The sequence below is a fragment of the Ceratotherium simum genome, chromosome 16 (genome assembly GCF_057802395.1).
Source record: "Ceratotherium simum simum isolate JZ-2026a chromosome 16, ASM5780239v1, whole genome shotgun sequence".
Lineage (NCBI taxonomy): Eukaryota > Metazoa > Chordata > Mammalia > Perissodactyla > Rhinocerotidae > Ceratotherium > Ceratotherium simum.
In genome coordinates this window covers 59,569,610-59,639,275 of record NC_141915.1, presented here as the reverse complement: position 1 = coordinate 59,639,275, position 69,666 = coordinate 59,569,610, and the positions used below count along the sequence as shown (strand labels likewise).

General features: G+C 52.5%; 3 protein-coding genes across 3 annotated transcripts in view; 1 reads left to right on the top strand and 2 right to left on the bottom strand.

Annotated features, from left to right (window-relative positions):
* CBX8 (chromobox 8) overlaps positions 1-13 on the top strand; it is a 2,575-nt gene extending 2,562 nt beyond the window's left edge. Inside the window, exon 5 of the mRNA XM_004432836.2 lies at positions 1-13. This exon is cut by the window's left edge and continues 1,149 nt beyond it. The gene's annotated coding sequence lies outside the window, so the exon portion shown is untranslated.
* A 5,766-nt stretch (positions 14-5,779) lies between these two features.
* CBX2 (chromobox 2) lies at positions 5,780-15,537 on the bottom strand. The gene is made up of 5 exons (XM_087441721.1): positions 15,404-15,537; positions 15,284-15,327; positions 14,193-14,258; positions 11,709-11,814; positions 5,780-10,285 (listed from the first exon to the last, which is right to left on the bottom strand). Exons 1-5 carry the CDS (start codon positions 15,473-15,475, stop codon positions 8,975-8,977), a joined length of 1,599 nt encoding a protein of 532 aa, XP_087297847.1. The 5' UTR covers positions 15,476-15,537; the 3' UTR covers positions 5,780-8,974.
* A 40,012-nt stretch (positions 15,538-55,549) lies between these two features.
* ENPP7 (ectonucleotide pyrophosphatase/phosphodiesterase 7) lies at positions 55,550-61,722 on the bottom strand. The gene is made up of 4 exons (XM_014789412.2): positions 61,272-61,722; positions 58,969-59,259; positions 57,582-57,727; positions 55,550-56,329 (listed from the first exon to the last, which is right to left on the bottom strand). Exons 1-4 carry the CDS (start codon positions 61,465-61,467, stop codon positions 55,622-55,624), a joined length of 1,341 nt encoding a protein of 446 aa, XP_014644898.2. The 5' UTR covers positions 61,468-61,722; the 3' UTR covers positions 55,550-55,621.
* Between the last annotated feature and the right edge of the window lie 7,944 nt (positions 61,723-69,666).

Here is a 69,666-nt window from a genome sequence, read left to right as displayed (position 1 = left end):
TTCAACTCTTGAAGTTGTTTTATTTAAACAGAGAGAGAGACCCAGTGTGGTTTAATTGGGGCAGACAGGCTGAGCAGCCACCCAGGGCACTGGGGGAGTTGGGGACCTGGGCACTGGGCCTCTGAGGGTGTCTGGAGGGACTCAGATAGCCCCCCTCACCCCTCCCCCCTTTTCCCACAGCCCCATGGCAGACCCCTGGAACCAAGGCAGGAACCAGATTTTTTCTCTCTTCCCATTGGCGGGCCAGGCCAACAAAAGGTTCGCTCCCCAATCAGAAAAAAAGGGGGTGGAGTCAGTCTGTTTTTCCTATTTTTTTTTAAGATTAAGAAGTCTGTTAGGGAAAAAAAGTATTAACTTGAATCACTTTTTTGTGTATGATGTTGAAGGTAAAAAATTGCGGGTGGGTGGGGAGCCGCGGATTCCCCCCCAGGACCACACCAGGAAATGCACTTTACGGGAGAGGCGTGTGAGATGCACGCAGATCGGATCGTGTGTATGTCATGTGGATCAAGTCTCCCAGTTCCCTCGAGTCCTTACTCCACAGAAAGAAAAGAAATCCAGCGAATCTGTTTACATTCCCGAAATGCCAGGATAAATTGGGAGGATTGCATGTCAGTGCCCAGAGTTCGAGACAGTTGTTGTTTTACAAAAAAAGTGTTTGGGGTTGGACTTTTCCTTTTGGCGTCCTCTAGCTTCCCCAGGAGAAGAGATGGAGGCCCCCACCTCCCAGGAAGAGTTGGACTAGCCTCCCTCCCCCGGGGAGGGCGGGCCGCCAGCTCTCGGACGACGCACGGCCAGACAGGCCCACCCTGCGGGACCCACGGAGGGAGGCGCGGCGGCAGGCGCGGCCGGGAGTGCGGTGGAGGGTCTGGGCTGGGGGCTCGGAGCCCGGCAGGACTCGCATCCCGGCGGCTCCGGCGGGGCGAAGGAGGCGGGGGGAGGAGCGGCGGGGCGAGGTTTTCATCCCAGAGTACGCATCAGAACTTTTGCTTTTTCCTTTTTTTCCCCCTTCTTAAAAGCAAAAGCTATAATTTATAGGCCTTTTCGATTCGCGGAGTGTTCTCTGTTTGAACTCCACATTCAAACTCCGCCAGAGGGGGAGGGAGGGGCGGGAGCTGGAGACGGCCGCGGCGGGGGAGGCCGTGCGTGGCGGCGGGTCCCGGGACGCCCCCGCCCCGGACGACTCGTGAACACGCTGCGCTCCAAGGACGCAGAACGCGCGCCCCTCTTTTGCCTCGAAAGCACAAATCTGCCCCCCCCCCGCCCCTTCCCTTTGAGGACTGATTCTGGGGCCTCCCCGCCCGCCCCCGCCCTTACAGGGCCAGCGAAGCTCTAACTTCCCAGTGGTTGTCGGGGGAGGGGCGTGGGGGCCCCTGCGCGCGGGAGGAAGCACAGACTCGGGGCGAGCCAGGCGGGGAGTCGGGGCTGAGGGGGGAACTTCTCGATGGGGGGAGGGGCAGGCGGGAACCCCAGCCTGGTCCTCCTCCGCACTCCTCTATTCCCACCTCCCGCTTCTCAGCCTCTCTCCCCTCCAGACTTTCTTGCCTTTAAAGAGAGGGTAAAGAAGAGGAAAATGGTGTACTACATGATTTTTTTTGTTGTTTTTGAATATCAAATTGCGCCTATAAAGAGAAACCCCTGGAATGGGGATTTTTATCTGCTCATATTTGTAAAACTGGTATTTTAGACTTTGTATAAAGAAGCGCCGTTGACCGAGTGTATCTATTTAAATGTCGACGCTATTTTCAGATGAAACTTCATTGAAGGGACATGTCTGTTACCCAGTGGACAGTGACTCGGGGACACGTGTCTTTACCTGGCTGCCGCCTTCCTTCCCTCCCTCCCTTCTTTCGCTCCCGTCTCGCTTCTTCGGGGCTGAATTTGCCCCTTCCCTCTGACCTTCCTCCGGCCAGCCCGGTTCTGCCCCCACCGCCCCTCTGTCCTGCCGTGTGTCCATGGCCGTGCGTGTGCGTCTCCTCACTCTTGCGACGCTGACCTGGGGGGTGGGTGGGCAGGGGCCGGGGCCACGTGGCTAGGAGTCTGCAACCGTGCGGGATGTGCGCGTGTTGGGTTTATTTAATTCTAAGATTTGTACAAATCTTGATTCGATCTCCGCCTCAGCTCGAGAGTGAAGCTTCGGTACCTATCTTCTGCGGTTGTGAATGTCTGTATCCAATACCACTTTTTACGTGTTTAAATATATACTTTGTAAATAGAGACGTGTCTCGGTTTTATTCCCCTTTCCCCCCCTCGAGCAGAAGGAAGCGGCGCCCGGGGAGGAGAGGACCATTTTCTCCTCTCTCATTACCTACCCCATCCCCCACTCTCACCCCCTGCACCAGGGGGGATTCTGCCCCAAAAGGCCCTTCCCAAATTGGAGGAACTCCAATTGGGGGTGGGGGGTGGGGGAGAGGTGGGCTTGGGAGGGAGCAGGGTATGGCTCTCCTTAACCTCCTGGGGGGAGGTCGTGGCTTTCCTCACCTACCGACTGCACCTCTCTGGGACACGGGCAGAACTCCAGGACCCTGGGAGGATAGGCACAACCTCTGGGTTCGCCTTTCTTCTAGCGGGGCTTCCCCCCGCGCGCTCCACCCCCCAGGCCCGACGTCGTTGGTCCTCGAGGCCCAGGCGCCTTGCAGCAGCGCTCCCCAGGCGTTCCCGGCCTGCTCCCGGGTGCTGTCGTGGGACCCGCCTCCCAGACCCACCCAGCCTCGCCAGAGCTCCCCGAAATGCAGCGCCTCGCGCCTATTGATTGAGGAATTGAATTCGCGGGTATTGCTAGGCAACTGGCTGCTCCGAGCCGGCGCAGAGCGCGCTGATGTGATTAGTGAACCCGGAGCTACCGCGGCGCAGCCCTGCGCCCCCCGCCCCCCGCCAACCCCCACAGCCTCTCTGTCCTCGGTCTTCTTAGGGGGCAGAAATCCCAACGCTGGGCGAGGCACTGTCCGGGGAGAGCAGAGCGCAGAGTGGGGGCCGGGGGTTCGCGGCCCTGCCTGGCCGCAGACTTTGCGGCAGTGGGGGCGGGGTCGTGAAGTCGGCACAAGAGAGCCGCCCTCCGGACCTCCAAAGAGGCCATCGCCTTGAACCCAATTCCACTCCCATAGACCCTGCAGACGTTGCCCCATGGAGAAGCCGGGATCTAGGCGCACTGGCAGAACCCGAAGGGAGGGGCTTGGGCACGCGTTGGCCCGCGCATCTCCTGCACTTGGTCAACCAGTCAATGACCCTGCCCTTGGCGGAGCTCTCCCTGCCTCCTTCCCCCAGTTCTGTGCCCAGTGTGGGAAAACCTGGGAGGGAAGGAGTGGCCCGGCGCCCGGGTTTGGGACAGCGGGTCACGGAGCATTGAGTGCCCTTCGGACGTGAGGGGCCAGCGCCCTCTGTGGTCAGAGTCAGCTGGCAGGGGGTGGAGTGGGTGGCCTGGCGAGGGTCGCAGCGGGCGGCCAGCCTCCAAGCTAGGGCTCAGCTGCTCGGCCAGGAGCAGCGTTGGCTCCTGCGTGTTTGGGCCGCGGAATGGGCTTGCGCTTACGGAGATTGGAGGGCGCCGACTCTGCCCCCTTTCCCCGTTTGGCTGACCACCACCAACCTCGGCTTTGACCGGGAGCTCCTTCCGCGGGTTTCCGTTCCCTGGGCAGAATCTCCAGGAAAGCGACCAGGTGTGGAGGCCTCGGCGCACGATGCCGCCTCCGGGCCGGGCCGTTTCCCCTGCATCCCCAGGGCAGGGCCGCCTCGTGCGGTCGCCGCCAGCGCGGAGTCTGGCCCAGCACACACACTGGTTGAACTGGAATCTTTATGGCTCTTCGGAGAGCGTCGGACCGTATCTATTTTCCTGTCCCTTTGATGCTTACAGCGCACCGATCCTAGTCGAGGCCCTGCGCTGTGCGTGGGAGACCCGCCGGCGAACAGGGCTGCCCCAGCACTTTAGGGGCTCATACTCTGATTTCCTCTTCTCATCAAAAAGTCCTCCAGGCCCAGAGGGGGCCTCGGACCCAGCTGGAGTCCGAGATGGGGGAGCTCAGTGCTTGGCGGGGCTCCACGGAGTCCAGCCTTGGGGACCTGGACCTGGGGAAAGAGGCTATGGGCTGGGGCCGGGGCTCTCCTTCTGAGACTTCGGAAACGGTGGCTGCTGGGGGCCGCTCGGAGCGGTCGGGTCGTGCAATTCGGTTCCCCGGGGCACCTCAGAGCCCCGGGAGGGTAACTTCCCTTGCTCGTCCAAGCGCCAGAGGCCAGAGCTTCGCGGGACGCGCGCGCCCTCTAGAGGCGATGGCCTCAGCCCCTCTCCCGGGCGCCCACCCCCTCCCGCGGCTGCCCGTGCCTTTCTGGGTCCTGAAAGAAGCAGGGAACGCATCTCTCCCACACAAAAGCACGTTAGAGTGGGCACTGTGGGCTCCGCTCTGTGCCCTCCCTGCGGCCAGACCCCCGAGCCGGGAGAGTGGAGAGGAGGAAGGTGTCCAGCCGCCCGGATCCTCTTCCTAGGAGCCTGGCTCCACCTATCGCACCAGGCGCCCTCGGGCTGGACCCGGCGGCGCGGGGCTGAGCCCGGGGAGGCCGCGGGCTGGGCCCTCGGGCCAGGTCGGGCCCCTTGGCAGCCCAGCCCATTCTTCTGGGAAGGCAGTGGATTAGGCGATCAGATCAGCAGCGCAGAAACTAACAAAGGCCGGCGTGGGCCGGGGCCCGCACCCGTCTGGCCGAGTCTCTGTAGAAATGGGCTGCCCGCGGAAGCCTGGCTCGCCATCGGGGGCAGCGCCGGCTCCAGCTCCGCTAGCCTGCTCCTTCCTGGCCCAACCCCTTTCTGCAGCTCTCAAAAGCCCGAGGATAGGTGGGCTAAGGTTGTCTCTGCCCACCTTCTCCAAAGCAAAACAGCTCCAGCCTCTGAAAGCCCAACAAAAGAAAACACACCAGCGGTCTTCCCTGCAAGAATCTGATTTCAAATTCGCAGGCCTTTTCCAGAGCTCAATAGAACTGGGGAACTAGGGGCTGCTTTTCTGTTTGCAGCAGGAACCTCCTCCTGAACTAAAACATTCAGGCCTTCGCCCCAACTAGCCTTTCAACTAGTGGCGGCCAACATCTAGGCCCAACTTCTCTCTTCACTTCAAAGGGAGCTTCATTCTCCCTGGAGGCTGAAATGTGTGAATAAATTCATGCTGAGGGTAATGCAGACCTTAAAGGAGCAAGGAAGGTTATACAATAAGCGAATCATCTCTTCGTTATGAGCTGTGGGTGAGCAGTCACAGCAGCTCCACTGACTCAAAGCTTCTTGCCCTTCATAGCAACTCCCCTGGAATCCAATAGCTGTGAACTTTTAGTGTCACCACATGTGGCAGATTCAAGGAGGTGACTAGCTTTCCAACACAGTATCTTTGGATGGGGGGCAGGGGGAGCAGAGAATTTTGGGTTGTTGTCACCTGAGTATCAGTTCCTGGGAGATGTCTCAAAGTGAGTTTATGATGGATTGCAGCATCCCTGGCCTCTACCTTCTGGATGCTAGTAGCAACACTCACCTCTGTCCCCCAGTTGTGACAACCAAAATTGTCTCCAGATATTGCCAAATATCCCCTGGGGTGCCAAATCGCCCCTTTGTGAACCGCTGGTCTAGGGACTCACTCCACCCCTTTGCGTACAAAAAACCTTTTTCTACACCCCATAAAAGTGGCTAGGGCTTTCCCAAAGCCTTTTTTTCATCCCATGATTCAGTCTGCATCCAGAGAAGACTTTTGCCTCAAGAAAGGAAAAGTGAAGGGACTGTTGTGTTTCTGGGCAGCACTTACGACATAAGCCAAGCTTAAAGTTAAAAAAAAATTTATTGATATACTAAGAGTTAACAAAAAGACAGAAATCTTCTGACACCATTTGCTAATGTCCTTCCCCTGCAAAATAAATTAACATCAGTCTAAAAAAAAAAAGATCTGCAACGTATTGCTAGTGTTAGTTTTCCAAAAATACTAGAAAACCCACAGAATCTTTAGATGCACTTGAGCAAAAATCTGGTGATCTAGGCACTACCTCTCAGTCCTCCCACTCCCTTACCCCAACCACTGTGGCCTTCCTGGGGGAGGCATTTCCTTTAACTGGTTGGTCCTGATTGAATATGGGGGCTGGGCTGCTGTCCTGTTTCAACCAAGATCTGAAGTTTCCCAGGGCAATAACATACCCACTTTCGTTCTTTCAAGAAAGCTAACAGCCATAGTTTAAAGCAATTAGAAGTGGCATACATGAATGATCTGGCTTTTTTTTTTTTTAAATTAAAAAACACAAATCAAGCCAGTGATTGGCACTGGTCCAAAGCTCTGGTCCTCCCCCCAAGTTTTCCCCCAATGAAACCTCTAGGCCCAGAGCCTTGTTAGGTCAGAATTTTGAGTGTAACCAAAACAAGGAACACTCTTTTTGGTACCAAAAATATATAAAAAATATGCCGAGCCCTCTAAAGACAACAGACTGGCCACTTCTTCCTATCCATTACAGAAGCAAACAGAAAGATGCGACAGGATTATAACACCCATTCAATATACACTGTGATGCAGCTCACATAGGAAACCCTGCAGAATAAAGAAACCACGGATCTCAGGCCAGAAGTGTGACTGATGCCAAGCCACACACACACACACACACACACACACACACACACATAGCAGCAAATAAAAAAGTACTACTTTTATTTATTGGTAAACATGACGACCAACTCTGAGCATCTGGTCCAATTCTTCAGTGAAGGCTGTCACGCCTGCACATGTGTGTGCAAGCACACACACACACACGCCCTTTTAAACATGAACCCCTTGGAGACACAAGCACCAAGAAAAACATACAACACGGCAAGAAGGCAAAGTGGCTGGGAGGAAGGTGTCCGCAGATTCAAACTTTGGGATTGAAGTAGCTGGTAAACAGAAAGGCACCAAATTGGGGTTTGGAGACCTGGCTGCTGGGGATGTCAGGTCAGCCCAGACACACATTTGGCCAACAGCCCGTGGAAGCCCAGGGTCACCCCAAGGGCTCAGAGGGGAGAGCTGCTGCTGGCCCGGCACTGCAGCCTTTAAGGCAGCATGGTGCCTGGCAGGAAAGGAACTGCAAAATCCAGAGGTTGTCAGCTCCTCTGAGGGAGAGGCAGCCCAGAGGAGCCCTTTAGTCACACCCAGGGGGCATCTGGGTGTCTGGGGATAGGAGGGGAGGCTGATGCCAGGGTCCAGTGTGCTAGGATCCCTTCCAGGCTGTGCCGCGCAGTGCAGGGGGCAAGTCTCCCCTTTACTGCCCACTTTCCAGTTTCAGCCTGGTTGTCTCGGACCCCAAGCCCTTGGGTCCACCAAGGTGGGCACCATTCCTGCCGCAGCCAACAAGGCTACCATGTGCAAGACCCAGAGGCTGCATCTGGATGCCCCTTGACAAGGTCCTGAACACAGATCTGCCCCCAAAGGCACACTGTTGAAATCAGTTTGGCTACACAAAAGCCATCTCTTCCTATTTGGTGTGGAGGGTGAGGGACTGGGGGGACTGGAGGTCTGGCAGGCCCACCCCCTGGAAACCAGAGCCCACTGGCTAAGTCCAGGATCTCCCTTGCATCAAGTCTAGGGGATACAGAAAGAGTCTCAGGTCTGCGGCTGACTTTAACCAATAATTGAAGGAGAAAGAGTCCCCCACATCCCAACTTTTCTTTTTGGCATCACAAAGACCCAGTGACCCCTCGCTGACCCACCTCTCCACCCTAAGCCCATAGAGGCAATTCTGGTCAGGAACCACACAGACGGCTCCCAGACTCAGCCCACTGCGAGGAGGCGGTCGGGTTGGCAGATCTGGCCTTTCCAGGGACCCACTGTGAGGCAGGTTGCTCAGATTCTGTCCCACTTCCCAAATGGTACCAGGATACAGCTTCTCAGCCAGGAAGGAGCAGAACATGGAACCCCCAAAGGTGGGGGGATTGTCAGGGGAAGGTGGTGCCCGTCCACCTGGGCAGACGCTGTGGGGGCATCTGCAGCCAACACCAGCACGACAGCTGGACGCCAGCAGATGGTGTGAGGGTGCATCTACTTTCAGCAACTGCCCACACACCCACGTTCCAGGGGCTCCTGGGGGCAGTGTGTGGGCCCACGATTAGGACTAAGGTGGTCCTTGCACAGGCTGGCAAAAGGCAGGCAGCAGAACGACACCCTTCTCCTGCTTCCCAAATGCAGACGCTGTTCAGGTGAAAGAGCTCTGGGACCAGCCCTTCCCCGCCCCTGCTGGACGTCTGGGTCAATGTTTGGGGGCTGCAGTTGTTAATCTCAACCAGGGTTGGATGGCACCCAAACCAACCTCTTTAGGGTTCCTGATCCCCCTACTGCCAGCACCTATCTTTTTCCATTAAGGCCATAGCCTCAGCTGTCCAGGGTGGGGGCAGGGATGGGGAGACGAACAGTCACCTCACCTTGGTCAGTTCAGGCACTGCTCTGAAGGGGGTAGTTCGCACCGTCCAGCCCCGTCCCTGCTCCCCCCACCCCATCTTCTAAAAATTTCATCGAGCCCTCCCTGGAGCAGTCCCCCAAGGCCCTGCTTTCTCCCACCCCGCAATCCACTCTCCCCACTGCTGGGCAGGAACAGCCAAACTGGACCAGGAGGAGCTCCCTCCTCTAACACCTGTGCCCCTGGGAAACGGGGAGGAAGGTGACCACCAATCTGTCATCACAGGCCAGAGCGGGCAGTTCCAACAGCACAACCACTGGAGGGGCTTGAGAAACATTCGGTCAGAGCCACAGGGGGCCACCCAGACTTCCTGAGGCAAATGGGAAGCGAAGTGAAGGCCCAGAGGTAGGAACAAGGGCAAGGCTGGGCCCAGCAAGGCATCAAGGTACCACTCCTGCCAGAAGTCACAGGCAGGGCCGGGGTCCAGGAAAAGTCCCTTCCAAGCCTGCCCTTGAATGAGGCCACCTGGCCCCTGGAGAGGGTCTGGGGTGCAGGTCACTTATCAAAAGCCAGAGAATGGCAGGCTAGACCTGGCAGCCTTAGGGCATCAGTAATGTCTCAGGTTGAAGAAGCCCACGCTGGTGGGGGACTCCTTCACTGTGACCGTGATGAGGTTGGCAGTGACGTCGGTGACAAAGACGTGCTCAATGAGGCTTCGAGTGGGCTTCCAGTCCTGGCTAGTCTGGACAGACACGGAGAGGTTTTGTCCAGCGCTGGGTGGCGAGGCAGAGTCGGGGTCTGAGTCAGAGCTGCTGTTCTCCTCGCCAGTGCTCATCTCTGACAGCGCGGCCGCTTTGCGCACTTCTCCAGAGGCTGTGTGGCCCTCCTGCCCACCAAGGACTGCACTGCCCTTGACACAGTCCCTCTTGCCTGCAGGGCTGGGCAGAGTTGCTGCCCTGGAGCCCAGCTTCTCACTCTTACTGGTGTCAGTGGACATGCCGGCCCCACTCCCCATGGTGGAGCCACCCCCGGCGCCCTTCCCAGTGGCTGGGTTAGTAGCAGGGATGCCCTTGGTGGCTGTAGCATGGCGAGCAACCACGCCGACCCCAGGTGTGCCGTTCTTGACACTCTGTAAGTCCAAGACCTGGAGGCTCAGCTCCTGGGTGGGTGCAGGCTGGGGGCCCAGGCACCCAGCAGGGATCTTGCTGCTGCTGTGGATGTGTGGGGAACCCCCTGCGCTTCCCCCTTTCTGCTCCATAGCCCCGCTGCCAGGGGCCTTTGGGACTTTGCTTCCTGGGGGACTTATCCCCAGCTCCCCCTTCTGCGTCCTCACCTTGAGGTCCAGCCCGAGGCTGCACTTGCCGGCGGTCTGGGCCTTGAGTGCCAGTCTGCTGGCGGCCTGGGCCTGGCTCTGGCTCATCCGGTTCATGTAGTGCACGATGGAGCTCTGCCAGCTGATGCCGCCCCGGCTGGGGCTGCCGGCCATGCCCTTCATCAGGCTGGCCAGGTTCTCTGGGGTGGCCATGGTGCTGGAGCCACCGCAGGCCTCCTTGGCATGGGCCTTCAGGGCTGCCAGGCCCGCCACAGGGGCGCTGAGAGGAGGGGGCAGCTTGTTGGCTGGGGCCCCCAGGTCCTTCCGGGCGGTCTTCAGCACCTTGGCCAAGCTCACTGGTCTTCGGGCTGCCTTCTGCTCTGGGGGCAGGGGCTTGCGGCCTCGCTTCTTTCGGATGGGATCCTTCAGTTCAGGCTTGGCCACCAGGATCTGGGCCTTCTTCTGGGGGACTGGGTGGGTCTCACGGCCCCGGGGGCCCCTCTTGGCATCTAGGTCGCTGTCATCCTCCTCATCTGAGGAAGAGGAGGAAGATGTGGAGGAAGAGGAGGAGCTGCTGGATTTGGATTTGGAGGGGGCGTCAGATTCCTGCAAAGACAAAGAGGAAGGTGTCACCACTTCTATGGCGATCCCCAGGGTCTCAAGTGCACACTTCCCAAGAGGCATCAGCAGGCTGGAGGCCAGCCCCTCCTGTGACTTCCAGACTAGGTGCAGCCAGGAAGGAGCAATTCGCACCACCTTGTTCCCAAAGCATTTAAAAGGTCCTTATGAGGCACCATGACACGCAAAGTTAAAGGTAGGATAGGAGAAAGAAAGACAGGTGGTTGGTAAAGTGAAGTCAGAGCAATGAGGGAAAAGCACACATCAGCAGCTGTCAAGGGGACATGGTGCAGACCGAGGCTCTCAGAGCAGCACATTTTGCCTGTCTTATGAGACTCTGAGTTGAATGAAGCAGTGTGCACAAGAGCCTTGTAACCTAAAGCAAGTGACATCTTGCTTCAATCTCTTCATTTCCAAATCAGACCCCTTTTGAACATTCCAGGACACAGGAAAACAAACCACTGCTCTCTCCCCTTTCTAGGCGTCACCCCAAATGCTAAGTGCACTGCACCCTCCTGTTTCTCAGGTCCCTGTGTTGCCCGCTGGGTCATAGGGACACAGAGTTAACACCCAGCTTCCTGCCACAAAGCTGGGCTGCCTTGAACTGGGGATGATCGAATCAAACGTGGAGTCTCAGGGTGTCCTGGTCCGGCTGGCCCCACTGCCACCTCTCAATGCAAATAACCCACGTTCTCACGCAGTCAGCGGGACTCCTGCAGCCCCCATGTCCTGCTCAAAAGGAAGGTTTTGAAGACAAAATGAGGCCAGTGTACACTAGGCCAACAAGACTTAAGGCAGGGTCCCCACAGCCTCCTGGAGGGAGGTTTTCATAATTGACTGAGCTCTTGGCCGCAGCGTGTGTCAGGGTTCCGGGGCAGTGTCCTTGAGAAAGGAATCAAAGACACATCCGGGACCAAGCCCGGGACCCCTTTCCCCACCCTGCCTCTGAATTGTTAGAGGGAGGGAGGGCGGTGCCACGGACCCCAGGTGTGTGCGTACCTGTGGGCTGCCCTGTTAGTTGTGTCTACCTGGCAAACCTATGAGAACCTACTGTGTGTAGCTTCCTGTTCTTTTCTGTTCCCCCTAAGCCACTAGGCGTGAGAAAGAGCAACGGTCAACAGTCACATTTGACCCTGCTATCAGGTAGAAAGGAGTGCAGAAAGGATGTCAAAGGAAGAAGAAACCAGCGAGGAAGGGCTTGGCCACTGCAGGGCCCTAGGGGCAGAAGGGGAAACTCTAGGGCTGAGAGCAGCAGCAAGCAAGGAGGCACAAGGCCAGGGTCTTCGGAGCAAGGGGGGCTTCCTCGGAAGTGCCAGCCCTGCCCCCACTCCCCAAAGCCCTCAACCTCCCTCCACCACCTTCCAGTCTGCCCAGAGCGAGCACTGGAAGGTAAGGAGCCACTGGTACCCACCTTGAGCTTGGAGTGCCGGCTGCAGGAGGACATCACTGTGTGCTTCCTCGGCCTACCCCTGGGCCGCTTGCCTCTCTTCCGGTTCTGCACCTCCTTCTCGTGTTCCCTGAAGACAGTCACCAGTGATGGGGGAGAAGCCCCGTGCACAGACCCTCCCTCCCGCCACAGGGGAACCCCACAGCTTCAAACATCCCTGGACACTCCGGCCCCTGTAGTTTACCATCAGTGTCACTGCAAAAACATATCCTATTATTGACACATCCAAGGCAGTGGTCCTCCTTTGCAATGTGTGTCAGTAATATGTTCCTAACCATCTATTTCACTTGTATTTGGGTAAAGACAAGTCAAAGAAACTCTAGCAAAGCTAGGAAATGAACAGTTCTCCAATTTCTCCAACTCCACTTAAAACGGTGCTAATCCAGGCCACTTTCTGCAGGTAGAGTGTTTCCTGGGAATTCCAGAATGCCACAACTAGAAGGAGCCTTTGTGGTCACATGCTCCAACCCCTCACTTCAAACAAGAGTCCAGGGCAGGGAAGCGAGGACCACTGCCCCCAGCCCCTGCCTCTCCAGGGCCCACACAAAATCTCCCCAGTCCAAAGAGTGCCAGGGGACCAAGGGCTCCAGTCCCGTTCTGCACTCCACCTTCCCGTAGCCAGTGCCCCTGGCTCACATTTCAAACTCAGTTTCCTTTCTCTAAGACCCCTCTGTCCCTAGACTCTGCTCTAGATGGAAGTGTTGGAGGTGCTTGATTCTGAAGTGGCTGAGGCTCACAGCCCGCATCACCTGCAGGACACCATTAACCAGCCCCTGGGACTTGGGGTCATGAAGCCCAGAGCACTGCCCCAGCCCCGCAGAGAAAGCTTGTATTTCAGGCTACCCCCTGGGGAAGAGGATCTATCTGGAGGAGTTTCCTGGTAATTAAAATGGGCCACATCATCTCACTGGGACTTGGAAGGAGATCTCTTAAAGAATCCAATTAGTACAACCAGGCAGAACTCATACTCCAGAGAGCCCCCAACCTGCTCGTCTCCTACAAGGACAGGAGCATCTCACGGGTCCCCCCAGTGCCACAGTCACCTGTACCTGCGGGCTAACCTGAGACCCCCCCACCTTACACTCAAAGCCTCCCCTGCAGCAAGTAACTGCCAGCTCCTAGTTCCCAGTGGGATCTTTTTGGTGGGTGACAGAAAGCAAAGCATCCACCTCTCAGGTTTCCTCCCCCCATGATGTAATCCAGACCACCCCCTGGTTCTTCTCTTAACCCTTCCCTCCCTGGATGTTTGCTAACCCCACTTCTTGTCTGTTGTGCTATAAGCAAAAGCAAGTTAAGGACACAGTCCTGTCCACAGCATCAGGACACTGCCTGGCAGAGAAATTACCAGTTCCCTGCCTCCCAAGGCTTACAGGACCCGAGTCATGAATCACACAGCAGAGAAGAAGGCTGCTGACAAGACTCTCCGAAGGGACTGAAGCAAGCACACGCTCACCTCATTGTCTCTCCCTGCCCCAAACCTGGTTTCACTTTTTCCCCATTGTCATGGCCCCTCTGAGAAGACCCGAAATTTCCTGCTACAGTGAAAAAAAGTGCGCCTAGCTTGAGCTACCAGAGAATAAGCTGACTACACTGACTCCAGCTGGGAAAGCTTTTGAGCAACTAACATACCTGCCTCCATCACCAGGGCAGTCCCCAGCAAAGTACCCACACCTCACCCCCGCCAGCATGTCCTGCAACAGCACTGCTCGGATTCTCACACTGGGATGGGGTGGCCCATCCATGCCCGCCCCTCACCACTCTTTTCCCTGAGTATCTCAAGGAGGCCTCCTTTAACCCAAGTCTCCTAACTAAAAATAGAAATGGCATCTAGAATTACAGAAGCAAATTCAGCCCCTGAGACTGGCAAAGGGGCCCCACGGTGCTCACTCAGTACCATCTGTTTTGCAGCCCAGAGAAAAATAAATGTGTTTCTCTTGGTACAGACAGACCATAATAAGCATAACTTCGTGCTGTGTGTTCCAGCTCCCTCTCTGAGCCTTCTCTTGCTCAATGGCATCCTCCCGCAGGGCTGGGAGACCAGGTCTGCACTTTTATGGCAAACCTGCCATCCTGGTTTTTATTAGTGCTGTTTGCAAATTAGTCAACAGAAAAGGCTAAGAAGAGAAGCCAGAACTTTTCACGAAGGAAACAAGAAGATTCATTTTTGTAGGACGGCTGTCAGAAAGACCAAAAGCAGCACTCAGTGCCTCCTTAGGTCTGGACACAGCACCCGCCGGCCCCAGAAGGTGGGGGAGGGACTCATTCCGGACCTCAAAGCTTGCTCCACCTTCACAGATGGCCACGGCACAGGACGCCCTGGCGACAGCTGCTCCAGGACCTCAGACCACAGCCCAAGCCCAGGACCCCAGAGGACCAGAACCGCCCTGTATGACTGGCCACCTTCCCCCCACATTCTCCCCTTCCCACACACGCTGGGAACTTTCTCACTTCTTCTGGAAGGCCAGGAGCAGCCGTGGGTCCAGGATATTCTCCTCTGGCTCCCAGCTGTTGTGTCTGGAAAAGCAAAGAGCAAGCGTGGTGAAACAAGCAGTGACCGGCCGCTCCAGGGAGCAGCAGATGGGGCTGCCCCACGGCTCTCCAATCCCTGCTAATGGCAGGGGGACTGAGTGGCTGCGGCAGAGTCAGAGACGTCCCACCCACACCCAGGAGGAGTTCCTGGAGACCGGGGCCCTTGAGCCAGCACCTTATCTATCCTTCAATTCAAAGGGATACTGCCACCTTAACTCCCCAGTTAACACACGGCCTCAGGAGGACGACAAAGTCTCCCTGGGGAAGAAAACAAATTCCAATCAAATGGAAAACTGCAGAGAGGGAAGCCCCCAAACCCTGGCCCGGAGCCAGCGAGGGAAGGGAAGGCTCGTCCAGGATGCAGGGAGAGGGAGGCCGAGGGGTACAGAAGCCCAGCCCCAAGATTAAGAACAATGTGGCTGGCGCCCAAGCGAGCGCGGGACGGGGCATCGGGAGGGGAAAGCAAAAGAAAAAAGTGGGGTCGGGGAAAAAGGGGGAAACGGGTCTGCGAGAGCCACTGTAAACAGAGCCCCTTCCGGAGATGCCAAGTCCCCTCCCTTCCACTGAAAGAAAAAAAAAAAACCCTACATCCATCAATAGAAAGCTCAGGTTACAGCGAGGAAAATATGGACAAGAGGAGGGGGATCGCGGCCCGCGAGGAGGGCCGAGGCGGGGCGCATGCAACAAATGGGCGCGGGAGGAGCGTGCGGCGCAGGAGGGAAGCGGGCTGGGCGCCGGGAAAGGCGGCCGGGGGCGCCGGGAGCGGGGCTGGGCCGCGGCCGGAGGGGGTTCCGGGGCAGCTTGTAAACAAAGGGCAGCCCCGCGCAGGCTGGAGGCCCCCTCCCCGCAGAGCCCGAGGAGCCCACGGGGACCCCGCGAACTTCCCGCCCTGCGCACGGACTCCCCCCGCGCCGGCGCGGCCGAGGGTCCCCACACCACCCCCTCCCCCCTTCCCCCGGGGCCGAGCTCGCGCGGGCGGGAAGGCGGGCGCCGCATTGTTGGGGACTCACTTGGAGGACCAGCCGCGCCACTTGACCAGGTACTCCAGCTTGCCCTGCAGGGAGAGAAGAGGCGCGTGAGCCGGGGCGGGCGGGCAGGCGGGCGCGGGGCGCGGGTCGGGCCGCACGCACCTTGCGGAGCCGCTTGCTCAGGATGCACTCGGCGGCGAAGACCTGCTCGCCCACGCTGCTCAGCTCCTCCATGCTGCCGCGCGCGCCCGCCCAACCGCGGCGCCCACCGCTCCCCGCGCCGCCGCCGCCGCCGCCGCCGCGCGCCCCGCCGGCCGCACACAAAGCACCGCCCCGCCCCGCGCAGGGCCCGCCCCGCGCACGCGCACGGCCGCCGCGCCCCCCACGCCGCGCGCCTCGGCCCTCCGCCCGCCCCCGCGGGCCGCCCCAATCCTGCGCGGGCCAATGAGCGCACGGGGGCGGGGCGCGAGGCGGGGCGCGCATTGTTCGCGGCAGGCTCGGCCTCGCGCCCCGGGCTGGGGTCCTGCGCGGGGGGCCGTGGGCTGGGCCGGGGCCGCTGGCCGGACGCGGCGGGGGGCGGGGGGGTGGTCCTGGGCACGGGGAGGTCCCCCGGGAGGAAGGAGGTGCTTCGCGGAGTGGGACCTGGGGAGTCGCCCGCCGAGTCTCGTTTGGTCCCCGGGGCGCGCCCGGCCTGCTCCGAACTAAGTTTTCCGGGCAAAAAGCCATTGTTCTGACCCGAAGTGGGGAAGTCGGGACGGGACCGGGCGGCCGCTTCCTGCCCCCGCCTCCGAGGGGCGCTGCTTCGGGGCGCGCCGAGCCCATCCGTCCTCCGCCTGTTTGAACTTGGTCTCTTTCGATCTCGCGGCACTCGTCTTATTTTGCGCGGGAGAGAAACGGGCCGGAGGGCGGGGAAGGAACGGGAGACAAAGTACTGGGGAGGGGGCAGCAAAAACGGAGCGGCCCAGCTTTTTTCCCCAAAGGCGAGAGAGGAAAATGCATCAACTGAAAACGCGGACTGCTCCGTGTGCTTACTTTTAGCTATGAAGAGTGGAACCCAGCCCCCAAGTTTTAGGGCGCAAGGAGGGAGAAAAGCAACTGTACCTTTTCTTAATTTGTTTCACGATTTTGATGAAATGAATGTGGGGAGTGGGAGCGAGATTTGAGGCGAGGGTTCTAACCTAAGACTAAGTCGTTAATGGGCCCGCCAGGATCTGGCGATCAGTGTCCTTTGGGTCAATTGCTCACGGCGGAGAGGAGACTGGACCGCTTTTAGAAGCAAGGCTGGCCTGGAGTCCTTGGCGGGGGGGGGGGGGGGTCATCGCCGGCAGGCTACCCTTTTATTTTCTGCTGTTAAGATCCGTATTCCATTGAGCAACTCCCATTTAAGTCATTTAGATCTTGAATCAGAGCAGGTCAAACGCTTAATATAGGAGATTGTGTATTAGCCTTAACTTTTTTTCACATCAGTACAATTTAACTCAATGAAAATTCATTTTCTGGTTTTGTTTCTCCCTTAAGCGTAGCTGCAAAGTACTCTGTTGAGCAAATCAAAAACTCGTTTCTTGTTGCAGGAGACTGCCTTAATGTAATGTTGATCATTAAAACCATATTTATAAAAGATTCTGCAGGAGAAATGTATTTTTTTGTTGTTGTTTTAACGGAAAGGCCCAAGGTAGGAAATTCAGAACTGCAGGAGCCTGGCTTTCAACTTCTGGCATGTTCTTTAGTTTTTTGGCTTACTAGGTTACATTCATTTGATATCCTGGAGAAAACCGGAGTAACATTTGCAAACTCAGGTATTGTTTGCAAAGGATTGGAGAAGAAGGAAGATTCCCTTAGCGGGTGGGGGAATGATTGCCCCCTGGGAGGGGTTGCAGCCCACAACCCATGTTTTGGGATAAACCACTCCCAGAGTGCAGAGAGCCGCTTACAATCTCTCTCCAGTACTTTTTGTGTCCTGTCTTGTGGAGCTAGGCAGCAAATTGTGGAGCTGAGGCCAAAGGTGTACTTACTGTAATCCTACAAAGAGCTGGATCAGTGTCGACTCACCTTTCCTTGCAGAACTCATCTTGGTTGTGAGGTTTTTGCCCTGAAAGTTTCTAGTTTCCTCTTGGTGATATGTGGCATCCCGAGACACTTGATTAATTTTTTTTTTTTAAAGAAAAGAAAGGGAATTCTTAAAAAAGGGAATTCTTTCTTCCCCTGAGAAATAAATTTGTCTAGAATTTGATCCTAGTCCATTGGCAAAAAAATCAGTTTCCTGGCAGATTTAACACATGCGTGGTCTATCCAATGTGAACATCCAGTTTAGATAAAATAATGTTTAGATAATTTATTTGGAGAAACAAATATGACAGATTTGACTAGAATGAAATTATCAGATAAACAGAGTGAGGGTATGATCCAAACTTTGTGAAGTGTTCCTTAAAAACAAAACTGGAAGTAGGCAGAAATGAGGAATAATTCCAGCTAATTCAGTTGTGTCAAAACATGGGTTTGGGTTGAAGCAGATTCTGTCTTCTGTTTTGACTGTCACATTTAAGAACTATTAAGGCAAGTTAGAACTAATTATTTTCTTATTCATTCATCAAATGGTTACTCAGCATTTGCCATCATCTAGGCACGACTAAATCTACTATGGAGAGTCTACAGCAGGGCTGTCTAACAGAGCTTTCAGAGCTGGGGGAAATGCCTGACATGCACGCTCTTCAGTACGTTAGCCACCAGCCATTTGTGGCTAGAGAGCACTTGAAATGTGGCCCGTGCTACTCAGGAATTGAATTTTTTATTTTATTTAATTTTAAATAAATTTAAATAGCCACATGTAGCTCTTGGTCACGTACTGGACAGTAGAGGTCCAGAAGAATGCAAGGGATACACTCTCAACATATTTTAAGCAAAAGTAGTACAGTTATTTAAGTTAATCCGGGAACATAAATAGTTTACCTACTCCCAAATTGAGATGAAGCCAGTAGCCCTCGATCTGTCAACTTGGGCAGTTAAAACTAAATGACATTAGTTACATCTTACAAAACAGTTTCAGGACAGCTCTTAGTTTTTCTACAAATACTGCCCCTTTACTGCGATCAGAATTGGCTAAAAGGAGTAACTAATACCAGGCACACCCCAACGGTCTTCGTGGGCTACACTCATGGTCATCATACACTGCACAATCTTTAATATTTAATGTGATGATTTGTCTCCACCCAGGTTTGTAAGACTGAGGTGTGACTTACAGGCTGGCCGTGCTATGTGATGCTGTTTCTGTGTATGTAATGGATAAATTTTATATATATGTGACACACCGTGTTTATGTATCAGAACTTAAGTAAAAATAAGCACAGGTAGGGTGTGTGCACAAGTTCTCCAGCTTTCAGTTTGCCTAAGAATCCCGTGGGCATGCGGTGCGAACAGTGATCTCTGAGCCCCACCCCAGAGATCCCGACCTGGAGACCCCAGGGGCCGTCCACAGCTCACACTGTTTCGAGAACTTATTACAAAGAGCAGCTTGTCCCAGCAGTCACTTTACAGATGAGGAAAAGGAATCCTAAACTGCCTCAGGTCACGTGGCTGTGGGGTCCGTTCCTGCCATTTCCCGCGTGTGCCTGGTGGGGGCGGGCAGGCCTGTGTGGACATAGAGCAGCAGCCCGCTCAGGAGGCTTCCAGGGTAGAAGGAGGCAGCAGAAGGCTTTTAAGCTCCTGGGACCCACTCAAGGCCACGTAGCCTACTGCATGGTCCCTAAAGACCGGCACAGACTGGACACCCCTAGGATCCTGGGGGCAGAGGAGGTTAAGGAACACTGTTACAGGAGGTGGGAAAGGGGCAATCAACCAACCCCTTTATGAGGCTGCTTTGGAGACCAGACCGCAGCCGCTATGGGAGCTCTCCATTGCATAAGCTTTTGTTTTAAAGGGGGTCACTTATTAATTTTGTGATCATGTCAGTCCGTGATTCCAGTTTCTTACCATAGAAACAGTGCAGCGATGGACGTAGTTGTCTCTGCCTGTGAGAAGCGCTAGCGCATCTTTGGAACAGCAGGCCTGGGTGCTGTAGTAAAGGGTACGGGGATCTACTTGTTTTGTTAGCTCTTGCCAAACTGGCGCCGGAGGGTCTTTGATAATTTACACTCCCACCCCAGTTAGATGGGGTTGCCTGTCCTCACGTTCTCAGCAACCTGGGAATTATAAGTCCATCTAGGGCATTTCTGAATGTACCTGACTGAGGCTGGCTGAGCCGGTTTCCGTGGCATTCTAACAGAAGTTAATCACGTGTCTTACACGTCACACATCTGCTTTTTTTCCAAGATCTTTGCCTGGTGCAGATTGTTAAAGTGTAAAACGGTTTTATGAGTGCAATTTTCCGGTGTGAAATGCATCATTTTCACAAATTTAAAAATAACTTGCACTTACAAAGTTCTAAAATCTAGAGTGAAGCTTTTACTTAAAAACCAATAATTAGTGTGGGGTTCAAAGCAGTAAACGAATACACGTTCATGAATTTGCTAATTGTTCTCCCTGGATGCTGGAGGCGAGCTCAAGCATCCTCATGAATCCTTTGGGCACCATCGATAAACCCAGGGGTTCTGGGAGTGATGGATTTGAGAACTGCATTGCAAATCCCGCTCTGAATCACAGGCATGTTCTGTTTCACTCCCTTCATTAGCTGGGTTACTTCTTGAATAAAAGAACCCAAACGAAGAAATGTTATACAGGTCACACGAAAAAAGAGATTTTTGTTTCCATCTTTAATTCTGCTGCTTTTTGGTGAGAGAGCATGAAGTCCAAAGGACACACACACACACACACATATATTTCAAAGCCCCTTTCCCCGCTTCTTGTTGGCAAAAATCTCAGTGATAATCAGAGGAATTGCATTTGGAGTCAGAGAATATTAGAACTGGAAGGGACCATGAAAGTCCCATGTTGCAGGGGAGCACACGGAGGGCCCAGAGGGCAGAAGGAGCGTCCAGGTCCCATGTGTCTGAGCCCCGGCTCCAGCTCGCGCAGGGCAGCATCTTGCCAGCTGCCTCCGAGCTCTGCTCCTCACCACCATTGGCCTTTGTGGCTGTCAACTCAGCAAGGAGAGCGACACATGCCTCGGATTCCAAATTCAAAAGGTTCAGACTAACATGCACTGAAAAACCTCTCTTCCTCCCGTCCGCAGCGGCCTAGCTCTCCACTCTGGAAGCAACAAACGCCAGCACTTCCTGGTTTTTTTTCCAGGGGTGTTCTGTGCCGGGACCAGCAAGGATGCCTGGAGCATTTCCTCCTGGTGCACCCGCAGCCTGGTTTCTTTTGATCACACCAATGGCGCTACACGCTGTTCTGTATGCTGCTTTTTTTCTCTTAGCAATATGACCCAAAGTTTAAGCCCCATCAAATGGATAGAACTACCTTGTTCATTTGGATCTCTCCATGATTTTCCGTAGTTGGGTGTATCACAGTTTATTTACTAGACCCTGATGGACGAATGGTAAGTTGTGCCAGCGTTTAGCTCTTGCTGCAATGAGTAGCACTTATTTAAAAAACCAATTTTCTGACTGGCCCGGTGGCATAGCAGTTAAGTACGTGTTCTGCTTCGGTGGCCTGGGGTTCGGATCCCGGGCGCACACCAACGCACGGCTTGCCAGGCCATGCTGTGGCGGCGTCCCATATAGAGTGGAGGAAGATGGGCATGGATGTCAGCCCAGGGCCAGTCTTCCTCAGCAAAAAGAGGAGGATTGGTGACAGATGTTAGCTCAGGGCTGATCCTCCTCACAAAAACCAAAACAAAACAAACCAATTTTCTCTCTATGCTGAACTTTGAGAGAGACGCAGGCCTGCAGGAGAAGTATCCATGGTGACCGCAGAAACAAAACGCTTGTTGAAATGCTGTTACTTTAACTCACAATGCACAGATGTGTCCATGGCCCTAGCTCCTTCGGGCCGGCATGTCCTTGCTGGGTCCCCTGAGCATACAGGACAACTCCCATTGCTGGCAGTGGTGGCCACCGTCTTTTGAGGTGTTTTTATAGGACATTCCTTTCTGGGGCCAAAACTGTATTTTACATGTCCTGCCACACGAGTGAGGGGCTGCTGCCGACATCACCATCTCCTCTTTCTTTGGGTTTCGTGCAAGTTGCGCCCTGCATCACTGCTGGTTGGACGCTCACGCCCTGGCGTGAACGCTGCTCACGGGAGCGCACGTGACCCGGGTGGTGCGCCAGTGTGCCCACACCTTCAGCAGGGGAGTAGGACAACGGAGTGAGGATGTGTCCAGATAGGAATTTGCAAGGTGAATTTTGCGTTGAGAAGTGGCCATGAAAACACTCACATAGCGAATATTTATTGCTCTTTGCCAGGCGCTGTGTTAGGCCGGCGCTAGGGAGGCTGCAGGAGGAGGACAGCATGGTTGCCACCGTGTTGGAGCTGGGAGCAGGGCCGGCAGTGACCCAAGCCAGCAATGGCAACAGAACATTTGTTCCATGAGGGCAGGGAAATACGGGGCCTATGAAAGCACAGAATAGGGCCCTTAGCCTCATCTGGGGGCGGGGGGAGGTGTATCAGTCAGGGTCCTCCGGAGAAACAGAACCAATATATAGAAATGCCAATACATAAAGAGATTTATTACAAGGAGTTGGCTTACAGCCATTGCAGGGGCTGCCGGGGCAAATCAGAGATCATAGAGCTGGCCATCAGGAAGGGCAGGCTGCACTCCGGGGCACGCCTGGAGCTGCGGTCCACAGCAGAATTTCCTCCTCCTCAGGGACATCTCAGTTCTGTTCCTAAGGTCTTTCAACTGATTTGATCAGACCTACCCAGATTATCCAGGATAGTCTCCTTTACTTCAAGTCAACTGACTGCAGATGTTGGCCACATCTACAAATTCCTTTACAGAAAGACCAAGATTAGTGTTTGATTGTGCAACCGGGGACGATAACCAGCCAAGCGGGCACATAGGATCTCCAAGGTGGTATGTTATTATATGAAAAAATTTAAGTGTGGAGCAATATTGTATGAGTTTCCTGGGGCTGCCATAACAAGTTAGCATAAACTTGGTGAGTTAAAACAACGGAAATTTATTTTCTTACAGTTCTGGAGGCTGGAAGTCTGAAATTCAGGTGTCAGCAGGGCTGTGCTCCTTTTGAAGGCTGTGGGGAAGAATGCTTCCTCTTTTAGCTTCTGCGGGTGGTTGCCTGCAATCCTTGGTGTCCCTTGGCACAGGGACCGTTCCATTCTCTGCCTCTGTCGTCACATGGCCTTCTTCCCCGTGTCTCTCTTCTCTGCCTCTGTCGTCACATGGCCTTCTTCCCCGTGTCTCTCTTCTGTGTCTCAAACTTCTCTGTCCTTTCTTTATAAAGACACCCCACCCTAAGTGCAGGATGATCTCCTCTTGAGATCCTTAACTTTGTCTCATGTCTGCAAAGATCTCATTTCCAAATAAGGTCGCATTTATAGGTACTGGGGGTTAGAACTTGGACGTGTCTTTTTGGGGACCATTATTTAACCCTCTACAAATATATATGGTATTATTTCTGTTGTGCAACCAAAAGGAATTTGTGTGCTGGTAGATGTATACAGATTTTCCGAGGTGATACCCAAGACACGGATGAAGGTGATTATCTTTGGGGCAGTGAAGAGGGTTTTAATGATCAGTTTACGGCCTTGTGAACTGTTTGAAGTTTTTTACTTTGTGCACATGTAAGTTTATGTAAAGTACTATTTCCTGAGTTATCTGGCTTTTAAGCTCATGGATTACTTTGATCTTTGTTATAGTTTAATCTGTTTTTTAAAATTCAATTTTACAGAAGTTTCCTATAATAAAATATTCAGGCCCTGGCCTCCCCTCAATATATTCTGATTTCTTTGCTGCTGAGAGAAACTAAAGAAGATTTAAATAATGAAGACTGTTTGTGGACTGGAAGATTCGCTATTTTTAAGATGTCAGTTCGCCCCAAATCGACCTAAGAATTTAACATAATCCCAATCAAAATCTCAGCATACTTAAAAAGAAAGAAAGAAAGAAATTGGCAAGCTAATTCTAAAATTTGTAGAGAAATGCACAGGACTTGAAATCACCAAAACAATCTCAAAAAAGAACAAAGTAGGAGTCAGACCACCTGATTCAAGATTCACTATAAAGCTGTGTGATCAGCACAGTGTGGTTTGGGCTGTGAGCTCCGAAAAGCCAGGGAGTTTGGTCTGGGTAGTTCACTGCTGTGGTCCCACTGTTTACAGTGGGCTGGGCTTGGGACATAATAGGCTCAAAAACTTGTTGAATGAGTGAAGAAGGTACTGCCTGCCACTCAACGGTGAAGATGGCCAGGGAGGGACTCAGGATCAGCATATACCAGGGGGCAGCATATACCAGGAGGCAGCATACACCAGGGGACAGCATATACCAGGGGGCAGCATATACCAGGGGGCAGTATATACCAGGAGGGAAGTATAGACCAGCATGAATGCCAGCCTGTTTCCTTGTAGCTTCATCAGCATGATTCCTTGTGATCAAAGTTTATCACTCTTTTCAGTTTGAAAATCCCACTAAAACATCCAAGTATTTTTATGACTCTGACATGAATTGCCAAAATACCCCATGGAAAGAATTGCTCTAACTTACAGCAGGTGCACACAACCCCCCGTCACACTTTAACCTGCTCATTCAGGCCTTTCCAGCTTGATGACCTCCTGCAAGTAAATGTGGGTTTCTTGGTTTATCTAATTTATACGTTATTCTTTAATTGTTTCTTGGTTTAAATTCCTTCCCATCAGGGCATAAATCCCCAAGGGTGGGATCGGAACTGATGTGTCCTTATGTCGGACACAACACTTGGCACAGAACTGGGACTCCAGCCTTACTCATAAAAATGAGTAGTTTGAAGATAGGCATGGGGTGAATTCATCCCAAGACAGATCATTGTTGTGATTTTTTTTTTTTTTTAAGATTTTATTTATTCCCCCCAAAGCCCCAATGGATAGTTGTGTGTCGTAGCTGCACATCCTTCTAGTTGCTGTATGTGGGACTCGGCCTCAGGATGAACGGAGAAGTGGTGCCTCGATGCGCACCCGGGATCCGAACCCGGGCCGCCAGCATCGCAGCGCGCGCACTTAACCACCAAGCCACAGGGCCGGCCCCATTGTTGTGATTTTAATCCTCATGTCCTCAATTAAATTGAAAATCAGTTTAAAAGGCGCTGGTAAAGTCTGGGTGAGCACGCAGGGAAACGGGCACTCGCACCGCGGGTGGGAGTGTAAGCGGCTTCCGTGCTTCTGGAAAGCAGTTTGCCAGTGTGATTCCAGATCCTTGAAATCACTCATGCCCTTTTATTAGGTAATTCCACACCCAAGCAATGTCCTAAGGAAATAAAAAAATAATCAGAGATGCACAGAAGATTTGTTTATGCACCGACGTGTTCACTAGAACGTGTAAATAAATTGGAAATAGCTCAATGTCATTAGTGGGCAGTTGACTTCAGTAGAGTGCGGTGTGTTCATGCAAGGAAATTCTCTGCAATCCTTAACATTCAAGTTTTAGAAGATCTTTTATTTTTTAATTTTTTTAAAGATTTATTTATTTATTTTTCCCCCAAAGCCCCAGTAGATATTTGTATGTCACAGTTGCACATCCTTCTAGTTGCTGTATGTGGGACGCGGCCTCAGCATGGCCGGAGAAGCGATGCGTTGGTGCGCACCCGGGATCCGAACCCCGGGACGCCAGCAGCGGAGTGTGCGCACTTAACCACTAAGCCACGGGGCCGGCCCTAGAAGATCTTTTAAATGACATGGTGGAAACCACGTGTAATGTTGAATGGAGAAAGCGGATTAGATAAATATATACAGTGTGGTCTCAATATTATAAAAATACCTATGTATATGTGCATGGAAAAAAGTGGAAAGAAACAATAAAAATACGGAAGTGCTATCACTGGGATGTGAGATTAAAATTAATTTTTCTTTTCTTCTTATACTTGTCTATATTTTCCAAAATCCCTCTGATGAGCACATACCACTGTTATAGTCAGAATTTCTGAACTCAGACACTGAAATGTGGACAGGTGGATGGGAGGGCAGATTTGTGAAGAACAGACTTTTTTTTTTAATTGATGTTTTAATAGTTTATAACATTGTGAAATTTTGGGTTGTACATTTTTGTTTGTCCAACACCATATATATGTCTCCCTTCACCCCTTGTGCCCACCCCCCACCCCCACTGCCCCTGGTAACCACAGTACAGTTTTCTCTGTCCATGTGTTGGTTTATATTCCACATATGAGTGAGATCATACAGTGTTTGTCTTTCTCTTTCTGGCTTATTTCACTTAACATAATACCCTCCAGGGCCATCCATGTTGTTGCAAATGGGACGATTTTGTCTTTTTTTATGGCTGAGTAGTATTCCATTGTATATATATACCACATCTTCTTGATCCATTCGTCAGTCGAGGGACACTTGGGTTGCTTCCACTTCTTGGCTATAGTGAATAATGCTGCAATGAACATAGGGGTGCATAAGCCTCTTTGGATTGTTGATTTCAGGTTCGTTGGATAGATTCCCAGTAGTGGGATGGCTGGATCATAGGGCATCTCTACTTTTAATTCTTTGAGGAATCTCCATACCGTTTTCCATAGAGGTTGCACCAGTTTGCATTCCCACCAGCTGTGTATGAGGGTTCCTCTTTCTCCACATCCTCTCCAACATTTGTTGTTTTTTGTCTTGGTGATTATAGCCACTGAAGAACAGACTTTTTGACTAAGAGTGGTAGAAACAGTGAGAAGGAAGAAAAGTGAAAAGGTGCTGGCTTAACTTAAAAAATCATGAAACAGGACAAAGAAGACGGTTGCATCTTAATAAAATTTACAGGCCATCAAGTTTTTCTCTTCATGAATTTTAATCCAAGGAAGGTAGCATTAAAATGCAGCAGGTAATAACTGTTAGAACTAGAAGAACTGAGAATGGTACAGTTGCACTGGAGATGTGAATGCATCTTTCTGAGAAATCACAGACCCGGTGGGCAGGAGGAGGCAGGCCTCAGAGGACCAGAACTCATCCTCTTGATGTCATGTCTGGTTTCCAGGATGGGATGTGTTTGTATGTGTGTCTCCCTCCCACTGGTTCTGGGGAGAACACACATCTCCCTTTGGGGCGCTGATCCTCGCCCTCTCCATGTGGCTGTGTGTGTGTTGGGGGTGGGGTGGGCATCGGTCCTGGAGCTTTTGCAGCTCCTGGCCTGGGGACGGCCATGACTCAAGCTGGGGCATTTGCAGTCCTCCCCTGGGCATTTGCCTAAACCCTGCAGGGGAGACGTGCTTCCTCTGAGGTCACTAAATTGGAGGGATGTGCGTCATGCCCCCTGCCCCAGAATAAGTGCCTCTGTTATAAGAGACACTGAGCCCAGCACACGGAGAGAAACAGGGTAAGTAGAAGGAGAGCAAGAAATAGAGAAAAATAGAGAGAAACCCAGAGTATTAGGACCTGCTGGGGGCCTCTCTAGTTGGGACATCCCCTGGGCGGCTCAAGGCAGTCTGAGTTGAGATTCTGCTCCCTCTGTCAACCTGAGACCATATTTTCATTTCAACTTCCCATCAAACATTTGTAAAACTTGATGTTTCTGCCCACAGAGAAGATCACATTCCAAAAGTGGAAACCATACAGGCCCCATTCTCTGATCACGATATAATAAAACAGGAGACTAATAAAAATAAAGGAGTGTGGAGGAAGAATCTAAAGAGACACATCAAAAAAGCAGACATAAGAATGTCCAACATGCACCTCAAAAGATCTCACCATCATTGCTCATTAGGGAGATGCAGATTAAAACCACACATCTGTGCGGGTAGATACAGTTTAGAAAACTGGCTATACCAAGTGCTGATGAGGATGTGGGGAAGGTGGACCCTGCATACACTGCCGGTGAGAATGCGAAATGGTTCGGCTGCTTTGGGAGTCAGTTTTGCAGTTTCTTAAGAGCTAAATATACATTTACCATATGACCCAGAAATCCTCCCAGGTATATATCTAAGAGAATTGAAAACACATGTCCACACAAATCTCGTACACGAATGCTCACAGCAGCTTCATTCGTAATACCCCAAAAGGGGAAGCAACCCAATGTCCACCAGCTGGTCAAGGGACAAATGAGTTTTGGTGCAGCCATGTAGGATTACCGCCTGGCAACAAAAAGGAAGGGGTCACGGACGAAAGCAATGACGTGGGTATCTCTCAAAGTATTATGCTTAGTGAAAGAAACCAGACATAAAGGACCACATACTGTATGCTTCCATTCCTAGGAAATTCCAGAAAAGAATCCACACAGGGAGCAGATCGGTGGTTGCCTGAGCCAGAGATGGGGTGAGGAGTGACTGCAGAAGGGTGCGTGGGGACTTTTTGGCAGGATACCCCCACCTGGCCTGGGGGCGTAGACCTAGATACTCCTTCGCCATCCTAGGGGTTTCCTTTGCCTCTCACGGAATAACCATACACCAGAATGCCCTATGGCCATAAAAAATGTTGTAGAATTTTTTTATTGTCATGAGAAGTCAGGTATGTTAAGTTTTGAAAAAAGCAGATTATAAAACTATATGCACAAAAGGATTCCATGTTTGTACCTACGTCTATGTCTGGAAATACAAAAGTCTGAAAATATATATTTTCTAGTTTTTGCAGATTTTTAAAAATTGTGTCTGCTCAATGAATGTGTATTGCTCACATAATGAAAAAATATAAAAGGTATTTGTAAAAAGCCTGGGGACACTCCACTCTGGTCTTTTCCTTCATCACCTTCTGTCTTCTAAAGCTTAATTATGGTGATGCTTGCACGACTGTATACATTTACCAAAACTGATAGAACGAACCATTTAAAATGGGTATATTTTATTGTATACCCAGCCCTCATGGTCTAGTGGTTAAGATTCGACATTCTCACCACTGCGGCCGGGTTCGTCCTGGTCAGGGAACCACACCACTCGTCTGTCGGCTGTCATCCTGTGGCGGCTGTGTGTGGCTGGGATGCTGAAAGCTCTGCCACCGGGACTTCAAATACCAGCAGGTCACCCGTGGTGGACACGTTTCAGCAGAGTCTTCCAGGCTAAGACAGACTAGGAAGAAAGACCTGGCCACCCACTTCCAAAAAAATTGGCCATGAAAACCCTGTGACTGGCAGCAGAGCACTGTCTGATACAGCGTCGGAAGGAGAGAGGATGGCGCAAAAAAACCGAGCAGGGTTCCGCTCTGCTGTGCGCAGGGGCACTAGGAGTCAGAATCAACTCCACTGCACTAAAAACATATTTTATTGTACATAAACTCTACCCCTAAAAGCTGAAAATTAGTAAAACTAGAGCAATTTGAATAAGCTTTGTGGTTGTAGCAACGGCAGTTTCCTGGTTGTGATATTGTACTGTAATTATGCAAGATGTCAACGCTGGGAGAGGCTGGTGCCCCCAGAAGCTGGGAGAGGCAGGAGAGGGAGGCTCCCCTAGAGCCTTCAGAGGGAGCATGGCCCTGCTGACACCTTGATTTCAGACATCTGGCGTCTAGAACCATGACAGAGTAAATTTCCGTCGTTTTAAGCCACCCCGTTTGTCATGCTCTGTTACGCTGGCACAGGAAACTCATATGGAGGGCTTCGAGCCTCTGATCGTGATGACAGTGGCATCAGTGCAGAGGGATGGGTGAGGCCTTAAAAGGTGCCAGACTAATTGGTTATCCTTTAGGAAAAAAATAATAAAGTTGTACACTTTACATCGACAAAAATTTAAAAAAATAGGATAAAAGGTTAAATTGAAAAAACGTTATCACAGAAGAAAATATAGGAAAGATAAATTTGTTTACCCCTGGAAAGTCTTTTCTAAGCATAATAAAAATCCGTTTCCATTAAAGAAAAAACTTGACAGATTTAAAATTCTATACACAAAAAACCCAGCAAGAACAAAGGAAAAGATAAATGACACACTTAGGATGTATTCTTGCCAAAAAGATTTAACCTGAATCTAATTGAGCCTCTGGATCACCATTCTCACTTATAGGAAAGACAGGTGACCTTGGAACAGGTTAAATGACCCCACGAGGCAACAATCGGACAAACCCGGAATTTGTGACACTCCAAAAGCCCCCTAACTTGGTCTCGTTGAAGGGGCAATGTCATTAGGATAAAAAAGATGAATAACTATAAAAATGCATTGAAAAGCAAATGCAGTGCTGAAGCTTGGTTGGGGCTTGGTTTGAAAAAGAGAAATTTTAGGGACAGCTGAGGAAATTTGCATCTTGATTAGATATTAGATGAGATCTGAGAATTATTTGTCACTTTCTCGGGTATGATAATGGTTTGGTGGTTAGGTGGGAGACTGTCCTGCTTCTCAGGGGATGTATACTGAAGTATTTAGCGGCAAAGTGTCATCCTACCTACAACTTCTTTTCAATGAATCAGCAAAAACAAACTGATAAAGCAAATGTGGCAAAATGCTGAGAATTCGGTGGAGGGCACCCAGGTGTCCATGGCACTCTTCCTTCAACTTTACTGTATGTTTGGTATTTTTCACAATGAAAAGACAGTGAGAAAAATGTACATGTAACGTATATAAACAGACAGGAGGTTAATACCCATAGTACTTTACTCTTTATAGAAATAAAAAGAAGAGAGCCCAAGAGAAAAATGGGCAAGTAGACATAAAAAGGCAATTTGCAGAACAAAAATTTCAGATGGTAAATAAAAACATGAAAAGATGACCCCAGCCCAGTAATAATCTAATAAATGTAAATTAAAATGTCAATGTGCTTTTCAGCCATACAGAAGGATTTGAAGACTAGTAGTGGTGAGGACGTAGGGGTACAAGCCCGCTTCCGATGTGTGGGTTGGAGCATCAACAGGTGCAGGCCTCTTAGACGACAAGGTGTCTGTGTCTGTCGAAATGTAAACCGCCCTTTAATCCGGTATTTCCATTTCTAGGAATGCACCCTCCAGAAAGATTTATTGCAGCAGGGCTGGTGGAAACTGGGAAACAACCGTGATGCCCATGGGTGGCGGGTGGTGGAAGAGATTATGATAATCCACGTGAGGGAACGTGTCGTGTATGCCGTCCCAGCGTCTGTACGTGAAAACTGGGAAGACTGCCCGGGACGGGGGTTGAGTTTAAGGTGCCAGACCCATCCTGACAATCGTGTGTACCTCTGTGTCTGCTCTTCAGGCCAGAAAAGTGTCCAGAAGGGAGTGAGCATGGAGGTGGAGCTGGTGGGGGTGGGATCTTATTTCCTTTCACATTTTATATTTTTGAAATGTTTACGTAGAGTACACACTATTTTCGTTATTGTGGTAAAATACACATAACATAACGTTCACCATTTTAAGCATTTTGAAGTGTATATCTCAGTGGCATTAATTACATTCACAATATACGACCATCACCAGCATCTAGTTCCAGAACATTCCTATCACCCCAAAGGGAGACCTTGTACACCCCCGTCTCTCTTTCCTCAGCCCCTGGCAATCACTAATCTGCTTTTTGTAGAATTACCTATTTTGAACGTTTCATATAAATGGAATTATACGATATGTGGGCTTTTGTGTATGGCTTCCTTCACTTAGGAGCATGCATTAAGTCTGGATTAATTTTCTTTAAAACAACAAGTTAAAAGGCACACTGGTTGAGAATGCAGAGCCTGAGGCTGAGGCATGGCCGTCCCCCCAGGGGATGATGGACAGGAGACCGATGGAGTGGGAAGGCTGGGGACAGAGGCCCTCACGTGCCTCACAGAACCTCGCGGCCTGGCACGAGCATGGCCTGGGATGGAGGCATCGGCTTTGGGAAGCGGGAGAGGGCAGAGGAAACAGAGGTGATCTCAAGGCAGAGGCCAGGAGCTCACCAGTCAGGCCACCATCTACCACAAAACCCAGCGGGTGGGGAGGGGCTTAGAGAGGACAGATCTGACCTGGCCTTTCAGAGCTCCAGAGCGAAGACCCAGCTTTTGTCTGTGGTGGCAGAGAACAGAACACCCGGGGTCACCTGGCAGGGCCTAGGCCCGATGCCGTGGCCATGCGAGTGGAGCTGGGAGAGGGACATAGATGGAAACTGACTGGCCTGCAGAGCGCTGGTCCAGGGGAGCAGACTGTATGTCCTGGAGGTCGAGGTTGGGTTTTGGCAGGGGTTGAGGTGGATTTGAGTCCCGGTGTGTGGCTTTAGGGAACTTCTCTCAGTACTCGGAGCCTCAGGTTCCCCATCTGCCAAGTGGGCACCGCACGCTAATTGTGCGACCTCTTTGGGTGGCTTCGAGGATTCAGGAGGGCTGGTTGCTGATGTTCCTAACTGACCGTGAATGTGAGCCGGCCTGGCCTTCTGGGAGGTAATGGAGTAGGGATGGGTTTGTCCAGCAAAGGGGATCCCCTGGCGCTGTCCCTCTGGGGAGCTGGGCTCCGTTGAGCGATGAGACGCCTGCAGTTCCTGCCCTGGGCTCTGGCGGGATGGCCCAGAGCACGGACAGCCCCTGCCTGGCTGGCAAAGGTGGAATGCCAACAGCAGGGCGCCTGGGGGCCGAGGAGGCCCGATTCAGACCCCCAGGGCCTGCCAGCTGGAGAGGATGGGGGACATGCGGAGAAGGGGTCTTGGGCAGAGCTAACTGAACAGACAAAGGCTGCCTTGGGGTCAGCCGTGTGCGGGCAGCCACGGCCATCGGCAGAGACCCCGAAAGGAGGGGGTCTCCAGGGGGCCCCATTTGAAAAACAAACGCATTTTTCCTAATTATAAAAGTAAAACATATTCCATAGAAAATACATGAAAACTTAGATACAATAAAGATCACCCAGAAAAAAAGCAATATTAATATGCTTATATAATTTTTTCGTCCTTGCTTTTTGCATAGATGATATACGGATATAATCTTTATTCTTTCTTCACTTAATGTTACATCATGAGCATTTCTCCATAAAGACAAAATTCTTCATAAACATAACTTTTCATGATTGTACAGTTGTCATGGAGAATTGTCATTATTGAGCATGTATATGCCAGGGACTGGGATGACACTTTACAAAGATGACCTAGTATAATCCTTGCCTTACACTGGTCCAGGAAGCAGGTAAAATTATTATTCCCACTTTAGAAACTAAGTCTTAGATTAAATAACTTGCTGTATTAGTTTCCTGTTGCTGCTGTAACAAATTACCACAAATTTAACGGCTTAAAACAAGACAAATGTATTATCTTATAGCTTTAGAGGTCAGATGTCTGAAATGGGTCTCACTGGGCCCAAATCCAGGTGTCGGCAGGGCTGGTTCCTTCTGGAGGCTCCAGGGGAGAGTCTGTTTCCTTCTCTTTTTTAGTTTCAGATGGGCCACATTCCTTGGCTTGTGACCCCTTCCTGCATCTTCAAGGCCAGCAGTGCAGCATCTTCTGTCGCTTTCTCTCTGACCTCTGCTTTTGTCCTCACATCTCCTTCTCTGACTCTGACACTCCCCACTTCCTCTTTCACGTCTAAGGACCCCTGTGATTACACCGGGACCACCCAAATAATCCAGGATCATCTACTGTCACAAGGTCTTTGACTTCATCACATCTGCAAAATCTCTTTTGCTATCTAAGATAACATACTCACAGGATCTGGAGATTAAGAAGTGGATGTCTTTGGGGCCGTTATTCTGTCCGCATGACACAGTGTAGGTGATGGAGGCCAGAGTCCTCCCTGCAGACATACTGTGATTTATTTAACTCCTCCGTGTTGTTGGCTGTTTAGATTATTTCCAGTTATTTTAACTTTGTATAAATAATGCTGTGATGGACATCTTTGTATATAAAACTCATTTTTTATTTTGTATTATGTCCTTCTGGTATGTTTCTGGGTCAAAAGGTATAATAATTTCTGTTGTTCTTGGTATCGAGTGCTAATCTGCTTTCCAAAAAGGTTGGCCACTGCCCACTACCAGCAGCTCAGTATTTATCAGAGAATTCTACCTCACATTTCTGTCTTTCAGTGGGAAGAACAAATGAATCCAGTCAGCGATGAGACCGAGAGCTGGGGTCGGGGTCATGCTTAGGGTAGAGGCTGAACACTGCTGCTCTCAGTGGGATCCGGGCCCATAGATAGCCTTTGTTTTGCTTGCACACTTTAAAAAAACATGTATAAAATTTACCATTTTAAAGTGTACACTTCAGTGGGTTTTAGTATATTCATAAAAGTGTGCAACCATCATTGCAATCATTTCCACCACCCCAGAAAGAAACCCTGTGCCCATTTCCCCCTCCCCCCAGCCCCTGGAAACCACTAATCTACTTTCTGTCCCTATGGATTTGCCTCTTCTGGACATTTCCTATAAATGGAATCATACATATGCGGCCTTTTGTGCCCGGCTTCTTTCACTGAGCATCATGTTTTCCATGTCCATGCTGTGGTGTGTGTAAGCAGTCACTCCTGTTTATGGCTGAATTGTATTCCATTGCATGGATGCACCACATTTGGTTTCCCTGTCATCCATTGATGGACGTTTGGGTCGTTTCCTCTTTTTTGCTATTATGAATAATGCTGTTATGAGCATTTGTGTACAAGTTTTTGTTTGAACACCTATTTTCCACTTTCTTGGGTATATACCCAGGAGTGGAATCTCTGGATCTCATGGAATTCTATGTGTACCTTTTGAGGAACTCCCAAACTGTTTTCCACAGCGGCTGCCCCAATTTACATCCCTACCAGCAGTGCACGGGCTTCCGATTTGTCCACATCCTTGCCAACGCTTGCTGTTTTCCTTTTTTTTTTTTTTTTTGATTCTAGCCATCCTAGTGGATGTGCAGTGGTATCTCATTGTGGTTTTGATTTGCATTTCTCTAATGTACACATGCTCCTTTTAATTGTGGCTGAAGTTTAAAAAGTGGGATATTTCTAAAGTTCAAATTTTTGTCATCTCTTGAAAAGTGTGGAAGTTAGGTGACCCTGCTCAGGTTTCCCCTCAGGGGCTCCCGCACGCACCTGCTTTCTCTCTTTCCAACTCCTGTTCATCTTTCTGGATTTAGGGGCCTGCCCAGCCCTCTGGCTGGACAGCCCCATGGAGGATGGGATGCTCTTTGCTCTGGTGCTGTCTCCAGACTCTGGGTGCCCAGCAGCTGTGGGTCTGGGCTCCTCCTCCTTGGTGGGCTCTTGATTCAGCCTCTTTGGGAGCCGTGTGATGCTGACCAGACTGCCTGTTTCTGTCTTACAGGCCACGGGAGGTGGAGAAGGGAGGCCTGGGTCAACGAGGCAGCTGGGAGAAGCATTCACATTGTTGGCTGTCTTAGCTCAGGCTGCTATAACAGAACACCATAGACCAGTGGCTTATAAAGCACAGACATTCATTTCTCACAGCTCTGGAGGCTAGAGTCCAAGATCACGGTGCCAAGTTTCTGGTGAGGGCCCTTTTCTGGATTGCCATCTGCCGGCTTCTTGCTGTGTCCTCACATGGTAGGAAGAGGGTGAGAGAGCTCTCCGGGGTCTCTTGTATAAGGGCACTAATCTCACTCATGGGGCCTCCACCCTCGTGACCTAATCATCTCCCAAAGGCCCTCCCAGTACCATCACGCTGGTGGTTAAGATTCCAACATACGAATTTGGGGGATGCAAACGTTCAGTCCATAACACCGGTGATTGATTCACGATGTTCAGGGACTCTTGTTTCATGAAAGCCTGCCCAGGACCAGGTTCTCCACTGGGCGCCCTCTGAACTTTTACAGAAAGTCTGTACCACCATGATGGCTGGCAGGGCTTGGCCATTGGGGCGAGAGTGCGAATCGCTTGCAGGAAATGAGCTAGCGCTTGCTTGGAGGTTGGGATGAGGCCTGGGCCTCCAGAGCCTGGCACACCCGGGAGGGATTTGAGCAGTAGATGCTGGCTGGGGTGACGTCAGGATTGAGAGAGCAAGTGCCTGGCATAGCGTCGGCCCTCAGCAGCATCAAACGTCATTATTACGTTATCAGATGCCCGCTCCCAAATAACTCGTCAAGTTGAGGGTGAAAGAGTAGATTACAGATCTTCCTTGACTTATGATGCGGTTACGTTCCAATAAACCCATCGTAAGTGGAAAATATCGTAAGTTGAACCACCACAAGTCGGGGACCGTCTGTATAGTAAAATGAACGTCAGAGAGCAGAACAGAGCTAGGAGAGAGGCCACAGATAGGGGAGATACGGGTCTTCCACCCCAACAAGGGGGGCTACCAAATGCTGGCAGGCAGGTAAATGGGCTTTCTTCTCTCTCTCCACCCCCAGAGTTGGGGGGATTTCTGCCCAGGAACTGGCCGCACGGGCCTTGTCCAGTGACAATGGCAAGGTGCCCACTCCCTGCAGTGAGCACGGGGTGGGGTTAGGGCCTCTCCTACCTTCTCTGCCTCCTGGGCAAGGTCTGCTCTGGCTGGGCACACCGGGAAGCATGATAGGAGAGGTGGCAGGAGGGGGATAGGTGGCCACCGTCCTGCTTTCTCTGGGACTGAGGAGTCTCCAGTGTAGTGGGTTGACTTGTGTCCCCCATATGTCCAAGTCCTAATCCCTGTGAATGTGATCTTATTTGGAAAAAGAGTCTTTGCAGACGTGATCAAGTTAAGGATCTCGAGGTGGGATCACCCTGGATTTAGGCCCACCCTAAATCCAATGATAGGTGTCCATATATGAGAAAGGAGAGGGAGATTTGAGACACAGACCCAGGAGAAGCCATTTGGTGGTGGACGCAGAGATTGGAGTGATGTGTCTATAAGCCGAGAATCGCTGGTGAACCCAGAAGCTGGAAGAGTCTCGAGAAAAAAACCAACCTGCGACATGTTGATTTCAGACTTCTGGCCTTCAGAACAACAAATTTCTGTTGTTTTAAGCCATCTAGATTGTGGTAATCTGTTATGGTGGCCCTAGGAAACTAATACACCCAGTATGAGGGACTTTCAGTGCTAAAACCAGGAGAATCCTGAGCAAATGGGATGATGGTTCAACCTGGCAAAATCTCTACCATACTTTGTAAACTCTAGTCAAAACCCATGAGATAGCTCTGGTTCAGACAGCATTTTAAGTTTTTCATGGGTCATGAGGGGTAATTTTTCTGCATCACTGTTGCCCCTTCTGTCTGTCCGTCTGGTGTCCAGCTTTGTGTAGCATTTGGGGCCTCTGTCTAGGCTGGCCATGGGCATCAGGGAGTAGGCACGGGCAGGGGGTGCCCTTGGCCTTCTCAGCAGTGCTGTGTGTCTTTGGGGGTGTGCAAGTCCACCACATCTCAGCTTCCCCTCTGTCAAGAAGCGGAGATGCTCCCGGCCTGGCCCTCAAAGGGTTATGGAGATGATCTGGCTGTCAGCTGGAAGATGCGGCGGGATGACAAAGTGCCAAGCGGTCCTCACCTTCCTGGAGCTTGTTCCCAAGCCAGGAGACACTGGTAGTTTCACTTAGAAAAGAAACAGCCAACATCTGGATGGCAGCAGGAGCCCGGAGCCCGTCCTGGGAAGAGAGCAGAGCTGCCTCATGGAGAATTTCTGCTTGTTTCCTTTCCCTTCTGCTTCCTCACTTCCTCCTGGATCAAACCAGCGGACCCGCTGATTATCTAACCAGCGAGACAGCCTGGGAGAAAGGAAGCACTCCACAACCGCCCACCGCCACCCAGACCCCGCTTTTCTGGTTATTCATCCACGTGCCTGGGGGGCTGCGGCATTCGCCCTGGAGCACAGCTGTGGGCACCCCCTTCTTCCCGACCCCTTGGGGAGTGAGTTTGCAGCTGTAAAGTCAACAGCCGGAAAAATCATTCCTGTCTTGACACAGCTGGGGCCTGGCCTGGCTTCATCCTGAGCTCTCCTACCCTTCCCACTGTAGTCCGTCGCAGGAAACCTCCTCCGACGTGCTGGATGCCACCCAGGAGCCCCCAGAGCCCTCTCCCTCAGTCTTTGGCAGCAGAGCTGTGCGGCTGGAGATGTAGTTACACCCGAGCTGAGGCCTGCCCCTGGACGAGGCCTCTAGAAACACAAGCGAGGATTCCTTTTGATCTCACCATTTCTCAAATGCAAGGATTTAGAAAAGTCTCTTGCCCTGAAGCTGGTGGCCAAGTGCCAGGAAGGGGAGGCAAGACCGAGGAGCTGCCGGCTGGGGAGGGTGTGGATTCCTCCTGGGGCCCTGCCCAAGGGAGGGCACCAGTCTGCGCGCTGGGGGTGGGGGTTTACTCTTTCCAGAGGCTGGTCTTGTATTTTCCTTACATATTGTGTTTTCCATGTATATATATTAAAGTAATGTATGCTCATGGTCAAAAATATATTTATAGCTTGTCTTTTTAAATATTTTTTATATATTATGTTTTCTGTGTATATATATATGTTAGTGACATATGCTCACAGTAAAAATAGCTTGTAAAATTGAGATATAATTTACATATAATAAAGAGTACAGCTCTTAAGAAAATAACTCAGTATATTTTCACATATGTATATGTCTCTGTAATTACCACTCAGACAAAGATAAAGGATACCATGGAGAAGGCTCCCTCAAGTCCCTCAAGAGTCACCTCTATTCTGACCTCTAATACCATAGATTAGTTTGCCTTTTTTAGAACTTCACGTAAATAGAATCATACAGTATCTCTGTTTTTCTGTGGCTTATTTCACTCAGCATTAGTCTGTGAGGTTCAGATAATCCACTTTTTATTGCTGCGTAGTAATCCACCGAATGTCTACACCACAAATTTACTCATTGTTTTGTTGATGGAATTTGGGTAGTTTTCAAGTATTAGACTTTACATATAGTGCTGCTGTAAACTCTCTCATATAAAGTATCTCTGTGAATTCATGGAAGAATAACAAGAAGGCAACTTTCTAGATGTGAAATTCGTGGGTCAGAGGATAGGTGAAGCCTAATTTCTCTTCCAGAAACTTTCACCAATGCCCACGCCCACCAACATTAGGCGAGATGCCTGATTTTCCCAGTCTTGCCAACAGTGGCTTTTGTTCAACTTTACGACAGATGCCCTCGAAGAACAAGGGCATCTCACTCTGACTTGTATTGCTTAACTATGAGTGAGGCCGAACTTGTTCTCTTGAATTCATTGGCTATTGGTATGGTACACTTCTTTTCTGAGAATTGTCTGAATATTCTATTCAAATGCTTTACCCATTTCTATTAGGTCATTCACCTTTTTCTATTATATTTGTAAGCACTTTTTGTATGTTAAGAAAATAGGATGTTGTCTTTGAAAGGCATGGAGGGGATATAATTAATATTATACGTACAGCAAAATGCATGTGGTTGTACTGATGTTTGTTTTGAAATTCAACTGTCCAGCCGTGCTGTTCATTTGCTTATGTACCTCCATCAGGCAATAACAAAATTAGAAGTTTAATTAGAAGTTAAGTTTATTTTATTTATTTATTTTCAATTATTTTATCGAGGTCATAATAGTTTACGACATTGTATAATTCCAAGTATACATCATCGTTATTAGTTTCTGTGTAGACTGCATCGTGCCCAGCACCAATAGTCCAATTTTTATCCATCACCATACATATGTGCACCCTCACCCCCTTTGTCCATCTCCCCACCCCCTTGCCCTCTGGCAACCACTAGTCCCTTCTCTTTATCCATGTATTTGTTTATCTAGACGTTAAATTTATTTTAGAATAAAATAAACCCAGGACTGGAAGGCACCATCACTTCTCCATCTTGTTTCCAAGGCTGACTTCAACTTACCCTAGCATACTTTCCCTCTGAACCTAGACTGGGCCTCAGAATCCTTCCTAACCAAAAGCTGCATGCAGTCAGTGGTGAGCTGAGTCGGTATAAGTTGAAATCTCTCTGCCTCCTCGATGGAATGTCCCTGGAAGTTAAGTGAACACATTAATGAAGAGTAGAGGCGGAATGGAGGAGCTGTCAGAGTTTGTACGTGTTTCTGCAGGCTGAGGGCAGGAGGACGGAGCCAGTGGGGGTAGGGATTCTGTCTAGAAGACAGTGCACCACCATGGAGCTTCTTAGTAAACAGTTGATGAAGGCTGACAACGAGGTTCTGTCTGGATTTTGAAGGTGGGAGCAACGGGTGGGGACGGGGAGGATTCATGATAGATGTGAAGACCCAGTTTTGGGGCAGTGCACATTTGTTGACATGTTTGCCATTTCCTGTCCATGTTTGTTGACCCCAAGGTGCGTTTGTCAGGTGACAATGTCGGGGCCTTCCAGAACTGAAGAGAAAGGGGCGGGCAGGTGGAATCCCGGGTGACGATGGGGGAACAACCTTCATTTCCCTTCTCCTGGTCTTGGATGTCACTGTTCTGGGCTGGGCTGGCCAGGTCTTGGGGGTGAGTTGCAGACTTTTTAAGCACCTTGTGTTTCAGGCTGAAGATCGTTAAAAAAATGTACTGACTGGGCATTTTGCCTGTTCTTTTTCCTGCACAGCGAGGCTTCCCCATCTGCCTCCAGGTGGCTTTGCAATTTAAATGTGAAAATGCTGAAGCCTTCCCCCACAGCCACTTGGGGATGACTGGGTTGCTTTTCCACATCCTTCCAATTAATTCCTTGGCTTCATGTATCCCTCAACATCCTCTTTCTCATTCCACTTCGAAATGAAATGTTTTTACATAATCTGAGGGAAATATTTCAATGTCGAGATCACCACAGGCTGCAACCTGAATGTCTGGGCTTCTTAGCATAGCTAAGTGGGTGCCGTTAGGTACCCTGGACACATCTCCTTACAGCCCACTTCATGCGTGTGTGTGCTCACGTGGGTGTGTGTACAATGCAGGTGTGTGAACAGGCTCACACAATTCTCTGTGTACACAATTCCTTTGTATCACGTGTACATTATAGATGCCACATTGAAAAACCAAAACATCAAGTGCCAGTTGTTAAACCACAAGTCCTGAGCACCTACTAGGAGACAGGTCCGAGGGACACCAGAGAACAAGATGGGGTCCCTGCCCTCAAGGGACTTTGTTCAACCCCCAAACTGGCAGCTGTGGGCTTAATTTGGAGCCCAGAGGTGAGGTGTGGCCTAGGGAGAGCCCATGTTGGGTTTGTTTTCTCTTTTTAACTTGAATTATGGTAAAATACACATAACATGAAATTTACCATCTTAACCATTTTTAGGTGTACAGTTCAGTGGCATTAAGTACATTCACATTGTTGTGCAACCATCACCACCATGCATCTCCAGAACTCCCTACATCTTCCCAAACTGAAACTGTACTCAATAAACAGTTCCCCACCCCACCCCACCCCCAGCTCCTGGCAACCTCCATTCTAGTTTCTGTCTCTGTGAATTTGACTCCTCTGGGTATCTCATATAAGTGGAATCCTAAAGTATTTGTCCTTTTGAGACTGGCTAATTTCACTTTGTATAATGTCCTCAAGGTTCGTCCATGTTGTGGCATGTGTCAGGATTTCCTTCCTTTTCATGGCTGACTGATACTCCAGTGTGTGGACAGACCCGGCGGTTTATCCGGCATCTGTCGGCGGTCACTTGGGGCGCTCCCGCCCCTCCGCTCGAGGGAAGAGTGCTGCTGGGAACATCATGTACAAACATCAAGCAGGGTTTTAAAATATAACAAATTAGTCATCAACATTTAATAATGGGGCGAGTTCACCCCCCAAGAGTATACAGTGTCCAGCTTCTTGTGAAAAATAGGGCAGTCTGGCCACACTGGGCTGCTGTCCTGTGTGGCAGCGACCGGCAGAGCAGATGGGAGCTGCTCCTCGTCCTGGGATGGCGTCATGCGGACGCTGAGACCAGAGGCCGACGGCCCTTTCTTACTGTGCTCATGCTGTTGTTTTCTTATAGTCCAGTTAACAAAAAAGCAAAATACTTCCACGACCTGCATCTCTATCAAAAATGGAAAATGAAAAACAGGTGGAAAGGTCTCCGTGTTTGAGGGGGACAGGAAGAATCCTGCATATTGAACACGCAAGCAGGGCAGGTCTGTGGGCAAAGAGCCCCGAGAATTTGTTTCCTGTGTTATGAAGAAAACCAGCCCTTTACCCATTTCCGTTTCCTACTGGGCATTTCAGTTGACGTCTGACTGGGGTTTTAGGAGTTCCAGGTGTAGCTCGGGCCCTATTAGTGGGTCAGCTAGTCATCTAGATAATACTGTCCAAGGGCCCCATTGCAGGGTCGTTAGACGTATAAAGTAAGCAGGTGCAGTGGGCTCACGGTGGCCCCCAAAAGACAGCTCAAGTCCTAACCCTCGGTACCTCTGAATGTGACGTTTTATGGAAAAAGGGTGTTTGCAGATATAATTAAGGATCTGGAGATGAGGTCATCCTGGATTAACCGAGTGGGCCCTAAATTCAACTTTACAAAATCCTTCTCAGAGACGGAGAGGAGAGACACAGATGGAAGAGAAGGCCGTGTGAGGACGGAGGCAGGGACTGGAGTGAGCAGCCACCAGCCCAGAAACACCGGCAGCTCCCAGAAGCTGGAAGAGGCAAGGGAGGACTCTCCCCCAGAGCCTTTGGAGGGAGCGCAGCCGTGCCCACGCCTGGATTTCAGACTTCTGGCCGCCAGAACTTCGAAAGAACAAATATGGGTTGTTTTAAGCTCCCCAGTTTGTGGTACTTTCTTACACAGACACAGGAAACCAACACAGCAGGTAACCGGATTATCTGTGGATGAGAGGGAAGCGTGGACCCGTAACCTCAAGATACAATCGACACAAAATATGGAATGCTTTTGGCTTCACGCGGCCTTTGTGGTCTGAAGCTCGGGACAGCAAGGCCCTGCTCGGTCTGTGTAACAGCAGAGGAGCTGGCAGCCCCTGAAGTGCAAAGACTACAGTGAGCCCCTGCTCACACAAAGAGGGAACTGCACACAGAGAGGGGGTAGTGATTTGCCCAGGGTCTCGTATCTAATCAACAGCAAACCTGGACGTGGGACGGAGCCAAAAGAAAGAGTAAACGTGGGCGCTGATGACTAATATTTCCCAGGAGGGTGAGTGGCGGCGGGACTCTAGCCTTGCATATTATCTTGAAAAATAATTAAGTCCAGGGGCCAGCCCCGCGGCTTAGTGGTTAAGTGCTCATGCTCTGCCACTGGCGGCCCGGGTTCGGATCTGGGCGCGCACCGACGCACCGCTTCTCCAGCAATGCTGAGGCGGCGTCCCACATACAGCAACTAGAAGGATGTGCAACTATGACATACAACTATCTACTGGGGCTTTGGGGAAAAAAAGGAGGAGGATTGGCAATAGATGTTAGCTCAGGGCCGGTCTTCCTCAGCAAAAAGAGGAAGATTGGCATGGATGTTAGCTCAGGACTGATCTTCCTCACAAAAAACAAACAAACAAACAAAATCCCATTAAGTCCAAACAGCATCTCTTTGTTGTTGGAACTGTACTTCTATAGAAAGAATGAACATCCTTCCGTTCGCTTGCTGACCTGTCACTTGAATTTCTTTGCAGAGTTGACTTTACTCATGTTTCATATGAGAACAAACCTCTTTTGAAAATGACATAAACGGAAAACATTAATTCTTTCATAAAGTCTTAAGAGTAGCCATATTAAGAACCAAATGACCAAAGAAAACCTCGAGTCAGAGCTTTTTCAGGGCGGATGCCCCTGAAGGGGGTGCGCAGCATGGGAGGAACGGCCAGTCTGGACAGACACGTGGTCCTTCCTGTTGCCAGGGCCAAACGTTTATAAATTATGCAGCGATGCCTCTAACCTGTTCATTTAGCTGAAGTTTTCATGCAAGACATTGGACTGAGGAGTTTTGTCTGCGTTATGGTTTGTTCAGAAAGGCTGATCCTTCCTAGTGTTTGTTCTCCAGAATGAGTTAAAAGAACCACTTCCCTAATTAATTCCAGATGGGGAACACATTCAATCTGCATATTTTATTAACAGGGTGGGAGGTGTCTGTTAAGGTGTGCTCTGTTTATAAAAACAAAAGCAGTCTGATGATCCCTTGCATCTGAAGATGGAAAAGTGTCACTTTCCACGTGTCGAGCCGCCAGGAGTCAATTCCCTGGGGTTTGGCTGACACCCCGCAGCTGGGGCCCAGAGAGGAGAAATTTCCTGGTGCTCTGTGGAGTGTCCTTGTCCGCCTCCCCTGAGCTCCTCTCCTGGAGGAATCAGAGCTGCAGCCAGGAGCTGGCAGGAGAGGGGACCTCCTCAGAGTGGGGACATGCCCAAGCTGCTGCTCCTGGCTCCCCTCATCCAGCCCACCCCTTGGGCCCCATCAGCAGCATTTATCAGCTAACCAGAGGACCAGGACGGCTTTGTGGGAAGCCCGGGTCCTGCTCTTGAGACTTCACGGCCTGAAACACGGCCACTACGCAGCCTCACTGGTTTTGTGTGTGTGTGTGTGTGGGGGTCGGGGGGGAGGCCCAGAAAATGTTTTTTTGAATTGTACTAAAATACACATAACATAAAACTCACCATTTTAACCATTTTAAGTGTATAATTCAGTGGCATTTGGTACATTCACAATGTTGTGCAACTGTCACTGCTATCCAGTTCCAGAACATTTTCTAAGCAGTCAGCCCACCACCCCCACCCCTCCTCTCAGCCCCTGGCAACCATTAACCGCTTTCTGTCTCCCTGAATTTGCCTGTTCCAGACATTTCATGTAAACGGAATCATACAGACGCGGCCTGTGTGTCTGGCTTCTTTCACTGAGCATGTTTTCGAGGTCCATCCATGGTGTAGCACGCATCAGGGCTCTGTTCCTTTTTCCGGCTGAGTAATATTCCATTGCATGGGAACATCACACTTCATTTATCCACTCTTCTGTCGATGGACATCTGGGCTGTTTCCACCTTTTGGTGATTGTGTGTAGTGCTGCTGTGAACATTTGTGTACAAGCTTTTGTTTGAACACCTGTTTTCAGGTCTTTTGGGTGTGTTCCCAGGACTGGACTTGCTGGACCATATGGTAATTCTATGTTTAACCTACTGAGGAACCACCACACTGTTTCCCACAGCGGCTGCACCATTTGACAGTCCCACCAGCAATGTACGAGGGTTCCAACTTGTCCACATCCTCACCCACACTTGTCGTTGTCCTTTTTTTGTATTGTAGTCATCCTGTGGGCTGAAGAGGATAGGATTTAGTTTATCACTGTGGTTTGGATTTGCGTTTCCTTGATGACTAATGATGTTGGGCACCTTGCCCTGTGCTCGTTGGTCATTTGAACGGCCGGCCTCCCTCGCTTGTAACCAACGCCCTGTGTAACAGTGGACAAGTTGTACCCCCTTTAAGCCTCAGTTTCCTCATCTGTCCCAAAGGGAGTTGTGCTAGGTTCAAGCCGCTTTGTCCACACAGCCTCTAAAGAATTTGGAAAAGTCATGCCCTTTTGGCACCTTTTTAGGTTGATAGCTACCATTTTTCATCAAGTTTACAAGGCTGCAAAGCATGTGATATCCAGTGTACTGTAAAATCCGACATTTAAAAAATAAAACGGTTCCTCCCTCTGCAGAAGCAAACCCTGACATTTTGTCCTGCTTCCGATGTCATCGAGCAAGTCACATTTCTCAGTCAAAAACAAACCAAGCCAGCAAACCACTCTGCACCCCCAGAGAAACCAAAATTACAGAGTCCCCAAATGATGAAAGCCTGCCTATTTCCTGTGAACCTCGACTCTATTCGACAACCACAGGACTTTTAGCCCAGACCTTTGCTTTTCCCTCAGGTGCCCGGGCCTTTAGGGTTAGCATAATCCTGGGAGAAGGGGGCTGGCTGCTGGCCCACCTGGGACAGGATGCCAATGTGCTGACCTGGGTTCTTTTGTGATTTTCTGCCCTTTAAATGCTTGATTGTTTTTTGTACTTGGTGAGCTGGTCCTTCTGAAGTCTGCCTCCTCTGCCCGCTTTGCAAGAAAACTTTCTTTTTCTGAATGCATCTGCCTCAGTTTTCCTTGGGCACTTCTTTTAAGAATATCTAACGACGGGGGCCGGCCCTGTGGCTTGGTGGTTGAGTGCGCGCGCTGCGATGCTGGCGGCCCGGGCTCGGATCCCGGGTGCGCATCGAGGCGCCACTTCTCTGTCCATCCTGAGGCCGAGTCCCACATACAGCAACTAGCAGGGTGTGCAGCTGTGACATACAACTATCTACTGGGGCTTTGGGGGCAAAAAATAAATAAAATCTTTAAAAAAAAAAAAAAAAAAAAAAAAAAAAAGAATATCTAACGACGTGTAAACAATGCAGCAGTGTGGCCTCCCACAACACCAAAGACAGGGGTGGATCCTTCTGGTTCTTTTCTCCCCACCTAGGGGTCGTGTTTTACTTCTGCCACTGAATTTTATTTTAATGAAAATACTTCCACATTTGAAAGTAATCCACTGATCACCAAGCGCAGGTTTCTGCCACGAGAACATGTACATAATTTAAATTTAAAATGTTTTCTTTCCTGTGACTCTAAGGCTCTCAGAATTAAAACAAATCACTCTGGATTGAGTGAGTAATGCAATTAATCAATTTCTCAAACCAACATAAATATATTAAAATTGTGGTATGTATTTACTACATATATAAGAAAGTTAATTTTTGTTGGACTGCATTTCTTAATGAGACGGCTGGGGCTGTGCGGTTTCAACCGGTTCGTGTGTCATCAGACGGATAGCACTTACTATTTGAGACGCGGTTCAGAATCAGTTCCATCTGTCTCTCGTTTTTATTGGTGAAGACATGAGAAAACATATAAATTCATACATCGTAATGGGATAGTTTTGTTAGAATGATGTCGCTCCACTTTTTGAACTTCTTCGGAGATTTAAGCCAAAAGCCACAGTGATTTATCACCAAAAACAAAACAAAAAAATTGTCCAGATTAGGTTTTCCTCCGGAAGGAAAGGATCGCGGGCCTTAGCGGCTCGCCTTCTCCGCACTCTGGGTGTGTGAGCTGCCCGGGTCCCTCCGCCGCGCCGCGGTTCCCAACCTTCCCCTCCTCCTGCCGCGTGGGGTGGAGGGGGCGACCTCGGGAGGCGCGATCCGGGTCAGGAGGCGCAGGCGTCTCTGAGGCCCGGGTCCCGGAGGCTCAGCCCCTCGCAAGCCCACCCCGGGAACAAGCCCCTGGCGGCACTGACCCGGACACCCTCGGACCCGGCCCGTTGTGCTTTGGCGGTGCGGGCGCCAGGGCCCTCGGGGATGCGGGTGCGGGGGCGCTTCTGGGCGTGTGCAGGGTGCCGGGGCCTGGGGCCGCTGCGCTGATGGTCCCGTCGGGGGTGCGCACCGCGGAAGGCCGCCCCGCCCCTGAAGTGACTCCGCAAGGTCTGGCTGCAGAGAGGGCGAAGGAACCTGCCGCCTGCTGCTAACAGAGGAATGGGGAACAGCAGCCTGCTGCGCGTGCGCAGACTCTGGTGCGCCCCCGCTGCGGGTTGTGCCTGTGAGTGTAGACGCGCCGGGGGGTCTGTTCCAAGCGCTGATCCTCTGGCTTCCGGGTCCCAAGCGTATGCGTGTAAGTGTGTGTTGTAATGTATTTATGGTGTGTGTGGAGATGGGATGTGGAGTGATGTGTATAGTGTGAGGTGTATGCGATGTGTGCAACGTGTGGTGTGTGCACGTGTTATGTGCGTGCATGCATGTGGCGTGTGTTTTGTGTCTGTATATGGTGTGCGGGGAGGATGTGGTATGTGCAGCGTGCGTGTGAGATGAGTGTGCAATGTGGGCAGCACGCGTGGGGTTCGGTGTCCCCGTCCCGCCTGCGCCCGCAGCTCCGGGCTCAGCGGACTGTGGCGCTCGCAGCCGGCGACGCGGGGACCTCGGGCGGCGGGAGGAGCGGAACGCAGCGGGTAACCATGGCAACAGATGCTCCTGCAGCCTGCGCGGCTTGGGGTGGGGGGTGCGCTGCGCACCCCGGACAGCGGGCGTGGGGGAGGGGAGGCGCCCAGGCTGCTGTCCGGATGCGCCGCCCTCCTCCCTCCCTGCAGCTTGCCTGGGGGACCCAGGTACCTCACTCGGGTCCTCTGTAGGCCTGGGGCTGGGGGCTGAATGATTCCTGCTGTCTCGCTTCCCATCCACTCGATGCCCAAAACACTTACCGCTGTTAGGTGTGAAGGCGCAGCAAGGCAGTGGGCTCTTAGGATCCTGCTCCTGGGAGATGAACCTACCCGCTCTAAAGACGGCCTAGACAGCGTCAGGGGCACAGTTGTCGGGTTATACGACCAGCAGGTGCCCCTGTTGGGTCCCAGGACAAATGAAAGGCCTGAGAATGGGCCAAAGGGAGCCCCCTCATTTGACACAGGCTCGCCCTCAGTGGAGAGGAGAGGATCTGGGCCAGCAGCTCCTGGGTTCTGGAAAGAACAGACTTATTTGCGTCAGCAAGTTGCACCTCTGCGGGAAAGGGCTGGCCTGGCTGATGGGGATTGAACTTGGAGATTCCTGTGCTCCCCTCCCACCTCCGCCCAGAGCCACCGGGTGGGTGACACCACCTCAATTCTTATTCTGTTTAACATGAGAAGGTTGGGCTAGTCCAGTTTTCTTTTATTCATTCATTCATTCTTTTATTCATAAACTTTATTAAGTGCAGTGATTCTCAGGTGTGGTTCTGGGGCCCAGCAGCATCAGAATCACCTGGGAACTAGTCAATAATGCAAATTCTCAGGCCCACTCCAGACCTACAGGTTCAGAAACGTGTGTGTGTGTGTGTGTGTGTGTGCACTCCGTGCGGGCACATCTGATCTGACACAGTGACTCTGAGGCCCTCAAGTGTGAGAAGCACTCATCCAGGAGGCCTTTGTGCTAAACATGGACTACACGATGTCTCCCCTCATGGGATCCTAAAACAAACCTGGTTTGGAAAGTTCTAGTTCTCTGAACGGTGGGTATTCACTTGGGGCTCCATCTAAAACTTGAGGAAAGGTACATACTCATGGCCCACTTCCCCAAGGCTAGTCTGAGGAGGAGTGCCGCTATTTCAGAGGAGGAGAAGGAAAAGCTGGAGAACAGGAGGTTCTGAATTGCTCTCTGCCTCAGAAGCTGCTTGAGAAAGGCTTCAAGGGGTGTTGAGGAGCCCATGAGCGCTGCCTCCTGGTGACAGCATGCAGGGCTGGCTCTAAAGGAAGCAGGGCCTCCTGACCAAGGGGGCTTTCACGGTCCCAGTCATACATGCTGCCACGCATGACGTACACAGTCAGTATGTGGATGTTTCGTCCATTACTGCCGGCACATGGACTGGCCCAACTCAGCGCCGGCTTTGGGTCGCCAGATCGTGGTATGTGCATGACGTGTAAGTGTGGATTGCCCCATCACCTCGACGCGGCTCCAGGAGGCAGTGCACGGCTTTGTCTCAGCTGGAGTTTTCTCCAGACTCTGTTTTAGTTGGGGTGATAGTGAAATGAACTTTGTACAGTGAATTGCAATGCCATTTTTCAGTAGTGTCCTGAACTCCTCTGACTGGTAGCCAGGAAGGGTGCGGGGCACCTGGGAATACAGTGTATAATGCAGAGGCCTGGGGGGTATCTTTGGACGCTGGCCATGGGGAGGTCTAGTGCTGCCCTCCAGAAGCTTCCTGGGGTAACCGCATGGTTGGAAGGGAGAGGAGGCAGGCAGGACTGTGGGCGACCTCCAGCAGTTCACAGCTGGCCAACTGCCTTCGTACACTTTGTCATGGCCCCCAGCCACCTGCACTATTATTCAGCTAACATTTTCTTTTAAATCAACTCATTCTTTTTTACTTGTTAATTTTAAAAGGAAAAAGTTTAAAATAACAGATGTAAATGGAAAATCAGTAGCACTCACCTCAAACTGAAGGCAATCATAAAAAAAATTACAACGCAAATAAAACTGTGTTGTAACATCCACCTTGATACGGTGCCCACCAGAGCCCTGAGCCTCGATCTCTCTCTGTGCTACAGAATGGAGGCGGTTAAGACTTAGTATCACCGATCAGAGACTTTCTGCTACAGAAACAAGGAGGCTGGGGGGTGCATTGAGAAGGGGGGAGGTGTGACGAGAGACCCTGTCTCTTCATTAACACCTAAAACGTTGCCCTTCGATGGGCCAGACCTGTTCTAAGCAGTTTGCAAAGACTAACTTGTTTAATCGCTAGGACCACCCTATGAGACAGGTACTGCTCTGGTCCCTGATTTTACAGGTGAGGAGGCCTGGACAGCTTGGCAACTTGCCCAGGGCCATGGAGCATTGAGTGAGTGAGTGTTGGGGTGCAGAAGCTGGGTCTGAACCCAGGCCATGCTGCTCAGGCTGGTACCCCCGCACACATTCTAGCCCACAGCTGCACAGATGGGAAACTTAGCCCCTCAGCACACAGCCCCACCTCAGCACTCATGTTCCTGACACAGGAAGCTCCTTCAGTGAGTCAGTTAACTACCGGGACTTTTTTGGGGTGCTCTTGTGATGCCAGGTGTCTGGGGTAGCACAATACTTAATGTGGGACCGACTAGATTATTTTTCTCTCTCTTTTCTGTTGGAAAAAGCCAATCAAGAGTGATTCTCAGCGTATCTGTGGCCCAGCCCTTGGGAAGGAGACCAGGCTGAGCAAACATGGCCATCGAGGCTCTCTCGGAGGGCTGAGTGTCTCTGGAGCCCTGGGGTCGTGGTGGCTATGCCGGCCCCCGTGAGCGCTCACTATGCCTCTGACGTGGATGCCCTCGGATTCCCCACCTGGTCTCCTCCAGCCATGTGGGGCAGACTTGAGACGGCTGGATTTGGGCCTGTCCAGAGTCACAAGCTGGTGCAGGTGGGCAGGCTGGCCTGGGCATCCTGGGTGTGGCTGCAGGCCGTGGGGGTGGGCAGTCCCTCCAGAAAAACTGTTGGATGTGGGGCCAGGGAGCCCCAGGGCCTTTCAGGTTGCAGGATGCAGGCTCCGAGCTGCTGGTTAGGTTGGAATGGATCCTGGAGCTAGAGAGGGAGCTCAAGGCGCAGGTAGAAGAAGGGGCCCGGGGAGGAGAGAGGGGGATTCACAGGCGAGGAACAGACAGATCCTGACAAACCCATCCTTCAAAGACTGTGTCTTGTGTTGTTACAGCTGGATTCATTTCCAGAGCGGAATTTGACAAGTTCAGCTCCTCCCACAGCAGGATTGTCATCATCCCTGCGGCTACCACCTATGGGGCACCTGCCTTGGGCTTTGTCCTTGGGTCATCGCAGGGGGATGGGCATGTATTTATCACCCCATCTTTTCAGGCGAGGAAGCCGAGGCTGGGGAGGGTAACTACCCCAAGGCCACACAGTGTGTGGGTGGGGACAGACTGGAGCGGGAGTCCTCTGACTCCGAAGCTCACGCTCCCAAAGGTGGTTTGGAACGCACAGTCCTTGACGTGGCGCAGTATTCACTGTGTCCAGGGGACCGGGTAGTGGACAGCGTCCCTCCTGCTCCTGGCCTGGCCACCCAGTCCCCTCTGGGGAGCCAGGCAATGCTCACCCTACCCTGAGAGTTCTCCAGGGGTTTTATGTCTAGACGCACAAGATGCATGCATGCACGCACACACACACACGCACACACAAACACACACTCTTTTCTCCCCTCCCCCCACCAATGGTGGTCTACTATTTGCAGTGTTTTCACCTTTTTTTTTTTTTTTTGCTGAACGGTGTGGCTTAGCGATTCTGGTTTCCCATCAGTTTACAAAGGGCCTTCTCATCCCCTCTTTTCTTTTTTACCATGAAGCCCCCTCTTTCACCAGCTCTCCCTGGCGGCCGACCAGGGCCTGTCCCCTACGAGAGTGATTAGGTTCCCCGTGTTATGAACTTATTACACACAGGGGCCAATCGGTAAGACTTTACGAAACCAGCAGGCTTGAGAGAAAAAGGACCACACCCACGTTGGCTATTGTGACTGGTAATAACCGGGCTCGTCCTTTATTCCCATCGGTGCTTTCCGCCTCCGGTGACCGTGGCCCGGGAGCGGGAGCTGGCCAGCCTAGGTGGGACTCCCCCCGACCCCATCTGGACTCGGACTCGAGGCCCGGAGCTTGCCTTCCCTGCGTTCCCCGCTGCACCCTCCCGCGCGCCCCCGCGTGGCCGCAGACGGTGGCGCGGCTCGTGGGGCGGATTCTGCGGACGGAGGGAGGGGGCAGGGGGAGGAAGGAGTGGGGGCGCCGTGCGGGTCTGGGGGCGGTGGAGCCGTTAGCGGGCCTGTGCGTTCGCAGACCTAAACCTGGACAGGGGCCTACTGCCAGCCCCATAACGCCCACGCATGGGCAGGGCTGTGGGGGCACTTGAGGCACGCGGCACATGCTCCGCGGTCAACTGGCGAGGTGAGGCCCATCTGTATCCAGCAGACCTTCACAGCGAGAGGGCGGGCTCAGGGCCTTGTGGGAGGCTTCGGCAGGCTTCCTGGAAGAGGGGGGCCTGGAAGAACAAGTATGTGCTGGGCTGGGAAAAAGGGATGGGCAGAGTGAGGGCCAGTCTGGTGGAGGAGCTGAGGCAGAGGTACAGGGAGTGGGGGAGAGGGGTGGGGGGCACACAGGGCAGGGAGGCACTCATGTCACGTTGCCACTGAGAAGGGCCCCTGTGGGAATTCCTGACCCTGAGCTGGACCTAGGAGGGCACAGGGTGGGTGAGGGTGGGGGCATGGGAGTGGGGAATTGGGGGGCTGTACACCCTTCCCCCAGGGCTGGTAGAGGGGAGTGGAGGGGGGCACTTTCCAAGGCCTGGTGGGGGGTCATGCCTATCCTGGGAGGCCTGGCCATGCACAATGAAGACCCAGAAGGGAGGAGAGCCTGAGGGTGCCTCGGTTTCCCCTGACGTCCTGCCTGCTCCTGTCTGGGAAAGGAGGACTCTGCTAGGTCACAGCACAGGGCTGCCACGTTCCTTTGACTCATGCCAAGTACTTTGGCCACTGCCTTTGGAGTGAAGAAGCTGGCCCACAAGACAGCAGCCCTAGTTCCAAACTGGATTCCAAGCTGTGATGAAAAACCCAGCTGTGGAGCCGGAGCATCCTCACGGCCCGGTGCTGCGCTGGGCCGGCAGGTGCTGCCGTTAAGAGCTGATTCTGCCCGGGGGAGCATTTACACCACAGAAATGGGCAAAAGCTATACATCGGAGCTTTTTTTGGTCTAGAGAGTGGGTTTGCCAGCACACCACTGTAGCTGTCCCTCTGGGGACCCCCCCCCCCAGAGAACGTGTGCAGAGATTCACGTGGTCTGCCCTTGTCTGTGCTGCACTTTCCTCGCCCATGAAGTCTGAATAATGATGTTTGCTGAGCCCACCTCTCGGTTTTTATGGAGAACAAACGGTTGTGGATGTGTTTTGTAGACTGTAGGGCTACAGAAATCTTATTATGTCCCTGCCTTGTGCCAGAAGACGCCCTTCAAGGACCGGATCCCCCCAAGCACGGGAGCTAGCGATGCAGTTGAAAGTACTCCAGAGAAGGGATTTAAAAACTGGTGTTGGACACAGCTCTGTCACTTCTGGAGCCCTTGGACCAGCCAGCTAACTTCTCCGGCTGCAGCATCCTTGTCTGTGTAAGGGGGGTTGGCTGGAAGAATCTTTTTGGTCCTGTCCAGCTCTGCCATTTGGCGGTGTCTCCCACCCCCACCACCCCCACCGCCTCTCCCCTGCCTCCCTCCACCTCACCAGGCACTCCTCCTCAGTGAGCCGTGTGATGACCCGGCTCTTCTCAGTCTGCACTGTCCCCAACCTCCTTACATCTCAGTAAGCGGCTCTGTCCTTCCCTGGGCAGCTCAGGCCCTGAATCTCAGACCTAGCCTTCATTTCTCCATTTTTTTCCCCCCGACCCCCAACAATCGATCCACAAATCTTGAAAGTCAGGCCCCTTAAAGGTATCTTGAATCTGTCCATTTTGCATCCACCCTGCCACCGAGACGTCCTGCCCGGACCCCCGAGTGACCTCCTAACTGGCCATACCCACTCCAGTTCCTGTGCTCCTGCTCTGTGGTTAGCTCGTTCATTTAGTCATCCACATCAGACCAGGCTCCTCCCTGTGTGATGTCAGCTGGGGGCTCCCACTGCCCGGAATGGTCACCTCCCGACTGTCCCGTGGCAAGCTCATTGTGTACCCATCCTTGCATACCAGCCTCCAAGCACGCTGGCCTTCTTTCTCTTCCAGAAACACGAGAAGCCAGTGCTACTGCAGGGCTTCTTGCTCCTCCCTGCCTGGAATCTTGTCTGCCAGGGCTTGGTGTGGCCAGCTTGCCCTCAGCATTCAGGTTTTACCCCAAATCCACCTCTCCAGAGAGGCCATTCCAGGCCAGGTGGCCTGAACAGCAGTCTCCCCCCCAACCCCGCCCCTCTCTACAGTCTAGTCTTCTCTCTGCCATTACCACCGGCTGAGCTATCCTGGGCACTGATTTGCTCTCTTTGTATTATCTGCCCTCCCTGGCCCCTAAATTACAAACTCTGGGGTGCAGGGCCTGGGCTGTCCCATTCACCGTGTGTCCCCAGAGCCCAGACCAGCGCCTGACACTGAGTGGGCTCCCATGTGTGGTTTTAGAATGCATGAATGAATGACTTGCTCCTGGTGTGGCCAGAGGGCTGTGACACCACAGGGCAGAAACAAAGAGGACTGTCACTCAGCAAGCTGAGACCTCCGAGCTGGCTCCCTATGCATTCTGGGAACCCCACCCTGCAGCTCTCCCCCCAAACCCAGCCCACGATGGCTTCCGAGTTCTCCCTTGCCCCTGGTGGAGCACAGACCTTGCAGGCAGGAGGGGAGGAGGCTGGGGCGGGCTCTAGTCTCGTCTGGGCTATCTGCTTTGGGAAGCCCTGCTCCAAGCCCAAAGCAGAGAGGCTGGAGGGGCCTGCCCGGGGTCCCGAGGACCAACTCTTTTGGGTGGTGGGGCAGACGCTCAGGTCAATAGCGGGGGCATCAGGCTGGAGCAATGAGGTGCGTGGTCCCACCCTACCCTCGGCCTTCTGGGCCTCTGACCTTGAGCCATGGGGCACTATGTGACCTTGGCCAGGAGAATCCCAGCCACCAGCAGTCCTGTCACCAAGGGGGGCGGCCGCTTGGCAGGAGGGCAGAGGCTAAGGAAAGTCAGAGGCTCCAGTGAGTGAGGGAAGTGGGAACACGTCTACTCACCCCAACTTCTCGATGGTGGGCCCGGAGCCCCCCCACTGTCCCCACCATCATCTCTCACCGTCCCCGCATTGTTCACCTGCCCCTGCTGCACTGGCCGTCTTGCTCTTGGTCAACATGGCCCCTCTCAGCCCCTGCTCAGCAGGGCCCCCCCACCTCCAGCCAGGCCCCCATCATCTTGTCAGCTCAGCTGACCTTTGCCCTGAGAGGGGTCAGGGTGGGGGTGCAGGTGTGTGTGGGGAGGATGACAGAGGGAGACTCCAGGAAGGAGCCCTCACATGGCCAAGTGTGAGAGCGGGTTCCATGGAACCAGGAGCCCAGAGGTGGACTTCACCGGAAGGCCCGTCCTGTGGACAAACCACTGCTTCTCCAGCCCTCAGTGTCCCCGTCTTACACAAGGTGCTTGTGTCTGCCTGCTCTCCCTCTTGCACTGCCCAGGTGCACAAAGTGCGTGGTACCGTGTCAGGTGTTGTGGGACTGTCAGGGACTCGAGATGTTCCCAGAAGCCAGGGACAGGGAGAGGGAAGGCGGCCCCACGTGGGTGGTGGGGCGCCTGGCCCTGGCCGTGTGGGCACACGCGCCCTACAGCAGCCTGGCAGTGGAATGGGTGCGGGTGGAGGGATGCCTCACCAGAGCGCAACGTGGGCAGCAAGATGCTGAGGAGCCCATCGTTGGCCTCGGGCACGACGCCCAGCAGCTTGCACATGAGCTCGTACACGTGGACGCTCTCGAAGGGCTCCACCTCCAGGCCCCTCCGGAAGCCGAGGCCCACGGCCCAGAAGATGGTCTTCATGTCCATGACCTCGTTATCGAAGCCATGCTCCCCATTGTTGAACAGCATGTTCACTCTCTGTGGGGAGCGAGGGGCCCGAGTCCTTGCTGGGACTCCCAGCCCACCCCCGCCCTCTTCATCAGCACCCCCTGTTGCACCCTGGCACTGAGGAGTTCAAACATGGGGGCAGGTGGGATTCAAGCCTCAGTTTCTCTGAATTCTGAGCCCCAAAAGATCAGTGGTCCAAAGAGAGAGCCCAGAGCCCCAGCGACATAAATGGAGACCCCAAGTAAGCGGGGCGGAGCTGTCAGCCCATGGCCACGCTCTGGGCTCCTCTGTTGCCGCTGAACGCCTGTGCACTCAGTGCTTCCTTCCCGGAGCCCCCCTCCCTACTCTGCATCTTGCTTCCCCTTCAGCATCCCCTTGGCTCTCTGGCGATGGGAGATCCAGCTCCTCACTCTCGCCTCTTCTGTGTCACTCTTATGCTTCATCTTCCCACACTTTACACACATGCACACACATACAGGCACACACGCAAGCACACACGTACATGCATGCATACTCGCACAAGCACACACAAGCACCCGTGTACCCAATGCACGCGTGCACACACACACGTACACAAGGCTTGTACACACTCATACACACATGTATACATTCACGTACACAGCCTGTACACGCACACACTCCTATTGCATAGTGATAGGTGTGTCCCATCAGTGGCCAACGCCCCTCAAATTGGGGACTAGCTAGAAATAGGGTGTACTTTTTATAGAAATGGAAAGAGACCCAGCAGCCCGCCCCCTGAGCCGTGCATTCCGCAGGCACCTCACCCCGTGGATGACGTAGCCAGGGTCACTGTACATGAGCAGGGGGGTGACCCTGCGGTTATTGGTGTAGTGGAGAGACTTGGGGAAGGACTCCTTCTTGTAGACGTGGAGTTTGGGGTGGGCATCCTTGAGGACCTTGTACACCTCCAGCACCCCTTCCTTGGGAAGCAGCATCCCATTTGGTCTGTAGTCTAGGAGCTCGAACTCAATGTCCTTGAAGGTGAAGTTGGGGAACTTGTGGAGTTCCACCAGGTCGCCGGCTATCTTGTTGACAGTGCTCATGCCATGGTCGGACGTGATGATCAGGTTGAGGCTGCTCTGCAGGCCACTGTGCCTGATGCTGTCCCGGAGGTAGCCCACGGTTCTGTCCACCTGCCTCACCCTCTCCTTCCTCTCCTGGGACTCGGGGCCATACCTGTGGCCAGTGGAGTCTGGATCTCCAAAGTAGAGTGTGACCAGGTGCAGGCCCTCCTCCGTGAACCACTTCAGCACCGTGTCGATGTTGGCCCTCCGCTCCTCCTCGTCTTTGTAGTTGTGCAGGATGCTTTCCTCCCGGCTCAGCATCATGGCCATGCCTTGGTAGGTGACGTTCCCACCGGGGTAGAAGAAGGAGCCGGTCTTTAAGCCCTGCCAGAGGAGGCGGCGTTAAAGCCATGGGACCCTTCCGCTTGCCCCATGCCCACTGACACATTTGCCCCCACACCTGCCTGCTTCTCTGTCAGCCCCCTCACTCAACCCCGCTCCTCACTTTGACTGGGAGCCGTTTTATTTTCTCCAAGACCTTTCGTAGCTCGAATCTTATGTTATTGCGGCTAATGCCAATCTTATAGATGGCAGCAGCTGCCGAGTGGACTTAGCACTCATGAGATAATGGACATAAAAGTGTCCCCAGATGTGAAGTGCCTCCATCGTCCTTGTGGCCCGAGGTCCCTGCCCAGAGAGCCCTCCCCTTCTGGCCTGAAGCCGGCCTCTCACCGCTGCATTCCATCCAGGTGTGTGTCCGTTGGCCCTCCACCCACATCCTCCCCTTCCAGCCTTCAACCTGGTCATCCGTCTGTCTTTCCGTAAATGGACTGCTGCTTTATTTACAGATCCATCTGTCTTTCCAACTATATGTCCATGCACGCCCCGTCTGCCCGTCCACTCCCCCAGGCCACTCTTCCATTTAGAATGAGCGCCTCGGGATACCAAGTTCTCACCTTTGGCTTTCTTCTCGTGGGTCCAGCGTCTGGGGGGCTCCTTCCCGAGCGAGGGGTCTCACACTTGAGTGGATGCCCTGCCTATAAGTTGGGTGTAGGCTCTGGAATGTATTCCGGGCCCACCTTGAAAACCTCCATTTGACTTTGTCCACTCCTCCTGGAGGTGTGGTGGAGAAGCCACACCTCTAGGGCCAGGAAGTCCCCAGAGCAGGATGGTGGGATTCCTGGGCTCTGCCCACTTCTGACATTATCTTTGGCCCTTTAGAAGGCAGCTGCCCAGCCCCAGAGGTATGCAGGAGGGGCAGGGGATAAAGCCATTTTATTGGTACATGCCTTTTTGTTGAGTCAGCTTATTTTCCCTATGCAATGCCCCCTCCCTCCCAGTGCCAAAGGGTCCAAGGGTGCAGTTTTTCTCTGATTGGGAGAATGGAGCAATCCCTCTTGTTCCAGGGGTCCAGGGAGGATTGGGCAGGGCTGTGTAGCCAGCTGGTGGATCCTCATCAGCACCCAGCCCCCACCTCCCACGGGACCCCACTTAACACCCCTCTGTGCCTGGAGCGCAGGGGCTCCCAGAGCAGGGAATGGGCCTGCCGTGGGTCTCACATGGTCACGGCCTTTCCGGGCCAGGTCCCTCTGCCCCCTCCCCGACAGTCACCGTGAGGGTGTGGGGGCAGCTGTACCCGCCTCTGGGCCGTGATCCAGATGGGCACGCTGCCGTCGTCCCACCACCTCTGGACGCCCAGTGTGGCGTGGTAGGGCAGCTTCACCTTGCTGGTGGTGTTGTAGTACATGTTGTGGACCACGCCGTGGTTCTCGATGTACCTGCCTGGGGGGAGGCGGTGGCAGAGGGGAGAGGGGAGGGCAGGAAACTGAGGCTTCCTCACATGCTGTGGGGGGAGCCCAGGTTCGGGGTCACCGGCACATACTCTCTGAGCCAGCAAGTCCACTCCCATCTCAGCAGTTTATCCTGCCACTAACTGTGCGCGCATGCGTAAGTGCACATGTGTGAGGACGTCGTTTGCAGCCTTGGTGGTTTTAGCAAAAGATTGGGAGCGACCTAGATGGCTATCAGGAGGGAACTAATTAAATAAACTATGGTCCAGCTATAAAACAGAATCTTAGGCAGGAATTTAAATGAACCAAGTGGAGCTCTATCCATGAGATATTTTTTAAAATTTATTTTTTGCACGAGAAACACACACATATGAGTTCAGAAGGTACAAGAGGAGGGACGGTGAAGACTCCGTTCCCGTCCTCCGTGTTCCCATCCGTGATATGTTAAGTAAAAAGGTGACGTGCAGAAGAACTGGACGTGTGTAGCGGGGCATGGTCACAGAAATGCTGGTGTAAGTCTGAGCGGTCTGTACCGAATAGTGTCCCCCAAAGTCGTGTCTGCCTGGAGCCTCAGCCTTGTTTGGAAATAGGATCTTTGCAGGTGTACTTAGTTAGGTTAAGGTGAGGGCATTGTGGATTAGGGTGGGCCCTAAATCTACTGACAAGTGTCCTTACAAGAAGAGGAGAGACCCACGTGGGGGAGACGGCCACGTGATGAAGGCGGCAGAGATTGGGGTGATGCAGCCACAAGCCAAGGAATGCCTGGGCCCCCAGAAGCTGGGAGAGGCAGGAAGGATCCCCTAGCATCTCCAGAGGGAGCTTGGCCCTGCTGACACCTGGATTTTAGACTTCCAGCCTAAACAGAGAGATGGTGGGTTCAAGGGTGGCTGGGGGGCAAGCAGAGGACAGAGCAGGAGCCTCAGGCTCATCTTGCCTTTCTGAAACCTGGCTACACTCACCTCCTCCAGAAGCCCTCATGGGTTGCTGCCCTGGTTGTGGTCACCATTTAAAATGAGACCACCGGGCATTTTTATTTGCCTTCTATCAGTTGCCACCAATGGTGAGGGCTGTGGACAATCCCCTTGGCCGAACTGCATCTCCCCAGTAAGAGTGTCCCCTCCTTGTCTTACCTTTGTCCCTGCATGGAGTCCAGTGGGACAGGGTTCTGTGCATGCACTGAGGTTCCTTCTGTTGGTTACCTTGGTTTCTCAGGGCCCCCAGGCTGACACTCACCAGTGACCAAGGTGAAGTGGCACAGGCTGGTCATGGTGACGAAGGCCGGGGTCATGTATTGAGCTTTCACTCGGTATCTCGCCGTGGCATCCAGGTTGGGGGTGTGCACGTCCTGGTCATAGTTCCAGCGGAAGCCATCAAAGGACACGAGGAACAGCTTGTTCTGGAAGCCTGGCCTGCGGATGGGCGCCCCGGCTTCTGGAGCCAGGAGGGTGGCCAGAGCCACAGCGAGGAGGACAGCTGAACGTCCCATGATGGCTTCTCCTGACAGGCAAGTGCCCGGGCTGGGTCCTGCAGAGGAGCAGAGCAAAGTCCCAGGGTCACCTGGGCCGATCTTATCCTGTGCATCTTTGAAAACGAGACAGTGCACACACCTGTGTCTCAAAAAGAGGCCCTGGTCACCCATGTCTGCGCCACCCCCCGCCCAGCCCTCACACAGCATCCACCTTTACTGCCAGTGGAGCCCTCTGGGCTGGACGCTCCTCCCCCTGTGCATGTGTGTCCTCCCGGGGGAGGAGGGGACCAGTCTCCAACAGCTCAGAGAGACTCAGAGGGGGCCCACTCCATCAGGATGGCCTGTGCCCCCATCCCAGCTCTGTAGCAACTCTCAGTCCCTGAGCCCTGCTCACTCCGACCCCCAGAGTACCCAGGTGGGGGACCCCCATCCATAATTCAGGGAGGACTTTGGGGTACCTGGGTCTCAGGCCTGGCTAGGCCAGGGCTGTGGGGTGCTTCCCAGGGTCTGGGAGCTAAGGGCCAGCAGCTCAGCCCAAGGCTGGCCTTGTTCATGGGAGCCTCAGCTGGGGCAAGTGCCCTCATTCCCTCCCTGCCCGTGTTAAGGGGCCTCCTGCTGGCCCAGGTGAGCACCTGCCACGCCTTCCTTCTCAGGCCTCATGGAACCTCAGAGAGGCACACAGGCGTGGGCAGCTCATCTGATGGACTTGGTTGGCAAGGTGGTCAGAAGAGGGGGCTCCCTTGCTACCTCCTGCTCACCGTGTTGGGACAGTTTGGGAGAGGGACCCCTGAGTTCAGTGTGTAGTTCTCTCTCTCTCCCTTTCTCTCTGACTCTCTAGATCTCTGTCTCTCTCTCTGACTCTCTAGATTTGTCTGTCTCTGTCTCTCTCTGACTCTAGATCTCTGTCTCTCTCTCTTTGTCTCTCTAAATCTGTCTCTCTCTGTCTCTGACTCTCTAGATCTCTCTGTCTCTCTCTCTCTGACTCTCTAGATCTCTGTCTCTCTCTCTCTGACTTTCTAGATCTCTCTGGCTCTGTCTCTGTCTCTCTCTGACTCTCCATATCTCTGTTTCGCTCTGTCTGTCTCTCTCTCTGACTCTCTAGATCTCTCTTTCTCTCTCAGGACTGTGAAGCATGTTCTGTGTGCCAGGCACCATTCTAAGTTCTGGGGACACAGCAGTGAAGTGAACGAGACAGGCAGTGTTCCTGAGTTCTTCCATTCTGGCTGGGAACACACAAAATAAAATGAATAAGTGAGTAAAACAGTAAAACAGTGCGAGTCGCCCGAAAGAAATGAAGCAGAGAGCTGATGCGGAGCCTCTGGCTCAGGGGCAGGGGGGCAGCATCCGACAGGCAGTGGGCAGCGAGCGCCTCGTGAGAGGACAACGTTCCAGGGATGGAGAGCCAGGGGAGCGGGGTCAGGGGCAGGTCAGAGGGCGGCAGGGCTGGGTCATGGGGCCTGGTGGGCTGTGGTGTGGAATCTGGCATTCTCACCCTGGGCAGGGGAAGCCGTGGGGGGTGTGGTTTGACCAAGGGAATGACATCCACTGACCTAACACATTAACCAAAACCCTGCTCCATTTGCAGGCTGAGGACGCTCAGCACGATGAAGGAAGGGATGTTGGGTGCTCCTCAGAGAGGTGACTACCGGTGTCTGGCAGGAGACTGTGGTGGCCCCGACCAGGGTGGTGGCTGTGGGACTGACCGATCTGGTGGAGTCTGGAGGTTTTTCTGAAAGGCCTTACTGCCGGGTTTCCAGCCTGAGCAGCTGGAGGTGATGATGTCCTACAGGATTGGCCATCAGGGGGAAGGTCGCTGGGGAGCAGGGAAATCAAGCATTCTATTTTGGGCACCCCAGTTGGAGGTGTCAGATAGGTGCTGTGTCCGGATTTCAGTTTTCTTCGGCTACAAACTTGTCATCAGCGCTCCTACCTTATGGCATCTGCACGCGCATTCCCAGTGCGCTGACAGGGCATCACAGTGGCCATCACAGTGTTTCTGTGACCCGGGGACCTCGGGTGCAGATTCTTGGCCCCCCCTCCCTCCCCCCATACACACATTGGAACGCACCCTGGAGAGGGTCCGACGCACAGCAACATACTTCGTGATTCTCCTGCAGCTGAAGTCCGAGAGCTGCGAGCCAGGCCGGCCGGTGGATTCCTACAAGCAGCCACGTGGGGGCCTGTGTGTGCAGTGTCGGGCAGAGCTGGGGTGCAGGGAAACCAGGGGCGCCCGCCTTCCCTCGGAGCTCCGGCGAGCGAGCCATATTCCTGAGTGTGAGCGGGCACCGACTGTAGCCGGGGGCACAAGCGCAGGCGCCTTGGGAGAATAGCGAGTCCGTATTTACACGAGTGTTGGGGCAGGACCGGGAGGGTCTGACATCACGGGAGACCACAGGATGGATTTAGACAGGAGGAGAGTGAGGGACAGAGAGGAGTCCTCAGGGCAGTAGGGTGGAGGAAGAGGCGCTCCGGCTTGAGGCCGCGAGGTGTCCACGGAGGACTGCGGATTTTAAACTAGTCTTCCCCTGATATCCGTTCTTCCGGTCTCCCATAACAAAATGGCCACCAAGAATGAAGACTACATTTCCCAGCATTCCCTGCAGCGAGGTTTGGCCATGTGACTTGTCCTGGCCAATGGGACCAAAGGAAAACGTCATGTGACAGCTCCAGCCTCTTCCCATGGCCAGCTTTGCCCTGTTGTTTTTTGTTTTCCTCCTTCTGATGCCTCAAGTTCAGGGGCTGTGGCGCCGCGACGAGAGGGGCTCCCCGCTTCGGGAGGGCGGGTGTGGGCGGAAGGAGCCTGGGCCCCGAGGGCGTCTTGGGCAGCGTGGCCGGGCCAGTCCCAGACGGGTCAGTCCGGCTGCATCGTTGCAGGGAGAATTACACACACTGTCTTGCTTCTGTTTTCATTATTTGGGTTTTTCTGTCACTCTCAGCGGGACCTAATCCAAGGCGATAATAGAGTAATGGCCCTGGGAGGCACTGCTGGGTTAAGCGGGGGGTGACAGGATGTGCCGGCTGCTGCGTGGGCAGGAGAGGAGGCGAGAAGAGTGAGGGGCTGACGCAGTCGTCCAGGGGCGGCCCAGGCCGGGGCAGAGGGGCACAGACCCGGGGCGTTTGGGGCCGGGACTGGTCTTGATGACGGGTGGGTGTGGGTGCGGGTGAGGGAGGAGTCGCCGATTCTGTTCTTACTCGGCGTTTTCTCCTGCTGGCCCCCGTCGGGGATGTGGGAATTCTGGGTCCTGCTCACCCTCTCCTGCCTGCCTGGGTCTGGCCTCGAGATGGCACGTCCTTCTCAGGACATCTCAGCCAGGCTTGGGGTAACGCCTCCCCGCCTTTTCTGGCTCTGTACCTCACTCACGTTTTGTCACAGGGAGCTCCTTAGCTTACCCCCCTTCACTTTCCATTTTCTTCCCTGGTCCGTTAAAGCACTTCAACCAAAAGACTGTGTAAGAGTTGCCTGTAGCTGACAGTAACAAGGCATTTTCCTTAGACCAGGCACTGGGTTTTATCCACGATCTCATTCAAGCTTTGAGGTCGTTCTTGAATGCAGGAGTTAGTAATACCTCACTTTATGGGTCGGGAAACTGAGGCAGAGAGGGGTTTAAGGTCACTCAGCGAGTGGAGGACCTGAGACTTGAACCCAGGCTCTAGAACCCCAGCTTTGAACATCTTCTAGATGTTGTCCGTTTACCAGGCATGTAGGGTCCTTTTGTTGGGTTTTGGGGCTGTTGACTTTTTCTTTAAAAAATAGTGCAGCTGTGAATGTCTTGATATCACTGACTTTTTTCTTTTCTTTACACTCACATTACTGCCTTGGGGTACAGTACTTAGGGGTTATTGGTTAGAGGATATAAAGGCTGCTTGGTTCCTACAACCAGATTGCTGTCCGGAACCGCTGAAGCGGTTACTTGCTGGTACTGCCAGCCACGAGTTGACCGAAGTATCCCTTCTCCCCGACCATCTTCACTGGGTTTTATTTTTTTATTTCTTTTGGGTGGCTTCATAGATGTGTAATGATGTCTTAAAGTATTAAGCCTGAGAGGCTGGGAGAGTTTCCATGTCACAGTTTCTTGTCTCTGCTCCCCACGTGTGGATTGTCCATCGTCTCTGACACGAAGTGGTTGAAATGGTCATCGAATCTTCGGGCCTTATCAGTTCTTTATGTGTTTTGCAGTGTATATTTTTTGGAATATATACTTTGAAAATATATTTTTTTGTAGACTTTTATCATTTATATTTGTCACTCGTAACTTTCCCCACTCTCTTGCACCCTGGTCATTCTTCAGGTGGACAATAGACTGGATGCTTTCTGAAGGCAGGGCTGCCATAGTGTGCATCCTCAGAGCCTGACACAATGCCAGCCCAGAGTTGGCGCTCAGTGTGTATTTGTTGGATGAACAAATAAATTTAGAGGGAAATTTTATGCAAATATCTATTGTACTGTCTGGTTAGACAAAACATCTTTTTAAGTAGACTTTTTATTTTACAACAATTTAGGTTTACCGAAAAATTGCAAAGATAGTAGAGCGTTCCCATATACTGCACGCCCAGTTTCCCCTATTATTAACATCTTCCATGACGTGGTATATTTGCACGGGTAATGAGCTGAGATTGAGAAGTTATTATTAGCTCGAGTCCATATTCTATTCAGACTTCCTCAGTGTTTTCGCTAGTGTCCTTCCTGTTCCAGGGTCCCACATTCTAGTGAGTCATCACATCTCCTGATGTTCCTCTTGGATATGACAGTTTCTCAGACTTTCCTTGTTTTTGATGACATTGACCATTTTTTTTGTTTTGTTTTGTTTTGTTTTGTTTTGTGAGGAAGATTGGCCCTGAGCTAATGTCTGCCAATTCTCCTCTTTTTTTTTCTTTTTTTTGCTGAGGAAGACTGGCCCTGGGCTAACATCCGTGCCCATCCTCCACTTTATATGGGACGCCACTACAGCATGGCTTGACAAGCGGTGCATCAGTGCGTGCCCGGGATCTGAACTGGCGAACCCCGGGCCGCCGCAGCGGAGCATGCGCACCCAACTGCTTGCGCCACTGGGCCGGCCCTGACATTGACCGTTTTGAGGAGTGGTCATCAGGCATTTTGTAGGATGTCCCTCAATTGGGGTTTATCTGATGTGTTTCCCTTGCTTAGACTAGGGTTATGGGTTTTGGGGAGGCAGAGCACAGAGATAAAGTGCCCTTCTCATGACGTCATGTCAAAGGTACACACTATCAACACGGCTTGTCACTGTCGATGATGACCCTGATCACCCAGCCAAGACAGTGTCTGCCAGGTTTCTCTACCGTCAAGAGACTCTTTCCTGCTCTCCCTTTTCGTGCTCTACTCCTTGGAAGGAAGGTCATTCTGTGCCACCCACACTCAAGGAGTGGCGGTTGTGTTCTGCCTCCTTGGGGGGATCTACATAAATTATTTGGAATTTTATGCAGGAGATTTGTCTATTCTTCCTGTTTATTAGTTGGTGCAATAATTTATATCAGTATGGACTCATGGGTATTTATTTTTACGCTTTGCGTTATAAGCCAATACTACTTCACTCATTTTGTGGCTCAAATTGTTCCAGCCTTGACCACTGGGAGCTCCTTCACTTGGCCCCGGCATCCCTTTGACCTGCTGCATTGTTTCATTTCCTTGCTTTCTTGTGCTACAGGATGCTCCAGGCTCATCTCTGATATTTCCTACCCCGCTCCTAGAATCAGGCATTTTTCGAGGAGCCCTGGTTCCTTTTATTGGCCGATGATATTAGAGACCAAGAGCTGGGCGCTAGGTGTGCTCCTTGCTACTGGGGTGCTGGTAAAACATTTTTAAAGTCATCATCCCAGGTCTTGTTGAAGCTGAGGGCTTCTCAGATAAGTCAAGTGGATGTGCAGCTTAGAGACAGGGCTGACATGCTCCCCTGGGTGCAGGGTTTACGGGTAAACCTGGATCCACAGTGGAGGGGCGTCCTGAGGGGCTGCTCCTCAAGGACATGCAGGGAAGCATGCAGCTGTTTATTGGCTGTTTTTCTTGCTTAGAGAGTCCTTGGCGTCCTGCAGGACCTGACCTAGAGGCCTCTTTGGCCTGGGGATGGGGGTGGATTTGACAGGTGTACGGGTGGAAATCACCCTGTGCAGCTGGCCATACGTGGGGCTCACGTTGGGAGGAACCGGCCTGCCCAGTCCTGTGCCCAGTCCCTGCTGGTGGCATTGTCCCCCATAAGGTCAGCTTCGTGGGTCAGTGCCACCCTGTTCTCCTTCATCAACTGGTGTGAATGAATTACATTGCACCTGTTTCTGTGTCTCCCATACTAGAATCTGAGCAACACTTTATCCCCGTCTCCTGGCACAGTTAGGCATTTAATAAGTGAGTCTCAAATTCATGAATGAGGGAATACGTGGGTGAAATTTGCTGGGTCTGGACCACTGCAGTGGCTTCCTGACAGATCTCCTTGCTTCTCCTTCATCTCTGGGCAGCAGTTGGAGTGATATCTCAGCATCAGGAGTCACTCCCTCCCTGGCCACTGGGCAGCTGTGGGCTGGTGCCATCCGCCAGGAAGCCCCGGATGCCCTGGGGAGGGGAGTGGGCACGGGAGTGGGGGCCCTCCAGCCGTGGGCTGGCGCCTCTGTTGGAGGAGTCATGGAGGTCAGGAGTCCACCCCCCCGGTTTTCCACAGTGATGAGTGCAGTGGCAAAGTAGCATCTAGATAGGTCTCCCCCAACAGCCAGTCCGTGCCCTTTTAGGGGAAGGTGGCCTTGCCAGCACGCTCTTTGCTTTGGGGGATGCTGAATGAAGAACAACCCGGTTATGCACGTAGCTGGAGTGGAAAGTCGCCTTCAGGAGGGAAGTGAACAAAGAGGAGTTTTACTTGGGGACATGGCGGACGACCGTTCCCAAACACTCAGCGTCCAGGATGCAGGCTGTTGCTGTGTCTGCCATCCTGGGAGGAGGGCCACATGAACCCTTGGCTTGGAGAGGGTGCTTCATTCTCATGTCCCTGGGGGGCCTGAACCATGGAACCTGGGACAAGGGTCTAGGGGGCAGTGGGAGGCCACCAGGGGCCACACGCAGACAGGCCCTGGCTCATCAGGTGTGCCACCAGGAGGAGCCACAATCTTTGGGACCATTGTGGTGTTCCCTAGGAGGGAGACAATGGCCCAAGGATGGCGCTTCCTTCTCCAAGGGCCACTGTGGTGCAGTGGTGCTGGGGAGGAGGAGCTGAGAGAATCCTCCCCCTCCTGGAGAGATTAGCAGACCGCCCCCCTCCCCTAGAGCCCTCCAGTGTCCTGGGGGGCGGTCACCTGCTGCCCGCTGAGACTGGGACCTGCCTGCTGATGATCGTTCCCGATTACTGGGGCCTGACCCGACCTTCACGACAGCAGGATTTTGTTAGCCCTACGATCCACTTTATCAATTGCTGTGCCTTTTATTACTTCTCATGGGCTTTATCTCACTGGCCACTTCGCCTGCTGGCTAAGTGAGGATTAATATTTTAACAGGATTATGTGCTGCGGGTTAGCAGTACTCTCCGGGGACACCAGGCACTCGCCTCCCTCACAGCCTCTCCCCTCCCCTCAGGGCCCCTTGTGGTGTGCAGGGAGCAGGGCCTCTGTGGGGGGGTCCTGGGAGCTGGGGGTGCCTTCTTCCTGACTCCGGGATGGGGGGTGGGTGGGAGGGCTGGGGACGTGGACTCTGGGTGGTGGGGGCGGTTTGTCTTGAAGAGCAGGTCTGTGCTTGTGCAGGGCTGGCTGTGCAGGGTGAGGTGCCTGTAGAGACTGCGGCCTGTGTCCTGGGGTCAGCAGGCTTGACCACCATCAGGGAGAAAGGAGGAAAGTGGAGCTGCAGCTGGTGGGGGGCGGAGAGGAAGAGGGAGGGAGGGGGAGAGAGAGGAGGGGCGGGAGGAGGCCTGCCTTGTGTACGCCCACCTCAACTCCCACCTCAGCATCTCAGCCCCCTGAGTGACGCAGCCTCTAAATTTGCCAGCATCAGACTTCCTTGATCTTTCTCCTAGAAAAACATTTCAGTTTCCATCAAAGTTTCATAAAAACGAGCCTGCTCCCGTCCCTCTCCTCTCCCATCACTTGGCGGGCTAAACGGAGGCCCAGGGGCAGGGCTTTCAGGACCTGTGTGCTTGGCCCCGTGCATCCCCCAGCGTCATTGTCACCTGGTCCCCCTTGTCACTGTCCTTCCTCAGAGCCACCATCTCCTTCACAAACCTCCTCTGCCTCCAGGAAGGCCCCCTCTCTGTTAAGAGCCGTCCCCCAGGCCCCAACCTGGGGAGCTTTTCTCCGTCACCCCAGGCAGGGCAGGAGCCTCTGGGGGTGCCCCCTATGATTCTTCTGCTGAACCACTTGTCATGGTCTCTCTGATTATGAGTTTGTGGGTCTGCTCCCCGTACCCCGCACCGGGCTGTGGGCCCCTGAAGGACACATCTATACTGATTCATATCTAGGCTGCTGGGAGGTAGCAGACATGTTTATGGAGAGATGAATGAATGAGTGAATGAATGAGGGAGGGAGGGAGGGAAGAAAGGAGGGAGGCAGGTTGGCTCTCTGAATGAAGGCCCAGGGCTGACTCGTTGGTTGCCACCTTTGCCCCAGATGTGCCCGGGGCCGGCTCACAGCTGTGATAACACCCTCGGTGACAGCGAGCTGATGGGGACAGGTGCTGAGCCATGGCGGGAGTCGGCCCTCTTGGAACCTGGCTTCTCCTCCAGGGCTCCGTCCTCTGCAGGTGTGCGCCTGGGTGTGCGTGTGTGTGTACACCTGGGTTAGTTTCCTGGGCCTGCCGTAGGGAATTACCACAAACTGGGGGCCTTCAAGCAACGGGAAGTGATTCTCTCACAGTCCTGGAGGCCAGGAGTCCAAGATCAAGGTGTCAGTGGGGCTGAGCTCCCTCTGATGGCTCTGAGGGAGGGTCCTTCCTGCCCTTCTCGGCTTCTGGTGGCCCCAGACATCCCTTGGCTTGTGGCCGCATCACTCCAGTCCTGCTCTGTGGCCACAGGGCCTCCTCCTCTTCTCTCTGTGTCTCTCCTCTTCTGTCTCTCATAAGGACTTGTCATGGGATTTAGGCCCCACCCAGACACTCCAGGATGATTTCATCTGAGATCCTTAATTACATCTGCGAAGACCCTTTTTGCAGATAAGGTCACATTCACAGGTTCTGGGAATCAGGACGTGGACACAGCCTTTTGGGGGCCCCATTTAACCCCACAGCTGTGTGGTGGGTTCTGAGATGGAGTCACTGAGGGACACGGAGTGGGTGGGGAAGTGGGAGGGCTCAGGGCCTGGGCCGCTTCTGGGATTTGATTAAGTAGCCCCAGACATTAGGTACTTGTGTGCGACTGTAGGTAAATCTGCAGAGCCAGGCCCTTAAATCATCGGATTGAGGACTACCTTCTCTGCCCCATTCTTACTTTCCTCTCCTCCTCAGTCTCCGTGACTCATGGAGGGCACATTATAAAAAAGACTTTATTTTTTAGGGCATTTTTAGATTCACAGCAAAATTGAGGGGAAAGCACACAGATTTCCCATACACCCCCTGCCCCCACATCTGCACAGCCTCCCCACTATTAACATCCCCCACTAGAGGGTACATTTGTTATAATGGATGAACCTACATGGACACGTCATATCACTCAGCGTTTGCATTAGGGTTCACTCTCGGAGTTGTACATTCTCTGGGTTTGGACAAATTTATGACGTCCACCATTATAGTATTGTACGCTGTCCTAAAAATCCTCTGGAGGGCACGGTTTTCATTCACATTTCTCTACACTGACTTCCGCAAAAAGAGCTTCGGCCCCTCACGCCCATTAGGACGGCTACATCAAAAAACAGGAGACAATGAGTGTTGGCGAGGATGTGGAGAAGTTGGAGCCCTTGTGCACTGTTGGTGGGCGTGAAAAATGGTTTGGCTGCTGTGGGAAACATTATGGAGGTTGCTCAAAAAGTTAAAATATCGGGGCCGCCCCAGTGGCGCAGCAATTAAGTGCGTGCGCTCCGCTGCAGCTGTCCGGGGTTTGCAGGTTTGGATCCTGGGCGTGCACCCACGCACCGCTTGTCAAGCCATGCTGTGGCGGCGACCCATATAAAGTGGAGGAAGACGGGCACGGATGTCAGCCCTGGGCCGATCTTCCTCAGCAAAGAGGAGGAGGATTGGCATCGAATGTTAGCTCAGGGCTGGTCTTCCTCAGAAAAAAAAAAGTTAAAATAGAATTCTCATATGATCCAGCAATCCCACTTTTGGGACGTACCCCAGAGACTTGAAAGCAGAGACTCAAAGAGATACTTGTACACCTGTGTTCATAGCAGCATGCTTCACAATAGCCAAAAAGTGGATATAACTCGTGTCTCTTGACAGATGAATGAATAACAAAATGTGGTCTATCCATTCAATGGAAGAGACACTTTTAATTATTTTTAAAATTGAGAGGGGATAGAGATTTTATTATTGTGGCTTCAGTTTATGTGTC

Excerpts from the sequence above, each read along its gene's own strand:
- CBX2 (XM_087441721.1), bottom strand. The coding sequence starts at position 15,475 with ATGGAGGAGCTGAGCAGCGTGGGCGAGCAGGTCTTCGCCGCCGAGTGC. Across the intron at positions 14,259-15,283 it reads TGGCGCGGCTGGTCCTCCAA|ACACAACAGCTGGGAGCCAG; the intron begins GTGAGTCCCCAA and ends TTGCTTTTCCAG. Across the intron at positions 11,815-14,192 it reads CTCCTGGCCTTCCAGAAGAA|GGAACACGAGAAGGAGGTGC; the intron begins GTGAGAAAGTTC and ends GACTGTCTTCAG.
- ENPP7 (XM_014789412.2), bottom strand. The coding sequence starts at position 61,467 with ATGGCTCGCTCGCCGGAGCTCCGAGGGAAGGCGGGCGCCCCTGGTTTC. Across the intron at positions 59,260-61,271 it reads TGCGTCGGACCCTCTCCAGG|GACCCAGCCCGGGCACTTGC; the intron begins GTGCGTTCCAAT and ends GCTCCTCTGCAG. Across the intron at positions 57,728-58,968 it reads CCACTTCACCTTGGTCACTG|GCAGGTACATCGAGAACCAC; the intron begins GTGAGTGTCAGC and ends GCCTCCCCCCAG.